Source organism: Oxyura jamaicensis, chromosome 23 (genome assembly GCF_011077185.1).
Source record: "Oxyura jamaicensis isolate SHBP4307 breed ruddy duck chromosome 23, BPBGC_Ojam_1.0, whole genome shotgun sequence".
Taxonomy (NCBI): Eukaryota; Metazoa; Chordata; class Aves; order Anseriformes; family Anatidae; genus Oxyura; species Oxyura jamaicensis.
Genome location: NC_048915.1, coordinates 3,500,933 through 3,573,021, shown reverse-complemented (window position 1 = coordinate 3,573,021; position 72,089 = coordinate 3,500,933). Strand labels below are relative to the sequence as shown.

At 46.3% G+C, this 72,089-nt stretch overlaps 3 long non-coding RNA genes across 3 annotated transcripts; 1 reads left to right on the top strand and 2 right to left on the bottom strand.

Moving 5' to 3' along the window:
- The first annotated feature begins 14,883 nt into the window (after positions 1-14,883).
- Positions 14,884-33,280, top strand: LOC118177804. Its single transcript, XR_004755926.1, has 3 exons — positions 14,884-14,895; positions 31,669-31,675; positions 33,152-33,280. It is a non-coding gene; the product is annotated as an uncharacterized LOC118177804 (long non-coding RNA).
- LOC118177802 lies at positions 26,208-28,203 on the bottom strand. The gene is made up of 3 exons (XR_004755924.1): positions 28,130-28,203; positions 27,558-27,679; positions 26,208-26,841 (listed from the first exon to the last, which is right to left on the bottom strand). It is a non-coding gene; the product is annotated as an uncharacterized LOC118177802 (long non-coding RNA).
- LOC118177801 lies at positions 28,268-33,015 on the bottom strand. The gene is made up of 3 exons (XR_004755923.1): positions 32,787-33,015; positions 30,254-31,750; positions 28,268-28,318 (listed from the first exon to the last, which is right to left on the bottom strand). It is a non-coding gene; the product is annotated as an uncharacterized LOC118177801 (long non-coding RNA).
- Positions 33,281-72,089: the final 38,809 nt, after the last annotated feature.

Here is a 72,089-nt window from a genome sequence, read left to right as displayed (position 1 = left end):
CCCTCCCAGGCGGCAGCACGGGGCCATTGGCGGTGCGAGGGAGCTGCTGCCTTCGTGGAGCGTCCCCCGCAATGCAGGGAACGTCTGGCACCTCGCAGAAACCAGGCACGTGCCCTCCCTTGGTTCAGCCCAGCAGCGAGGCAGATGTTTGCTGAATACACCTAGCTCATGCTTTTACCCCTGGCAGTGGTCCGCAGCCAAACGAGTCACTGCAAAACTCCATCTCCGTGTCAAATTACAAATATTACCTGGGCAAAAGACCGTCTTTGTTGGCTAATGCAGCTAGCACTGCTACCCTCCAAAAACAAACAAACCTTGGGAAAAAAGGTGGGGAAAACTGTAAACGTTTACCTCGATGGTATCAGAAAAGGAGGGAGCACCAGTGGTCCCCGCTGAGCGCCCGTGCCGTAGTTGACAGGCCAGCGGCCTGTGGAGCAGGGCGGTATGTGATGTAAATGCTGTCCATCATAAAAATCAATGGGTCCTTTGCTAAGTGGTCAATATTTATTTAGCTTTAGCATTGTTTAATTCAATGCATCAATTAAAGATAGTGTAATGTCTGATTTGGTCCCAAGCTGCTGTTTCTGTTTGTCGTTACCTCATCTGTTTGATATCACTCATGTCTTTAAGTCCCTGCTCTTTTGTCCCTTTGCATAACTCAAGGACAGGAGTAATTGACGTGAAACTTTTAAAAATTAATTTCACCGCATATGCCACTAACAGAGAGTGCAAGTCCTCAGAATCATTTATAACTTCATGGTGATTGGCCCTGACAAAACAATACCTTAAAAACTCACGAAAGTAAATTATGGTCCGGGCAAATGGCTGAGCGCGAGCTGGGCCCAGGGCTTGGAACACAGCCAGGCAAAAACAAAGTAATGCGCTTTTGATATTAATAACAGAGATGATATTGATCCGCAAGCCAGTGTCACTTCTACGCTCGGGCAAGGAGATTGCTTCAGGCATTTAGACCACTGAAAGCCACTTTCCATATAGGCCATTTAATTCTGGGAGTCTTTAATTATATGAAATGGAGCCCAGTTAAAGGGCCAGATACCTATTTACTCATCTTAGATATGGGCTGTGATTCAGGAAGCTGTCAAAAAGGTACATAACTCAATTCTTAGATTTCCAAATGCAGTCATCTTTTTAAATGTTTATTTCATCTGTGGATTTCTTTGGCTCGGAGCCTGTTGGGAATTTGTAGGTACATGGACTCAAATTATAGGATGTTATTTTTCAAAAGACCTGAAGCTAATTTTCCTTTTTTTTTTTTTTTTTTTTTTTTTTTTTATAAACTCAACAAAAGAAGCAACTCGGTTGAGTCAACTTCTCTTACTGAAGCACGGGGTGCGATGGGAAAGAGACAGGACAGACCTGCAGTTTGAAATGCCCTCCGTCACACGTGTGTGCACACTGCACTTGCTATCCTCAACCAAAAACGATAGGATTTGCATAAATAACTTTGTTTGCTTTCCAAGAGAGACGCACCATGCTCACGAAGGTGGATTTCCCAGGCCGAGGTGCTCGTGTTCCAGGCGTGCTGACCCCTTGCGTCGGCCTCCCCCGCTGGAAGGAGTGCCCACCTGCCTCAGGGGGGCTGCCCTCCAGCAGGCTCCTGGTGCACGCTCGGAGTTAACAGAGAAGGAGCTGAACAACCCCCCCTCGGCCAGAATCTCCGATTCTGAGAACATCTGCAGCCAGCGCTGCTGCCAATAATGCGATTTGGGTAGTGCATCAGCCCTAGGTAAAACTCAGGAGCGCAGCAGTTGGGGTCATCAGAGGAGAGACTGCTCCGGCCTCTGCTCCACAAATAGGTACGTAACAGTAAAAATAAAATAAACTGAAATATCACTTGGTACAGGTAATCTACGGCCACATTCGGACAGACCACAGCGCTTTCCAGAAAGGTCCTTAAATCTCTTCTTGCAGCGTCTACCGCGCGTCTGCTACAAACCCTCCCCGGGGTCAGGCAGCACGGAGCACGTCTGCTCAGCGCCTCCGCAGCCCGGCTTCGCTGGGCCTTTCCCTGCTCACAGGGCAGGATGCTGCCCATATTCTGCTCCCCTCTCCGTTCCCACACTGCTCCCCACCACTGAAACTCACCCACGCCAAGCCCAGGTTCCTGGGCTTTAATTCGGCAGAAACGAGGAAGTGAAATCCCTCGCCCCAGCCCACGCAGGGCCTGCGCCCGGGCTGTGCTGCTCCAGCGGTGCCTTGCCCTTCTGCCACAGCAGAACATTAGCTTTAATTAAAGGCACCATCTACACGGCTAACCTCAGAAGGCTGAAGGTTTGCGCTCCTATTAAGATAGGTAATTCCATCCCTAAACAGCTGCTGAGCTCCAAGCTCCATAGTTTGGGTGTCACGGAGCAGGCGGCCGGCAGCGCTCATGCCTGGGCCCCTGGAACCACTTCCAGGAGGGTGAGAGAGCTCCTGAGCTCGGTGCCGAAGCAGCTGAATGGTCTGTCAGCCTCTGTACAAGGTACGTGGCTGCCGTACAGCTCCGAGGAACACGCTGTTGGGTTTTCTTGTGGATGTGAAGGGAGTTGAGACCTAAACGCAGCCGCAGCACGTAACAGCAAGAAGTACATCCTTCGCCGTTCTTGGGTCTCTCGCTGCCGATGCTCACACCAGAGAGCTTCAACACACAGGCCCTGCATCCTCATCATTTCTGGGTCAGCTTTTAAGTAATCGTGAGTCGCAAAGCAGCTTAAAAAGTAGGGGAAAAAGTAAATGAGGACACGGGATCCCCAGCAATCACTAACTGATTTGTTGGTAATGTTAGGGAGGCTGCAACAACGCGAGGCTCCTGTGCCGTGTGAGGAGTCCCAGTGCTGCCTTTCTCTCATGGATTTCTTGTTACAGAAGGAGCACAACACCCAAAGACAAAATGCGCCTGAAAACAACGAGGAACAAAACCACCACGTCCCCAGTGCTACCAGCCAGGCAGCCGCACGCATCCTCGCTGCAGTCAACATTCATTCAATTTAATAAGACTAGTTGGGAGGGAGGAAGGTAGAAGGGGCTTGGTGCTATGTCAGCACGCATTTTTCCTCTGTAATCCGTCAGGTTTCTCTTTTAATTTCTGTAAATAAACAAGCCTGGCCGTCTGCCTTCTTCGGGTGAGGTATTTGTGTCCCCTCTTACCTTCTTTTCTGGTTTTTGACTGGAAACCTCCCAAATGAAAGAGTTAACTCACTTCCTGTATTAAATATTTACATAAAAATGTTAAGGAAGGTGTGTGTAAATTATAAATAATGTAAGGCAGGACTGGTCTCGGTTAGAGCTAAGAGACCCAAATTGTATCATCATAATACATTATTCACATATAATGCATCTATTCTCCTCCATTAGTGTTACTAGAAAAAGCCCCTGAGTGCTTAAGTTGAATTTGGAGGAGTGTAATAAATGTGAGATAAACAAATAGCAGTGGGGATGCATCTGTAGTTAAACAAGTGTAAATTAGAGCTCAGCCTAATTCCTCCAAACTACACCTAGGACAAACATGACGCTTTCCAGAAACAAGAGATCAGTTACAAATTGCAACAAAAGCCACAATAAATCCAAATTATCTGATATCGTTCCCCTAAAAAAAAAAAAAAGAAGAAAAAAGGGGGGTTTCCATGGAGAACAGCATTCTGCTGAACGTTCTCTGGCAGAGTTATACTTAAATAAACTTCATGTTGTGACAGAAAATGACAAATGTAAAAACGCAGAGTTAAAATCACGCCTGCTCCTAATGCCCAGCGTGCGTGCCCCTTCCAGTGACACCGAGCAGGAACGCGCTCCGAGTCCTCTTCTGCCGCCGGCCCGCGCTACCCGGCTCCGATCCTTTTTCAAGTCCGTGACTTCCCAATGTTTTTGCCCTTCCTTTCTAATGTGAAGTACAATGAGTGGGTACAGGAGTTACTAAGGACTGTCTGCCCATGGCTATTACAAGCCATTTAGCTTTGTACCTTTACTTCCCGTGAGCTTTCGTAGTTCTCGAAGGCCATTCCTCCCCCCAGCCTGGGGCCGGGCAGCAGTTGCACTCCCCTACACGGGCGGCTCAGTTCCCGCAGTTCCTGCCATTTCACATCTGCAGAATTACCTGCTGTCTGCTCACAACCTTGCCTGGTGTCGGGGAGAGGCGTCCTAAAAGAGATCTATTACAATGAAAACAGGGCCGAGCACGTGCCCTCTGACAATCAGCTGGCTGCAAGGCACCCAGTTCGGGGGCTCCTGGCACAAACCAGCCCCAGGCAGAAACCTGAGCCCTGCAACAGGCTCCCCGAGACCAGGTTAAACCCTGCCAACTGCCAAATTGGGGCCGGAATCTCTACAAATACCAGTCAAACCCTTCCCTTCCCAGACCCCAGCAGCAGCGCCAGCAGCAGCCGAGGCAGGACGACAGACCAGGCGCTCGCACCGGCCCCAGGGGAACAGGGACAGCAAATCCTGGCACAGCTCCTGGCAGAAGGACGCGGCCGTGACAAGCTCCACAGGCACGCTTCGTCTCCTGCCAGCTCAGGAAAGCTATCCCAGTTGCTGTCCCACATTTTCTTTTCAACTAGAGAGCTTCTTTTCCCCAGGCCCAGAGAAATATCATCAGCTGCTGATTACTGAGAGCTCGAGAAGTGATTTATTAATTTCCCCACTCGCTTTCAGGTTGGGAACATGACTGTACTCAAGAGCAGTCACCTGATTCCTTGGGCTACTTCTGCCAGGTGTCTCCCGGTGCCTCGAGCCTCTCTGTTTTTTCACACGGCTTTACGTTACTGCGCTACACAGAATTGTTTCAGGATTTCTCGGGGCTATTTTTTTGCTTTTTAAATATTTTCCTGGAAGTGAAACGCATTAATGTCCCCTTCCCCTCACCAACGCAAATATTTCTGCCTGCTTGGAGTTGCGACTCCCTTCTGCTCGCTGCCGCTGACATATTTTGTAGGGGAATTAACTCTGACTGGGGGGCCAGGCAGGCACAGGGGAGCACTCGTGGATGAGCTCCCGTGGCTGCCAACCAAGCCACGGGCTATTCACAAAGTGAGGGTGGCAAGTCGCTGATTCTGATGGTCACTTTCTTACTCCAAGTGCTTTCAAGAGACACTTTTTTTTCCATTTTTTATGTATTCTCCTACAATATCCATCTCCTCCACCGAGCTGCCTACAAGGGCGCTGAGCTAATGCTGCTCATCACAATTTAGAGGGACATCGTTCCAGGTGTCCTGGTGGCATCCTTGGTTCCTTTCACCATCCTTTACAAATCAAGCACGTCTCTCTTTTCATCGGAGTAGGCTGGGAGAAAGAAGCAGGATTCTGATGGACTAAATACGATTTTTCTCATACTCTGCAAAATCCCACTGGGCTACCAGCAGGGCAGCTGCCTGGTGGCATGCTCCTGCGTTACAAATGGTGACTGAAGCAGCTAACCTGAAAAATTAGTATGCATAGTGCTGGTGAAAAACAAATGATATGTCACAGCCCGAACAGTCACAGTGCTAGAGGAAAAAAAGTGTTGCTTTAGGGCAGCATCTTGATTCGCTATAAGTTGAAGAGCTGGAAAAAAAAACACCTGTTGCAAGTGCAGCACAAAGAACATGGGGACAGCAAACACGACTAGGGCAGCAACATGACCCGGCCATTCCCCACGTTTATCCTGGGGAATTTGGATAATTCCCCACGGCCATTCCCCACGGCCAATTCCCCACGGCCATTCCCCACGTTTATCCTGGGAAATTGCTGTTTATCACAAACAGCAATTCTGCTCCTGCCACTGCCCCACTAAAGAATCTCAGATTTCCTCTGCTACCCTAGAGCTGTACCACCATTTTCTCAACTGTGACAAATGAGAGCTTCCCAGGGCTGCACAGTGTTTAGAGATCTTCAGGTGAAAGTGCTACTGTAAGCACGAGGAATATTCTCATTCCTAATTACCAGCACACATTAGAGGAATTGCAGTGCAGCATGTTCAGTCCAGCAGGTCCTAGAACACCACACTGTGGTGCACAGATGTAAAGTTAACATTTAGGCTTAAGTGCTTCTCAGAAAGGCTTCGGAAATGAATCTCGTTGAAGTGAAAACGCCGAGCGTATGTGAATAGTGTTAGTGCTGTTCTGATTTATTTTACTATTTATTCCTGCTAACCATGGATGCTCAAGTTCAAGGACCAAGCACCTTCTCTGAACTGCAACTCAATTACACTTTGAATGACTTCTGTTTGGCAAGTAATTTTGCTGCTGTGCAGATGAGACTTACAGCAACAGTGCAGTCCTTTTGCCTCCTTTCTGCAGAGCTCAGAGACCTTTGCTAAAATAATCCAATTTATTATCTGTGCAAGTAAAACAGGAGCAAAATAGTCGTCTGACTTGTGGAATGCCTGGAACAAATCACATTTCCAGCACATGGGAATTTTCACTTTCTGGAGACCAAGAAAGGGAAGTACTTATTTAATAAAGAGTCCTTAGTCTGAATTTTTAATGGCATTTGTAAGTTGCACGGTGAGTTATATCTTGTGCTGCTGACAAACTGTGTGCTGATGAACATGCAGTTGATAAACAGGAATTTCCCAGGACATCATAGAAGCAGAAAAAGGATATTAGGAACACTCTGGAATCATACCCTGAATACAGGAGACCTCTAAACCTTAAAGTCTGCACCCACACACCTGGCAGGGTTGGACTCACTGACCCACTTTAGCTTACCCTAGGTAACCTAAGCGTAAAGACAACTCAATCAGTTCTCTTGACGGGAAGCCCACCAAAACTGCTTCAACCTGTACGAACTCATGCCAAGAAGTTCTGGCTCTAACATAGTTGTCCAAGGCATCAGAAAACATCGAGTTACAACAACACAACAGGAGATAATAAAAACATGTATAAACATCCATGCCTTTAGGTGAGACAGCACAGGTCACAGTCTGCAGTTATCTCCCAGGGTGGTGACACTTCCTGATTAACACAGCTGTCCAGACAGCTCAGATTCAAGTACAAATTCAAGGTCATGGCTCTTGGGACCAGGACGAATAAGACAACAACCACAGGATACAACCAAAGAGGACGGAAAGGAACTGCAGTGGAAGATGAGAATCATGAATGAGCCAGCGTCGGGAACACTGCGCTCCAGAATGGAAGCCAGAGAAGTTTCTAGTCCCAAACCACACAAGAGCTGACTGTGCAGGCACCTGAGAAGTGATGATTACAAGTGCAAATCCCAAGACAAAGGTCACAAACTTTTAAGGATGCCAAGAAAAGCAAATACTCAAACAAAACTACAAGAGAGTGCCAAGCAATTGTGACTTGTGGTAGAAGGTCAGAGAACATGACTGCAATCTGCATCTGGAAATGAGGATTAAGACCTAATTTTAGGTAATATTTGAAACCTACCTCTGTCATTGAAGCAGAGAAGGGCAAGCTTTCTGCTATAATATGCAAATGCTGAAGGGGTGCAAAGTACTAACCAGGATTCCACCAACAGAACCTGCAGCATTCCTTGGAGATCAAAGGTGAAGACCTAGCTGGTTGATCACGCCGGGGGAATGAGCTTCCCAGAAGCTGCAGGATTGTTGCTACCATCAAACAAGCGAGAAAAGTCTTACGGAGCCCAAATCCTCACCTGGTAAAGTGAACCAGTGATCAAAAAGATTTGTGACTGTGCATTTGTAACATGCAGCTCTTACTTGCGTGTTGACCTTCTGCGGTGTCTAGCAGCACACGTTCTGAGGACAGAGGACAGAAGGTAGATGAGGAACTTCTTGCGGGTAATACAGGAGGTTCCCCGTGCATCGTCGTCTCCTTGCCTTCCTCAAAATCTGCTGGATGTTGCATCAAGAGGCTTTACGTGACACAGAAAATCCTCAGAGCTAAGAAATGTAACTACAGTTCCTCAATTGAGTTTAAAAATGCTACGGTCATCCCAACAAATGAGCAGTAAAGATAAGGAAAAAATGCTCATAAAGCTTCCCACAAAAGCACTGCAGAACTCTAGGAAGGGGTCAGCCTCACCACTTGGTTTTTAGACACCATTAGGCTGTAGGCTCCCTAGGCCAAGGGAGTCAGACACACACACACCTTAATAAAATGTCCAGCACAGCGGGACCCAATTTCAAGGGGGCAATGTGTATGTTAATGTAAGCAATAGGTAACAACTTCAGGGTTTTCTGAAATACACCCCAGGAAAAACCTACTGGAATGCACCCCAGAATCACAAGAGAGTAGGAAACATTTTTTTCCCTAGTAAGGCATTTGTCCTCCATCCATTAGCATCCAATTACCTCCTGAGTCCTTTCCCCAATACTGGGGGTTTCTTTTCAACAAAACAAAACAATATTACGAAACAACAAGAACCCTCACTCCAAATGATGCTCTTAGTGTAATTAACTGAGAGTCAGAGTCAGGGAAAAGCTGAAAGCACAGGAACAGCACCAGAGAAATCCCGGTGCAAGCTGCTGAGACTTAGAGCAGCCGCTGCAGGCTGAGAACCGCAGCCTCCTAGCACACCGCTGCCCAGAGCAGATTTACTTTACCGGGTGACGATGACGATCACACAGATGTATTTGGCAGTACAGAAATCTGGAGGACCTGCTGTCACAGTTTCCCCTGCTATTCCAGATGATTCCTCCAACATTTATGTGCTGATTGAAAAGTGTGCATGAAATTAATGCACGCACGCACGCCAACATTTGAGTGCTGGGGAGGGGAGGGAACTGCAGAAACATCACCAAAATCTCATTTATGAACGCAGTTTAAACAGTGAGCTAACAAATTAGGCGGTATTTTCTCTACCAGCATGTTTACTTAGCTAGCATTATCACTGCTAAATATGCAACTCTGTGCCGTTTTCTTCGGTCTTTATCTTGAGATGTCAGTCTGTCTAAGAATTCCACAAACAAATAACTGGAATCACTTATAAATAGCTGGCTTTAATAACAGTAGACACTAGGATGACTATAAAAACACTCCTGTTCCATTAACTCACTAAAATCAGCGGAATTATACAACAAAGATAATTACGTTAAGCAAATTTATAAAGTTACGTAAAATAAAAAGGAGCAGAAGAACGAGGTAGAGCGGAGGATGTCTTATTTTAAAAGAATTTCTGCTGGAAAAGACTAGGTCAATTGCATGAAAATGTTCAGATTTGTTTATGTTCTTTAACTTACAATCCTGATCATTAGCAAATATGCTTTTTTGGCTTCTTTCCATAAGCAATTCGCTAGAAATAGAACCGTCTGCTTTAAGCCTGAGCGCTCCCTTAAAATATTTGCATCCCAGTCTCCCACCGGGGCAGCACACAATATTCAGATCCCGAATGCTGACTAAAAACAAACGGTGAAATAACTGACCTGTTTTCCTAGCTTCTGAAAAGCGCTGGGTAAAGAACAGCCTGAAGTGTGAAAAATGACACGACTTTCACAATGACTGCGTCGCCAGCAGACGAGGGTGTTAACTAATTGAACCGAGGAAAACATTTTTCCTCCAAAATTTCCAGAGGAATAATGTTATTTGTAGATATATTTATAGAGTTATTTAATGCGATAGTGTCCCTTTAAGTACACTTGTCACAGAAGATTTATTTTTTTCCCCATTGTCTAGGAGTACGGTGGAGGGAGTACAAAAGGTCCACTGGCCAGGACACAAACCCCAGAGGCTGAGGCTAACAAAGCGGCTGACAAGGAGCGACTGGGTGACACAATGGATGAAGTGTTCACAAGACCCTGCTGTTACAGATAGGAGAAACATAAAAATAAGCAATATTTGATTCAAAGGAATTAGGAATAACGTCAGCATCAGAAATATAAAAACTGCAGTGCTCAAGAACTGGAAAAGGTTGTGGATATCAACTATTTAATTATTTCCAAATACTTTATCATATATCTAGATGTAATAACTCAATTTTATGCCACTTTCATGGAAATCTATTTCATTCTTTTCTTACATTTTTTAGCTTTTCCATCATTCTGTTCCATTTAATGAACACACGGATTTTGAATATTAGGTGAATAGTCCTTGCAACTGAACACAAAAGGGAAATGATGCAGATAGCATTATGGTCCCGCTTCTTCTCCTTGCATTAGGTTGGAAATGATATGCAGTAGGGATTATGCTTTGTTTAAAGCTGAGCCTCTGCCTCTAAAAGAATACATTATACAAATCTTCTAATGTTGTTGAAATTCCCCAAAACTTGATTGTGTCAGACATAATGTGGCAATGAGGTTCTTATCCCTACCTTATGCCGAATAAATATCTAATATCAGAGAGTATAACCTTGGAAAAGTATACACCAGGGAACATCCCTCGTGTCAATAATTCATAGGGCTGTTGGTGGGAAGGTACATGCAGCTAGCCCCTAACATTATACGGAATACATTAGTGCCCACGCAGCCACAGCTCCCCGGGAAGGCGGTGGGGGAAGGGGAGAGGCAGGAGCGGACGGACGGACGGACAGACTCCCTGCCAACCTGTTTAAAAAAAAAAAAAAAAGACAGAATTATTCAAAGTAGCACTTTCTCTGCCAAAACAAACAAGACCCCACATCAGACTCGTGCGAGGGACGGAGCATGCGGAGCGTGCATTGTGACACACGCACGTGCTCCCGGCTCTGCTTTGCGTTTCCTAATTGCCAGAAGCGAGGGTTCCTGCCCCGGCTGCAGGACGTGCGCCGCTGGGAGCCGGAGCGCGCACCCACGAGCGAGGCCCCCACGAGCCCACGTATTAATTCGACCGCCGTTAACCCTAAAATCAATACATCCGGGCTCAGCGGTATTCCTATAGGCAGAAATAGGGCTGCCATTCAAATGAGCTGAAATAAATAAGAAAGATTTCAGCTAGCACGTATCTGCCTTAAAGACGATTGCGATTTTAATTAAAGGCAAAAAACGAGAGGGGATTTGAATGCAGTTTGAGGTCTTCTGCATTCCCATTTGCTCTTTAACAGTTACAGTTTTAATGATTTAGGAACCAGAAGAATAACTAAGAAACCCAACAGTCATTATCTCAAATAATGAGACTTTTTAATGCAAAATCAATGTTCGTTATAATGAAAATAGATTCCTCAGCTCCTGCAGGGTGATACGTACAATTCTTTTTCGCCGTTAAATAGAATGAGATTGCTTATTTTCACCAACATGATGAACATTTTTATTCAGGAGTAAAAATAAAATGTCAGAATTTATTTACTGTTATTAAGCACATGTATTTAACCAGAAGCTCCCACCATATGACTGAGGCTGAGGAAATTGGGAATAATTTTCTGTGAACTTTCCGAAGCTTGGGGAATAAATGCAAAATTTCCAGCAAGTAATGAAAAAGCTCGCTCTGGGAAAAAATTGTCAGGTTGCATTCCAGCTCCCGTTCAGATGGTTGGCCAAACTCTTTGTTATGTCAAACGAACCAAACTCAAAAGCTAATGAAAAATATCTAAAGCACATTTAATGAAGTAAAAGAAAACACTTCTTCCATAACAAGATATCAAAACTGTTTTCAATGCAGAGCAATTTTTTTTAATGCTGATGAATGTATTTATGGTGATTTTTCATCTCTGAGCATTAGGAAAAGCATTCGTAATAATACTCCAGAGCTATTTCCTCTTAAGAGTCCAGATCTGAAACAAAGCATAAAAACTCTGGGGCTAAATGCTTCATTGTGAAACACTTTGTGTATTTCTGAATGCTCATATTTGGCTTGTTTATGCATGCAATACCCAAAACGTATAAAATCCGAACACGAACAAGACGACAGAATTTGCAGCAGAGCTGCCAATATCCTTTAACATGTTTTCTGGGGTTCTTGTACAGGCATCAGGTGAAGAACAAGTTCTCATTGGAAGAGAACCACAACTGGGAGCAGATCTGCACAGGAAATCTCCATGAAAAACATGGGTTGGGCAGCTGCGATCTCTGAAAGGTGCCTTCTGCAGGAACGACACCGCTGACAAGGATCATTCACTCACCTGCGCATGGGAGGAATTTCCCGGAGTGATGCAAACACGTAGGAAAAACGTACTCTGCCTTAACTGGGAGCCGCTCGAGAGCATCTACAGCAAATAAAGGCAAAGCAGGGCTAACTATAGCTGGTTGCTGCAGGCTGTGTCCAGTCAGCCAGGGTTACTGGTTACTTTGGGGTAATGTATTATAACCTGCTCACGCTGTACCCCGCTGTACGAAACGCTCTGTGTATATACTAGGAGCTTCTGAAGTTTTCACTGAGGAATTTTAAAGCATTATTGGTGTGAAAAGAGTACAAACACTACTTTTCAGTTGTAATAAACGTAAATAAAAGATTAGCACATCTTTCTAAATAAACCAGGCAATGGGAATCGTGTTTGCTGAGCTGCACTCATCTATTGTGCAGACCTCTGCATGGTTGTCATTTCTCCATGCATATTTATTCCAACTTGTTAGCTGAGGCTACATCCACATGCAGAACAGTGCTTCTGGACTTGCCTAAACTCCTGAAGCAGTAATACTTATTAACGAGTTCGGCTTGGCTCCAAAGCAGTCCCTCAGTGGGGAAGACTCAGCAACTGGAATTACAGAAAAGTTTCCACCAGGATATTTTATTTCATAAACTGTTCATTTTTATCAATGTTCATTTTTCATGAACATTGGAAAAACGGAACTTTCAGAGGATCATTTATTAATGAAAAGCAAATTACATACCTCACAGAGGTATTTGTGAAAATCAACAGAGGATTTTCATGAGCAAGAAACATTAAAAGAAATCTACTTTGTGCTCATTCAGTAAAATACAGCAATAATTTTATGATAGATAATAACTTTAGTAGCAGCTAAACTTTACAGGTCAAATTTGATGCTTTATTCTCAAGGTTGTTAAACATATTATCAAAATATATTCAAGGAAGAGTATTAGTTATGTAACACTTTGAGGAAATCATGAGCTGCTCATGGATCTGACACAGGCAGAAATAAGGCCTAAATCCTTTGAGTAAATTACTCATTGTGACATTTTTTATCTTCAAACTAACGATGATTGGCACTACATAGAGGACAGTCATTACAGTCTACAGTGACAGAATTCAGACCATTAAAACAACATACAACTAACCAAGAAATGCAGTTTATGTAGGAACCTTCCCTAATTTACATGTGCTTTGTAACAAACCATACAAAGCCTCACATTATGGAATCTGTCTGCATTCGTATACGCTGCTCCACTGTGGTGCCCATGCCGATGTGCCTTTCTGAAACAGTTCTCAGAACTAAAACATATTTTATTTACAGCATATCAGCTGCCTGTGTTGCCCTGCATTTGGCTTATTTATTAAATAAAGAATATTAAATACTTAAATGTATCTATGCCATAGACCTGATTTGTTAGCAAACTACATATAGGAAAGAATTAACATCATTCAAGCATTTATGACAGCACAAGATGTTCCAGACAGTGTCACAGACTAATGCAGTAACTCTGAGGGCTGTTATCTCTGAGATCTTACAGCAACTACCCCTAATGGCTAGTTCCTTCCTGGCAGAATATCTAAAATACCTAAGAGCAAGTATTTCTAAGGAAGATGAACACGATTAAAGTTTCAGGATGGGGCTACTTTCAGTGACAGAGTTTTCCTAATGGGATTCATCTTCAATATTGAAATCACATGCTTCAGTAAGAAATGGGACAGACCAAGAGTTATAACCAAGAGTCATATTTACAAGACAATTTTTGGTATGTGAATACATTCACTTCAGAGGTAATAGTGAGGCAGCTTTCAACAGAGCTCCAAATAAACACATATATGAAAAATTGAGCGCTGGCCTTTCTTGGAACCTTGACTGTCATGGAACAGCTTTCCTTCTTTTCCTTCTTTCTCCCTTCTCCTTAGCATTTAGGAGTTTGAAAATCTGTAATGCATCTTTTTCAACATGCAGGTGTATTCACGATCAGCTAAACTGAAGGCCCAATCAGCATACATAAACTCTGCCCCTAAGCAGTCTGTACTGGTTTATACAGAGATTAGGATTGCTTTGAATTACACATGCAATCAGGACATTTCATACAGCAAATTGTGGTCATTTTGACAACTATACAGCAAGCTTAATTTCAGGCCCAAGTATATATGATATTCAGAGATACAATGAGGTAATTTAACATTTAAGAAGGGGAATATGTAGTACAAATTAGTAGAAAAATCATGACACTTACAAACCTGTTCTAAAGATGTATTGTTCCTTTTTCTTCAGAAAAAAATCAGTTTCTATTAAGAATAAATTAACCACTAAAGAATTCCATTGATGGTCAATTCATACTGGAAATATATTTTAACCTTGGAAAAGAAAGGAAGAAAAAGGAGGGAAGGAAAGAGGGAGGGAGAGAGGGAAGAATGCAGATACAAAGATGCATGCAGAAACACAGCACTTCTAACATGCAGCCTGCAGAACAGCAGCCCCCGTGACTGCAAACTCCTCGTCAGAGCATGTCAGCTGTTCTCACAACAGCTAGATTTTCAGAGTAAGCAGTCTTCATCGTAACATATAGAGAGATATACATGTATATGTAAACATACAGACCTCTGACTGAAGAAGCCTGCTCTCTTGTCTGAGGTGTGGGAATCCTAAGCATGGAGGAGATCTCACACGACGGGCTTGCTCCTGCTCTGTAAACCAGAGTATGAAACCTGCAGTGATGAACAGAATATTGACCAGATGTATCTGGAGATCTAGATGCCGCTTATGCCTGTTATCCCCAAATGCCCTGCTTTGTAAAAACAAAAATCTGGCATGCATTTGAACCCTGATCTCTTTGAAACAACTTGGAAACAACTTTTCCTCTCTGTAAACTCTGCTACTTCCTTTATATGCTTTCAGTGCTCTCCTTATATGTATTACTAACTTCTTCAAAATAAAAACACCTCCTGTTCAGTCAGAGTCCATAAAAACTCTTGAAGTTAGTGTGCGTGTGTGTACCCAGTCAGGTATCCCGAAGGGAAATGGCAAAAAGCTGAATTTACACAATCTGTATTCCTTAGCTAATACAGTAAAAATTTCAGTTCTAATTCCTTCCCAGGATTGAAAGATTTGTTCACCATTTTTCTCCTCTAATTAATGAAGACCTGTTATAGTTCAAACGTATACTACACAAGTGAAATTCTTAGGCTTGTGTTTAAGAACTGGATTGCACGTTTGCAGCAGGTCATCGTGTTCTTACACTTGACAAATCTGCCTAGCCCCACTTCAGCTCCCAGTTACATGTACTACAGAAGCTCTTCTTGGTCAAAATATACTTTGGGTTGAGGTTAAGTTACATGCTACCAGCTGGTGCACTCTGGAGGTGCGAGTTTTGCCCTCAAAAAGCTGGAAGATCTCTGAGTATTTGCCTAGGACCATAAATACTGCAGCAGTGAGAGAGCAAAGGCCAAGAAAAGAACATCTAAGACATGCTACTAGGACTTACCATGGTCTTTAGCAAAGATAGCACTGCTAACAACAACAAATCTTTCATATTAGAAGCATCGATTTTTTTTCTTTGTTTTCTACTCCGTCATCCAGTATGCCATCTCTTTTCAATCAAAAGTTTTTGTTGGAGGGCATAAAAACTAAACTTGTTTTATAATACATCTGTTACTCGGAATTATGAGGTTTGGTCACATTTTGATTGATAGCAGCATCATAATTTTAGCTCAATTTATCACTCAACGTTTTATACTCCTGCCAAAAAGGGTTAAAAGCCCTCCCTCTTTCCAAACATTTCGTACCTGACCTTTACATGGCTAATTTTATTACTCTGACAGAATTTTTAGATTTCTGTATTCTTTCAAACGCGCCATGATAGTAACTGGAATCTTCTAATTTCTTCAAACCATCTTCCCAATTATTTATTTAAAAGCTGTGAAGATAAGCTCTCCATTCTCACCTAGATCAGTGATAAGAGAAGAAATGGCCTTTTTGAAGTGTCTCTGCTTTTTAAAGCAGATAGAAATAATAAGGTTGACAAAGGAAAAAGGAAAATTGAGCATTATGAGGGTAATAACTTAGAAAGTGTCAGATTCAGAATAATTGAATTCAATGACATTTAATGCTATGGAAAACAATAGCAGCAGCCCAGCCGCCCATCTGATTCATGTCTAGTTCATGTTTAACAAAACAAGGCTAAGGGTCATGCAGTCATGAGTCCCATAAATAACCTGTTAATGGGATTTCCAAACAAGCTGTCCTCAAAATGGTTTTTCGTCTCACAGAAAGAATATTAAAATGCAAATGGATTCGGGCTGTGTCCTCATAAACAACCATGTTCATTTAACCTCTGACCTCAACGTTTAACTGCCCATTCCAGCAATTTGTATGGTATTAGCCACAGCATGCCACTCCAAAGTGCTAACTTTGAGAAGAGAGCACTAAATGAATGGGTTACTATCTGTGATGCTCAGTTAATCATGTCAAAATGATTTTATAGGCAGAAAACTGTCCTTTTAAAACTTCCCTTCGTTCAGCTGACATTTCTGCTAAGGGAAGAAAAAGACCAAACAACAAAACCAAAACAAGTGAGTGCCAGGGAAGGCGTTTTGGGAGCAGCCCTGACCAGCACAACCCAAGGGCTTTGCTCGAGCCTGGCCCTCACTTCCACGGCGCTCAGCCTGGCCTTCCTTGCTCCTTTTCTATTTTAGGGTATTCCAGGCATTACCTGCAGCACTTTCAGTCACATCTTTTTATTATATTATCACAGCAAGCCCCCCGACTGCCCTGTAAGCCTCTCTTGGTCCCAATCCAGCCACATCTCCTCACTGCTCCTCCTCACAAGCAGAGCTCCTCCGAAGGCCTACAGAAGCTCGTCGACCAGGCCCAACAAGTAAAATATCTGGTAATTGTTCCCAGTTGGAAGTATCATGAAAATTAAGTACTCACTGAAGGTTGCTCTTAACAGCTTGGTTTTAAAGGAATTAAATAAAATTAATTGTTTTCCTGAGGAAGGGCAGGGTAAGAGCCCTTACCAACAAACCGCACGTACAGAAAGCAGCCGCGGGGACGCCGGAGCAGCATAAAGCAAGCCCTCTCTGACGGGTGCAGAGCTTTTTCATTCAGAAATACTACGCCAAGATGCTCACGGCATATTAGAGGCAATCAAATATTTCTAACTTTCAGAGAAAGCAGCCACAGCTGGGGCTGGATCTCAAAGGTCTTTCAAAGTCTGCTAAGCAAGCCAGTGAGGAGGAGGAAACGAAGGAACTCGGTGTGTTTAGGAAGGACACATTATTTTCCTGTTTCCAGCGCTGGACCGTGCCTGTACTCTCCACTGATTATTCAAGTGGGCTCATTTTTCTTGTCAGTTTTGGATTTATACCTTTCCTCAATAAGTAAATTCCTTCCCCTAACAGCTCTTTAGGGGCACAATTTCAGGCGTTGCACATTGCACAGACCTGATTTGTCTAATTTTGCTTACACTGATTGGCAGCAAAGTCTCTGAGTATTTGGTCTCCAGAGTTTCACTTTTCTGGAACGTGTTTACTTTCTTGTCTAAGAAAGCTCCAAGTGAAGACTTCCCTCCCAGAAGAGACAGCAACAAGTCTTACTTCTAACAACGTCAGGAGGCAGGACAGTTCAACGACTCACTCAAAAATTAACAAAGATTTATCTTCTCCAGATAAAGCAAATGTGCAGTCACTGTGCAAGAATTACAGGTATTTACAGACTGGCAGAACAAAAATATTACCTCAAGTAATTTAAATATATTAAAAAATGCAAAGTAATACCAGACCTTTTGACCTAACAAAAATAACCATTTTGTCACAGTCAGTAATGCAGAATTCTGGCATTTGGGAATTCCACAGAAAACAGAAAAAGCCTGGTATTTTGAAGTTGAATGAATCTATTCCGATGTGAGATTACAAACTTTTCTCAGTACACCCTGCACTAACAGAGTAACTCTACACGCCAGCTGAAAGATGCAAACTGTTAACAAACTCCAGGACACAGGGAGCACGGTACCATAGCAAAAACAACAGGGCATTTCTTGTCTGACTTTCTGTGACACCCCACATTACAGGTGGATTGGAGTGCTGAGCAGGCCAAAATTATGACAATGTATGTTATTCTGATACACAAGAATCAAAATAAGTTACTGCTTGAATTTAGTATTTATCCTGTATTATTTTATATTTTGTGACAGCTTACTGTAAGTTGTCAGAGGGAAACACCTTCAGAGAGGCTCACAGCAGTTTACCTTCCAGGTGACTTGTATTTCAAAAGCTGTTTTCCCACTGTGCGTATGCAGCCACCATGAAGTTCTGGTACTTTATTACAAAGTTCATTTCACAGATGGCTAGAAATTAATTTGGATGACAGATTCAAGAAGGACACAACTGCCCATCCCTCAGAACTAGGTAAGGTAAAGTAGGACAAGGTGATCATCAGAGACGCTGGCCACATTTCTGGTAAGGAGGGACTAAACAGACAAACCTCTTCAGGTTGGAATAGAGGCACCAGAGGAGAAATACGTTATTATCAAAGGTACATAAAGTCATGAATGACATACAAAGTCATTAGATAAAGATTATTCAGCAGTTCTTCTAAAAGGTATTTCTGCAGACTATCACATTTCTAACAAGCACTAAAGCAGGTTCCTTGTGTGTTTTTTTGTTGTTGTTGTTTTGTTTTGTTTTTGTCAAGCTGCCTTACTCCTATGTGAATGATTCCTTCTACCCCATTTTTCTATGCTTTTATATCCGTTGTCTTTGGCATTCTCATTTCTCCATTCTCATTTCTTCTTCCCCCTCTCCTCTTTCTTTTAATAAAATTTTATTAATGGGTCTAGAGGTTCCCACGGACTTGCCTGGTTCTCAACCTAGCCCTTCAGCTGCCTTTCTGCTTTCTAGCTTCTCTCTTATTAACTTGCAATTTCCTTTTTCTGTATTAAGCTCTGAAGGAAAAAGGGAAGAAATGTGAGGGAGGGAGAAAAATTGTAAAAGCAATAAACTAAGGTAACTCCTTCACATACCTCAGAGAAGCACCGTAGTGCATTGTATGACCTACTCTCAGAGCACGTTTTGGAGAGATTATTTTAAATTACCAGAGTTTTTACTCTGATCGATCATTTTGCGCTTTTCAGAAAATTCCTTTCATTGTATGGGAAAATAATACTCAATTCATTGTTCTGCCAATAGAGCTTTGGTTAAATAATTTAAATACCGTGGAAGAACATTCCTGGGAAAATATCCTCAGAAAAAGTTTTAATCTGTATTTCAGTTGTATTCCATGTTTTAAATATGTCCCAATTAGAGAAAAGCAATGCGGTAAAAATGCAAAGATAATGATACGTTAATTACTGTTGTGGCAAAACAAGAACAATTTTTTGAAGTCATGTCATTATTAAAAGGAACGCTTTTATATCAAGGAAAATGGAAAAATTAAAAAAATTATTTAGATATCAAAACCGGATACATCATCTGTCTTCCTTTGTCTGTTATCTGTGTGTTAGATACACCTTCACTTACAGAAGAGTAATTCATGTTCAATTACTGGCAATTTGTAGTTTCAGGAACGGATTTTTTACGTAGCCCCTTGATAGGAAAAGATCAGAAAACATTTTTGCAAGAAATCCAAAGCACTATTTCCCAACAGAAGTCTCCAGCTTTACTTAGATGTCAAGCCATTCTGGCTCAAACAGAAGAAAATGTACTTGGCACACCATTTCTTCTTCATGTTTTTAGACTTCTATAACACTGCCTGTATTGCAAGTTTTTAAGTTAAAGGGATGAAGAAATAGATCTCATGCAGTTGTGTGTGGTGATTTTTACTTTCTAACTTGTGTGACGGGTTTCTGTTGTTGCGATGGGTGTAACAGTACTCGGCTGCAGGGCGTTTGAGCTGTCACCACCAACACCTGAGCAACTTAGAATGAAACTCAGTGGCTCATGGTGAGGTCTGAATCCATATCCTGAAAACACACCCAAATCCCCAGAGCTTAAACCTAAAACTATTTTTGGTTTGGTATGTTTTAGAAAAAAGTGACAGGATTTTAGCAGAACGTCCCTCAGCTTCCAGGCTGTCTGAAGGACCTGACCTTTGGCGGAGCTGACAAACTGACGCTGTCTGTCAGGAATCCTGCTTCATCCCCCTCCCCAGCCGACACGCTCACTGTCACTGAGTTCTGACTCTCCTGCTGCCCCCTGAGGTTTCCCTGCAGGTGCGACTCAGCGCATTCCCTCCACCACCGAGACCTCACCGTGCACAGCTCAGGTTAGGTCTGCACTCTGCGATACCGCAGCTGGAAGTGGTTTCCTCTGCAAACACCGCAGCTGCTCCTGAAGCAGCCGTGTGTGATGCAGGAAGACTTCAACAAATGTCCCAACCCGCTTCTCATTAATACCACAAAAAGGTCTCAGCGCATCTTCCTCTTGGCATCTCAGTGGGCAGCTTTCATCATTCATGACTTTTACCAAAATGTACTTGTAAACCCAGCGCCAATTTCATGTATTTTGTGAACCCAGCACCAATTTCATGTATCTTAGAGGCAAAACCAAAGTCTGTGGAACAAGGCAGTCCCAGGAAAGCAACAGCAACACCACTGCGGCTACAAGCAACAGCACAGAGCTCACATCCTACATGTGGTGGAAAGCAGATTTGTCCAACTCGCTCAGTGCTGTGATTTTGGTGAGAAGAGGTTTCAGAAAATCCGATTCTGGCCATCAGAGTCATTACAGAGGTCCTGGAGCGCTCAGAGACTCCAGAGACACAGCGTGTGCCAAAATCAGTGCTCAGCTAGGCACAGCACTGGCTTGTCCAAGCCCGTTCCCTAAAGCTGAAGCTGAGCCCCCAGAAGTTAGAGCTGGAAACTTTTTTTCCTGTAACGGGCTGAAAGCAGAGTCATTAATGCTGCGATCGGTCTAATCCAGAGCATTTGTCGCTGCTAATTATTACGGACAAGCCTCTTTATTGAACCACATCCTCTTATCGACATTAGGATGCATGAGCCGAGGCTGTTGTTTTAAACGCACTCATTAACCACACAAATCAGCCCTGTTGACAGAGCGCTTTTGAATTAAGCTTCAGACTGTAGTCATTGGACAAGGAGCAATTTATAATGCCATTAGCAACACTTGCGAAGGTTACAGGCATCAAAAATTGTTCAGCCGTAATTATTCTTAATGGATACAAGGAATAAACTGACGCAGGACAGCTTTTTCATTAGCTTTCAATCAAGGCTGATGGCTTTGAGAAATGTACAGTGAGTGCGTTTTGGGGAGAAATAATGATGTTGCAGCACCTTTCATCGGAAAATGCTCTCAGTTCAGAACTTAACTTTTAATAACCTTAATTTGATATAATTAAAAAATCTGATTTGCTTTGAAGATCTTGCAATGAATTGTTTTGGCTTCTGTTTAACCCTTTGCCAAGTATTCATCCCAAAGACGCTAAAAAAAAATCTTCAGATACTTTGAGTTCTCATGGAAAGCGTTAGACTTCTGATTGCCTACACCCCTACCAGGTAGTACAGATTTTTAGAGTGAATTCAGAGCAGTTAGAGAACGAGGGGATTTTTACAAGGTATACCTGCTTCTGAAGAACTACCTGCACATGCACAACGCCCTCCATAGAACTCAGCCGTGGCTTCGCAGACAGGTGATCTCACACTGTTCTTCACCTACAAAGCAATAAAGCCTGAAACCCTGTGCTCACTCCTCTTCCAGAGGCATGAGGGCAGACATATTCACACATATTCCATTCTAACCTTTGCCCCCATTAGACCAGCTTCTGAACCAGCTCATTGTGCCAGAGGTCTGTGTATCTGTTCTTGGCTTCCCTGTCTAGTGTCTAGTAAGTGTACTATAACGTAGACTTCTGAGAGACGATGTCGGTTGTACAACCCAGAGTCCTTACATGTACGGTGAAGAGCACGGCAACAGTGCTGCTCTGAGAAGCAAACCAGCAAGAACAATCATTTTCCTCCTGTTGTAGTACAGCAGAGTACCTATTGAGCAACAGCTCCTGGTGAAAATACTTCTAATGGCATCTAATAAATCAGTCTGGTGCTTTATAGATGAAGAACAACACTTAAATGATGAGGGCTGTGGAACAAGCTCAGGGGCTGCAATGGAGCGTGCCTTCTGTATTGGGACATTTTAATCTCCTTGTTCCAGCTGACTTCTTGTCGCTCAGCCCCGTGGCTCTCTGACCACCAACACGATGGAAGACTGAGGCTCAGGAGGGCAATAAGCTTTGCTTCAATCAAGAGATGCTACCGCACCGTACAGAGTGATGGAAAGGAGACTTGTAAAAAGCCTGAGACAGTAGGCTGGAGAAAATGTACAGCTGGTGCCTACGTTGCCTTGCTGCTTTAGGGGAGAAAGCTGTGAAGAGGCAGAAAATAAAAGGAAGGGAATGCATCAAGGTACCTTTCTATCCAGCTCTGCTACTTCTGAAGACAGTACGTATGGAATAGTGTAGTCCCATCTCTCGAACACATGCTCTGCCTACCAGAGTCCAACGCGGCCAGGCAGTCATGCGCCGCATGCCACAGCTAGCCGCGCTGTCCCATTTAGCTGTTCCCCGGTGCTTAACATTTCAACTTGAAAAGAAGCAGACACACTAATTACTAATGTTACAAAAGTCTGCACTGACATTCTGTAAAGAAACCAACTTTGAAATCTTATCAGTGAAAATGGTAGTGAAATTTATTCAATTGTAATGAGTAGGAAGTTAACACGAATAATGTTTGACTCTTCCAATCCAAGGAACTGCTAGTTACAGCTAACATTCTGGTGGCAACGCCACACATAAACAAGCACACACAAGAAAATAGACAGAAACACTCATCCTTACTCCTCTAAGTGTAGTGAAATGGTAAGCCAAAAGGAAAAAAAAAAAAAAAAAACAACCTCTAGGTTGGAGACCGAATTTGCTACAATTAAAATCACATTATTTTTGAAAAGCAAGCCTTCATAAATTGGTCCTCATTTCATAGAACAGTCATAGAACCATTCAGGTTGGAAAAGGCCTCTAAGATCATCTCATCGAACAGTACTTCTGTTCCCCAGCTGGTGCTGAGCCCAGGACTCTATCAGGAATACCTTCCATGAGATCCTGACAGACGGACGGAGACGTTTGCTTGGCAGCTGAGCTGCCCTGGGCCCACTAGGCACACCTGGCTCAAGCCCAAAATGCAACCAGAAGTTTTTCTGTCCCTTAGCACATGTGTTTAGCTCCTATGTTTCCATAGTTCTACAGTGTAAGAGAGCTCTTCCTATTCTTCCCTTGTACTTACCCAGTTCAAACAAAGAGAGAACTGCCACCAGGAAAACGAGCGAGGAACAACGGGCCTCCAAAGTGACCGGGGCTTGGGACTTCCTGCAACTTCTCTATGGATTATTTGTGCTCCCGGTTCCCATGAATAATTCACCCCTTTCTCTTCAGATTTAATCATCTCAGTGGTCTTTGAACCTTCCCTTTTTGTCAAAGAATTGAAAAAAGAAGCTAAGACATACGTGAGTGCGTAAGCGCTGCTACCCGTACCCAACATGCACCACCACAACCCCACCAGGTCGTAAACGGGAATTCCCCAAGCACGTAACACTAAATCCACATGAAATTTTCCTCAAGCCGTAAATTTGCCTCTGCATCAATGCATGTGTATAAATCGGACCTTTTAAAATAAATCATTTAGAGAATCCACAGCTTGAGTCACCCGGCAAGATTCCATGGAAACCAGGCTCCCGAGCCAGAGCGGGGCCCCGAGGGGTATCTTCTGCACGGGGCCACCAGCCTGGAGCACGCCTAATTGCAGTCCATGGGATCACTCAACACTCCCCACTATTCCGTGCTAGATAAAAGCAAACTATCTATTATATGAATCTCAACATGTAACTGCTTATTTGGAAAGAGGTGCAACGGAAGAATTTAGGCAACATTGTTTATTCAAGCAATACAGACAGGTGCTAACACCAAAAGGAGAAAGGCAACTTTCCAAGAAGGAACGGCAGCTAACTGAATTTCCACCCAGTTCCAGAAACTTCAGAAAAAAAATAAAATAAAAACCCAATCAGTATTTCAATAGGTTACATCCCAAACTGTTAAAAGTTATCATGAAAACTAATTGGCCGTAGAAAAATCCATCTGCTAAATTAACTACTTGGCCTTCATAAAGACTTTCTGAAAATATTTGTTCCACTTTTTAGCAAACGTAAATTTAAGCTCAGAAGAACCTGGCCTGCAGTCTCCTGTCACAGTGGTATGAGTGAGGAAAACCCATTGAGCCTTTTTCTATCTTATTCTCCCTTTTTTAATGCATTACTATGAGTGCAGTTAGTGGGGAGCTCAAATCTGTCATTACATTTCAGAAGATTCAACTAAAATAAAACATTTTTAAATTAATAATAGAATAACTTTCAATTACAATCCAAAAAGTAATATTTAATTACGTATCTCCTGCAGTAGATTTGTCCTGCTTCTTGAAAACATGCATGTGCTCTCCTTTCAGGATTGTGAGTTCTCTAGGAACTGGCATCGGAACATGCACTTTGGCTGGAATATATATATAAAATTATATATATGTATTTTATCTGCTTTTGTATTTTTTTACCCCAAAATATGCTAAAATTGACATGTAAGCATGCACTTCAGCTACCAGCTGAAATCCTACAAATATCAGCAATCAATCCCTTCTTTCTGTTCTAAAATCCTTCATGTTTTGAAGCACAATTGCCATTAAAGTATCTTAAAAAATGGTCACTACAGAAGCATGAAGAGTTGTGAACAAGTGCTCCCCTGTACTCCAGTGGTAACGTTCAGCCCATCCAGGCTACAGGGATGAGTAGAGCTGCAGAGATGTCTCAGTTGGGAAGAACATAAATATCTTCCCAGCTCTTTTGATGATTAAGGTGCCATAGGTCATGCTTCTCTCAAACAAATGAACCAAGAGGTGAGATTTGAGCCATTAGTAGTAAATTTGACCAACACTGCAGACACTTCAGAGAGCTCAGCAGAGGATGAGCAATGTCAAAAGCAGACAGAATGAGACAAAATTGGTTACTTTAGCATTAAAACAAAGCATATCATGGGGCCTCCATGAAACAAAAGGCTTGAGGATAGAAGTAGCAGCTCTCAGAATTTCTGAGTCACGAAGGTTTCAGCAGCAGGACACAAATCTGAGAAAAAAATACACAATTCCTTTGAGATACTGATTTAGGATGCAGAAAGTCTAGGGACCTGTGTAGTCTAAGACAATAAGCAGTACTTAAAGATATGGAAATTCCCTGGCCGAACAGAGAAAGAGCATTCTCATATGCAAGCAAGGAAGCTGCAGAGAAAGGGTGTAATCTATAACGTTCAAAAGAATTTAGATGACAAAGGCAGAATTTTTAACCTAACCTCTCAGCCTCTGCCAAAGCAGCAGCGAAGTGAGCAGAATCGGGAAGCAGGGTGGTGGTGTCAGGTAGGAAAGCAAGGAAAGCTCTTTCAACTGATCTTGGGAGGGAAGGGGAATTCAAGGCTCGTGTAAATGCCTCACAGAATTTACAGAACACCACAGACCTCACTCCTCTGATGCCTGTCTCTCTTACCTGGATCAACCCAGCCACCTGCGCGAAGACGTGCTGCCTTTCCTCCCTTCTGACCACTTCCTTAAAGAAGCTCAGAAATTTTTCATTCCCGGACCACCTATCAATGTCCAGACATTGATAACTACGGTGCAGCAGCCTGTGTTGTAGGAAACTAAAGCACATGGTACAGCAGATGACAAAATCCTACTCCCGAAGAGCCCACCTGAAGACACACAGTCTGACTGTTTATCTCTTTACCACGAAGACTGTACCGTTCTGCAGCGAGTGGAAGGAATATTTAATAAGCAACCCTGGTCTTGTAGACATTAAAAGCTTATTATGCAGCCCTGTGGCTCACATACCTGTTGACTGGCTTGCATGAATTATAGCTACGTCCCTGGTATAAGGATGCAAAGCTATGTTCAGCAGTTTTAACTTGATGAGATTGCTTTCTGCTCCTCTCAGTCCAGCATGGAATTAATGCAAGCTTTCTTTTGCTTTCCATTTCAAGAACCGTGCTCCTGTACTTACCTTTGAGGTTATTCCCCACGGCCTTTCTTCCAACCTGGATGAAGTCACATCCCTCTGTAGGGCACCAAAACCTTCCCACTGCCCTGCCCATCACAGGCCTGTGAATTCTAGCTGTGGTCTCCAAGAGCTATCTTTTCCTGTTCACTGTTAATGACACTAGGAATCCTGTACCTGTGTTCTCCAGCGAGTCACGCTTCTAACAACTCGCACAAAAAACACGCCTGTCACACCTAGGTTTGCATTCTCCACCATACCTGAAGTTCCACAGCACAGCTTCCTTCCCGAGCATATTGCCAAGGAGGCACCGCTAAACAGCCCCCTGTTACTGACAACACATTTCAGTAATTATAATCGCTATTGACGATTCTATTATTGGCTTGTATATTATTCAAAATCCCTTCTGTGTAGGCCTAAGAGCTTATTAAGACTAGTAACTGTTGTCTTGTCATCATGCCAACGTAGCCAAGGGTATCACCCAACCAGAGCAGCTTTGTCAAGCTTACTGTGCTCAGAGCCACTTTCAATGATCGAGCAATACAAAATTTGTCCAGTATTGAGGCCAAAACACTTCTAAGCCAGCAGCTCCCCTACTACCAGCCCATGCACTGAAGAAGACAAGCCTGGCTGGTTAGTCTGCTGCAAAACCGAAGGCCACAAGAGAGGAAAGAAATGCCATCCACTTGCCCTTGGGATATCGGAGGTCCTGCGCTGAAGTCATAAACACATCATCAGGCCTTGAACTTTCTGAAGACAACCATGGGTCATTTGGTGGGAGACTCCTCTGGCGTGTCGTCTTTGTTGCTGATTATCAGGCATGAGGAATGTAATTTTCTTAGAAACTCTGTGCGCCTGTAAAATCAGGTGTAGAAGGAGCACTGAATAAAATCTACAGAATCAAGAGCCTTATCTATCAGCATAACTAGGTCCTACAAAGACGTACCCACATTAAACTCTCAGCTGCATAATCAACTTTTTTTATTAAAAAAGTACTTTCCAAAGACAGATTCAAACTTTTAAAACTCATTTTTATACTGATTAAAATGGCCAAGTATACAGATTTCATCCATTTATCATCTTCCCTTCACATTAGCTTGCCTGCTTTCTTTTACCTACCCTCTTCCCCATCCTCTCTTCTGCACATTAATTAAAGACAAGCACTGAACACGCAGCAACAGGATCGCTACGAATCATTGTCCTAGTTGAGACGATCTGGTAAAGTGAAGATGTCCCTCGGTGAAAGAGACAAAAAGGGGTTTTAATCTAGGGAGCTTTTTTCGGGTTTCTGCTATGAGTTTTAAAATATTTCTTGTTTTAATAAAATAAATTCTTAAGTCCAGTTACAATAACAACACCATGCCTGATTCTAATGCTGTACTCAGCTCCCAACAATGGATGGGAGAAAGGTCCTGCTCCAGTCTATTAGAAGAATTTAATGACCATTAAAAGGCAAGCAGAGATTTGTATCACTCCGTTGTTCAGTGTCATTGTTCCAGTCTTCACCGTGGAGAAGCAGCACATTTCTTTTAAGTAAAATATTGCTGGGAACTCATTGCTTCAGCAATTACCTCTGAAACACATTGTTTTCTCAAAGCCATTAACATGTCAGATCATGGCAGTGCTTGACATCCAAACACGCCTTGGAGGGCTGCAATTCAATTTAAGGATCACCTCCTCTGAACAGGCCAACCTGCAAATTTCACAAAATCAGAGAGAAATTCTCAGGGCACACTTTGATCATGCTGCTTCCTAAATTAAAAACAAAACTGTAAGTGTTAAACATCTTTAACAAGGCATTAAACCTCAGCCATAATCCAGGAAGGGTCCCTTAATGAGTAATGACATATGTTGTGAAGGCAGTTATCTCCTAATGTTCGCTGCCGAAACACTGCGATGGAATGGCACAGTGTTCAAAAGGGATGTATCATCACTAATGAGAGGATAATTTGAAGCTACTCTTCTGAGGACCCCAGAGGAGGCTTTCTAATGCTGCAGGATGGTGAGGAGGCAGTCCTCCACCTTACCACGTGCTTGCAAGAGGACTGGGAGGCGACACCATTTCTCTGAGTGCCAGAACAAGGCCGGGACGGACACAGAAGAAGGGCTAGGTCATTTGGAGGGTCCCTAAACGGGCTCCTACCTCGCTGGCTCCCCAGAGCAGGCCTTGGCACAGATCAGCCACCTCTCAGCTGACCGCTAATGGTGTGCGAGATGCAGCAGAGCAGCCTCCAGAAGGAGCATGGCCTGCAGGAGAAGCATGGCCTCCAGGAGGAGCATGGCCTCCAGGAGCGCGGCGTTGGCACCGGCCTGCTGTGGAGCATGCAGAAGCCTACAAAAAAAGATGGGGTGGAGAAGAGTCACAGAGCTGACTAGTGAGGGCCATGCTCAGCAGAAAAGGGACCCAACTCCTCTTTTACTAAAAAGAACTTGAGATCTCCTCCAAACTAGGTTTTAAAGTTCTTCCCTTCATTTCCTAGCACTCTTTTCTTCCTAATCTGGACTAATTTAGGATAAAACCTCCCCTAAATTATCTTCCAGCTCACCCTACTGAATGTGGACATCAATTTAAATATCAAGCCATGAGATTTTATTTAGAACAACAGCTTTCCTTATTTCCATCTGCAGGTAAGCTGATAACCAGAGGACTGAGAGTCCCAAACTGGGCCATGGCTCGAGCAACTGAGGGCCATGAAACAAACCTCCACAGCTGGGAGCAAAACCAGAGCATGAATGGAGAATAAACAAGGAGAGTGGGAAAAGAACACAGTGGGTAAGAACAGAGAAAGAGAAAACTTCAACTGTTTATTAGGAAAAATAATACAAAATATTTCAAGTTCTCCTTTTCAGTTTAAATCTCCTCTCTGCTCCATGTCATCACCTCCAGAAGAAAGGAATTTAAGTAATATTCCAGTCATGCTGAAGATGTGCTGCTGTGAAAATGAAAACAAACAGCCCCGGGAACAAAGGGCAAAACGTCCAACTCCACGCCTCCCGACCGCCGCCAGTTCGGTGCGACTGGAACAGCACAAGCACGGAGCTGAGCAGGAGGCAGGGAGCTCGTTTCAGAGCCCCATCTTGCAGGGTAAAATAAGCAGCTGGTGAAGACCAAGTAATTACGACATAAGAAGAAATTCTAAGAATTTTATACGAAACAAGCATCGACTGAGATGTCAGAATAGGTTTGGTCCTGGCTCACACGTGGCTTCCATGTTGTACATAAAATGATTTGCCATGTGTAGTTTAGAGAGAGTCACTCTTCTTGGGCAGAATGAACAAGGAAAAAGATGAGGGACCTGATCATTCTGCACACATTTTTTTAATGTGAAAAGCTGTTAGTCAAAGTCCGCAGAATCAATTAATCCCCACCCATTCTCTTAGGAGAGTTTTTACAGAACTCTAATGAGTTTCTCTGCTGATCGACGGCACTGGCGCTCACCAACGCAGCGCACTGCTGGCATCTCTTTGGTGACTAATTCCTTGCTCTGCGAGACAGCTTGGCATGCAGGAGAGATGTCAGAACGGGCGCTCTGCTCTCGCTAGCTGATTTAAGGCAGCGGGGCCAGCTGCGCTCCTCTAACAGGGGGATCACCAGGCTGGCAGGGGCTGGGGATCCAGCCACACACAAGGGAAGCTGCAGTCGAAGCCTGCCTGCGATTTGATTGGTACTCACGCAAAAATGTCAGTCCCTGTCCAGCACCTTTGTGACTTGTATTGCGATTTTTTAAGGTGTTTCTTCTTCAAAGATTTCAAGGGGAAGCCGCTAGACAGCAAGCATAAATGCTTCGTGCACTACTGAAAAGCCCCAATGTGGTGACAGAGTAGTATTTAATCCTCATCGATATGAAGCGCATAACTCAGCCCTCCCCCCTTGACCCTTCCCCTCGTGTAATGACATATGCAAATTAAGTGAATAACAATCAATTAGACATGTTGCCATATGCTGAAGCAGGCATTACTGCTTTCCACTCGCTCGCTCCTGCTTCGAAAAGAAGGAGCTGCTGCCAGAGACAACAAGAGGCCACCACGCTGCAGAACTTACAACAGGCACAGGAGCCAGACGGAGCTCGGCTGCACCCGCACCGCATTTACTAAATTACTTCTGTTCCTTCTGCAGCACCCCTGGGCTCTGCAGCAGCTTTAAGATGAAGACCCAGCTCGCCTAATAGCCCGTCCCTGGCAGTGGTCAATAACTTCTGCCTGAGGCACAGCCTAACAACAGGCAAAGCATGTAGCAATTTTTTTTTCTCCCCAAGTTCTTTCCCACCTCCTCGTGTTTTGTAGCTTGGGGACCTCCGGAGCCCCAGGCTGCGTGTCCTGACGCAGGAAGTTCTACAGCCACCTCTTCCAGTTCATTTTGTACGTGGTAAATAACAGCTTCATTTGATGCCCTCCGGATCGTTCACTGAAAGAAACAGCGCCCACTAAAAATATTGTGGAGTATCTGTGCCACTCTATCACGTCTTTCCCCATTTGTCTTTTCCCGGCTCTAAGTCCTAACTTACTCTGTCATTTCTCATGCAGAAGCAGTGCCATGCCTTTATCTATTGCTGGTGTCATTTGCTGGTTCATTTCCAGTTCTGTTCCGTCCTTTTCAGGCATCAGGACTGCGCAGTATTTACAGTGCGGGAGGCCGCAGACTCGCACACTGTCACAAAAACACTTCTCCACTTTGCTGTCTGTTCCTTTCCCATCACTTTCTGGCATTTGGATTCCTTTTTTTGGCCGCTGTTGAGTGCTGATTTGACATTTTCACAGATGTATCTATGATAGCTTCAACAACTCATTCCTCAGCAATAGCCAGCAGCTCGGAGCACAGCTTATGTGGCACTAGGATTATTTTTTTTCCTCACATGCATCGCTTCGTATTTATTTACATTGAATTGCAATTGCTGTTTTAATGCCTACTTCATCTCATAAGGACTGTCTGCAATTCTTCATGGTCATTCACTTGCCTTTGCCATGAATAACTTGGGAGATGAAAGCAATGTTTTCCAGGAGTGGCTGAGGGGAATCTGGCTGCCAGAGGCAAAACCTCCTTCCTCCATCCTTTCAACCATCTTTTCTGAATTTTCTGGTCTGCATTCATCCCCTATTCTCTTCAAAATGAAATAAAATAAAATCCACACCCAAATTGCCTAATCTAGTAAGAACGCAGAGATGAAAATGTAAGCCTTCAGCATCCTTAATGCAGAAGCTACTTCCTCCAACTTCATGCCAGAAGGCCAGGCCGAGCGTTTTCCTCTGAGAAGAGCCACGAGCACGTGGTCAGCGGTATCACCGCCATCTCAGGAACCTCTGATGCAGGATTCACACTTTCCCATCAAACTCCTGGCTTGTCACGTGCCGATTCCTAACCACCAGGTAACAGCCACGGCTCACTTCCATCTTCAACCCCAGTGTTGTCGTATGAGAAGAAAAATGTCTGTAGTCGTGTGTGGCAGCATCTGGAAGAGAATCTAGACCAGCAGATGTCCAGCCCCACCTCCTGACTTCTCCAAACCTGCCAAGAAGGGTAAATCGGTGACTGTGTCCATGCCTAGCGCATCGCCTTACCATCCACCCCAAAACACCTGAGCAGACAGCAGCGATTCCAGCTTACCTTCAAAGATCAGTTGATGAAGGAAGTACTGAGAAAGCAAATGTGAAGAACGCCCATTTCCATCCGAGGAGGAATTACAGAAAGCATGTCAGGCTCTCCTTGTGTGACAGGTCAGGCAGGCAGCTGACTGAGAGCCTCATTAATTTTCAGTCTAACAAAGCTCTGCATGCAAAAAGTGCAAAAGGTGGGATTTTTCAGTATCTTTTGACACGGCTCTCTAAAATTAAACTGGAGGCAAATCTGTGAGATGATCTCCAATTAAACAGTTCAGGTAAAACTTGATTTTTGTGTGAGCAGGTGAGAACATTAACCATCATGATGAAGAACCTACCAGGCAATCCAAAACTGCAGAAAAATAATTAAGGCGAGGCTAGTTAACTGAAAAGGATTTGGTTCCCTCCTCCTGTTGTAGTGTAAGCCCTCACCGCGGTTTTCTTACTGAAGTCTGGCATGGTGCAAAAACCAGACACCTTGTTTACTGTGCATCATCGCCTAAATCATTTATTGTGCTTTTCTAACTAAAGCTAAGAGAGACCAGAATATAAGCACGAGATTCTACTAGAGCCAAGGTCCCTGTCTCTTGGACTGAAGTGCATTAAAGGACTGAAGGGCATTAAAGCTTCTCATGGTTGCGTTAATCGAGCTGGCATTTTTCTAAGACAACATGAGGGCTGGAGGAGAAGTAAATACAAGTGAGCGAAGATGGTAACATCTAGCGTTTGGGATGATGATGCGAAATTTGCAAACTCCCAACTCAGTTATTGACCTAAAGGTCCCCACCTCTTGTTTAGTTGTGTGTTTTTTTTCCCCGGTCGCCTGATTTCCCACTTTCCTAGCTGACTGCCCTACTTTAAGCAGGGGAGAGCAACCTCTTTTTTCTCTGCTTGTGTGCAGCGTTCCCCCCCTCCCTAAAGTGGAGTAACAGCAGGGGGGCTTAAACACTCACAGGGGCAGAAAAAAGGACAAGAAAACCGTCTTTGTTCCAGGCAGACAGTACAAGGTCACGTTACTATGGCAGCGTGAACCATTTCCCCTCACTCTAGCTAGTAGTGCAACTTTGCCCATAGTTTATTCCCTGGGAAGCCTAATCCAGAGTTCAGGTTTGTGTATGTGGGGGCAGAGGTCAACAGCAATATGACAATGGCCTAGTCAAAAGCAAAGCAAGCTATGATATAGCAGAATCAAAGAGTCGGCTCACCAAGCACCGGGGGCCGGCTCGGACGGCGGAGCTGGAATTCATCCTCTCACTTCAGCCTCAGGTTCTTGATTCGGCGGTTTTGTTGGCAGCCTTCGGAAAGGCTGAACGGGGAACAATGAGGATGACACTGGAGCAAACAGTGAAGGATGAGAAGGCAGCGCTGAGGGAAAAACAGGGGCTCACGTGCTTCGCTGCACTTCCCAGCTAAACTGCTTGTACGTTTCAGGCATCGCTGTTTGTTCCTGCATCGTCCTTTAGAACTGTGAATAATTTAATAGGGGGGTATAAATTCGCCACACAGGCTGCTGGAAGGGAAGGCAGCGTCCGAACAAACACGTATCGCTGTGCACAAAGCCTCAACGCAGCAACAGCAAGGGACAAGTGGAGACTCCCCAACATTTTTAGGTGAGCAGGAGCTAAAACGTCCATGGGAGTTAAAGCACTCACTTCATACGCCTTGAAGGAAAATACAGAATTGGGATTGATTTTCTTTCACTCAGTATGCCCCAGCTCCCAGCTTCCATTCGCTTTACAATATTCTTCTCCCATAGAATTTCTGTTCTGCTTTAGAAATCAGAAGTTATCTCGTGTCCCGCAGGAGAGGTTACTGGAAAGAAGAAAAAAAAAAAAGGGCCCCTAATTAATGTTTCTTTAGGCAGGCAACTGAGAAAAGAAGAAAAATTCCGCTGAGCTCAATGGGCACCCGACGGGCAGCTGTGTCCTTTTTGTTCCTGGTCCCAAGGTCCTCCCTGGGCAGGGGTGGCAGAACTCCTCTGCACGTGGGTATCTGCGCTAGCAGCCTGTGCAGAGCTACTTGCCCGACTGGAATTGTTTTATCAACACGCCCTTCCATAAAACTCAGTCTTGTAGGGTTTCTTTATGGATTATTTTCTTTTAAATATGAACATAACTGTTTTGTTCTGAAAAATTACATCTTTTTCAGGAGAAAAGTGGCTTACATTTAAAAGCCACTTGCAAGTAAATTACGCTGCTGCTTTTTAATTGAAAACGTTCTAGCAAACCTCCAAGACTTTTGTGGGGAAGTTGCTGAGGCCCTCCCATGAAACCAAATGTCATTTTAACAGCTTTGATCAACGGAAGAGCTGGGCAGGAGGTTTCTAGCTCTTGGGTCTCCACGAGGTTCTACACGTCACAGCATCTTTGCTGCGCATTCAGGTACTACAGGGAGAGTACACAGAAACAGGGAACATGAGAACGAGCCCCAGAAGGCTGCTCGTTCAGTCCCTGGGATGAATTCTTTCATCTCCCAGAGCTGCTTCATTGTCAGAATGAAAACACAACCAATGGGAGCTGCCTGCTGCTGTGGTTTTTTATTTTCACTGTATTTTTTTTAGTTTTCTGTGTGTCTTCACCCCACTGCCAGTGCGTGCCCTGCGCTCGCTCCGTTCCGTTCCTGTTTCCCACCTACAGGTGGCACTTGGGAAATGTGAAACGTGAAAACCGAAAACCAGAAATACATCCCATCCAGAGCCCTCAGACAAGCAGGGCCAGCTCACGCAGACCGGGGGCCTCCTTCTCCAGATCCCCGGTAAGAGGTGTGCTTGGTTTTCCCGCTGCAGGAAGCGAAGGCAGCACACGACTCTGCGTCGGCAAGAGGAAATGGAAACGCATCCCCGGCTCGTGCTACAGGACTGAAACCCACAGCTGCGTTCTTGGCACCTGCAAGCCATTTCCTCGTCACAGCAGCTGTTACTGCCAGGCAGGATGGGGTATGCTGAGGGTAGTGACCAAGGTTGGTCGTCACGTTCCCATGGCATCTTCCGTGGCTCTGTGACGTTCGGTCATCAGCAGAAGCGACAAGTTAACATTTCATTTCCTAAGACTACGAAAGGTCCCTTCCAACCCAAACCCTTCTCTGATTCTATCCGTAGAAGAAAGTATTTTTCATAATCCATATGATCCCAGACTGGTTTGGATGGCAAGGGTTAATAATTCTTCATTGGAAGAAATCATTTCCATTTCTCAAGTAGAAAAACACTTGAAGTTAACTTCTTCAGGCTCTTTTACCAATTTCTGTAGTTACTAACAGCACAACACAACTTTCAATGGCTCAAACACTGTCTCATAACTAAGGTTTAAATCTCTCTCTTGTCAAGTCATAAAACCAAGATAATTGAAGAAGGTCTGGGGCCAAATTCTCTTCAGAAGGCTGGGATTTATTTACTGAACATGCCAGATGCACAGAGGTCAGCAGGAAGCATTTATTGATTAGCCACTGACAGCACTGTGTCACCCACGTGCGCCAGATTATTGATTAGGTGTAAGTGCAGTTTACTTGGTCATTGTGCTTCTCCAGGCTTTTGTCTCCTACAAGCCAACAGCACAATGGCTTTTGGGGAGAAGCAGCACTGGAGAATACCAAAGACATAAAAAGTCTCCGTGACAAAGAGCCCAGGGCAGCTGTGCTTAATTCCTGGGCTGAGGGAAGCAGAGATAATCCACTAATCCTGGACAGAGCGGGATGGAGCATGCCTGCCACCCAAGCTGAGCTCCAGAAAGATCTGTGCACAAATAAAGCAGCACCTTTCCCTTTGACATCAGAGGTCGTGGGTGTCGTTTTGTCTGGCTGGGAGTGGATCTTTTCATCAGGACCATTCTTTTCCACTGGAGGATGCGTCTGCTGCCTTCAGAGCACTGACTGAGAAACACATACTTTCCACTTCTCCCTAATGGTGAGGAATACAGGATTTGGAGGAAATTAAGGAATTTGGTACTTGGAAATTGGTAAGATAAGCAAAACATGCCCTTTACCTAAAGGTTAAGTGATTTGCTCAACAGAACCTGTTGCTCCAAATCCAACAAACTCTCCCCTAGCTTTGACATAATTAATGAAGAAATCTCCTGTGTTCTGGTGGATGCTTCTCACTCCCCTTCTTGTGCTACAGTCCCCCAGAGACAGACTCAGTTACACAACTATTAACCGTTCCACTTCGGAAGCTGGCTTTACCACACCCGCATGACTGTTAAGCCTGAAGGTTTGTGATACCACGGTTACCTTACTTGTCTGTGGCTCACTGAAGTCCTTCCATTTCTCAGATTCTGAATGGGAACGTGACAGGCTCTCAGGAAAAAGTTTGCCCAGGCAGTCATCGTCTCCATATCTAGTGTCCACAAGTGGTAAATAAGAAGGCAGCCAAGTTGTCTTTTCCACAAAATAAAACGTTACAGCAACAACAGAGCACTTCCCTTTTCCAGAGGGCTGCCACACTATTTCCAGCTCTAGCAGGACTAGGCTCATTCCTCCTACCCGGAGTGCCCATCACCCTCCAAATTTTTGCAGCCGAAGGCAATTATCTGCATCTCTCAGGTGGCCGGACTCATTAGCCACCTGTAAAAGCTGCGTATCAGGTGTGTCCAATTTATGAATTAGCACTTAAGCAGGACTGTCAGTGGGGAAGCTCAAAGACCTATAAAAATTTTTATTAGCAGTAAGAACCTTTTCCTAATACAATTTTAAAAAGCCTTCTTTTTTTTTTTTAACTGTTACCCTGATATCCATGCTTTCCCCACCTGCAGGTTGTCCTGGCAAGTGACCAAGAGTCTGAGGGCTGTATTTAATTTGCATAAATCAGAGCTGATTACAGTTACTTTCCTCATTAATACACTGAGTACTGATTAATAATTGGTAATACACAGAATGTACTGATGCATTTGTACGGCACCGTATGCACGCCTGATGCCAAAAATGAAAACAAAACTCCTGTTCCAAAGTGCTCGTTCTCGATGCAAAGGACCACAAATCCCCATCAGAACGCGATCTTTGCTCCAAATGGAAGAGAAACAGCTGATAGTTTCTGTAGCTCGTACAGGACACGTCTTTGTTCGAGCAACGAGGGAGGGTGGAGAGATGTGAGCCACTTGCCTGTCTGTTTGGATCCCTAACGATGCCCCAGTAGAACTCTCGAGGCCCCTTCCCGCTGTACTCGCTCGTCCTGTGACCTGGACCTTCGGCACTAAAAGCTGGGGCTAACACGTTGTCAAGTGTAAGAGCAGCGAAGTGTTTTCTTCTCCTGTACAGGACAGATGCAAAAAGCTTACTCACCACAGCACATCTCTCATTTCGGTATGACAATGTATATTATCTGCCAGCATATTTATTGCTCACAGAGATGTGAGATATTTACATGGAAAATTGATTTATCTATCAGATAATTAGTAAACTTCAATAATTGCAAAAACCTCTTAGCAATCAGTTGACATTTAATTAACATACAATAACTGTCTTATTAAATCTGCATTAAATACCTATTGAAGTGAATTAAAACCCATCTATAGGATTCCCCAACTCCTGGAGAAACCTCATTACAGTCCAATAACAAGAAGCCTGGAGCCGTGCTGCTTGTTTCTACGGCACAAAGTTGCCCCGGTTCCAGGTAAGGACAGTACCCTGGTTCAGACGAACGCTTTGTGATTATGTAAAACCCCGACACGAAAACCACGAATGAAAAGCCATGAAATGCTCCAAGATGGATAGCGGGGCTCAACGATGAACCTGCTTTTTTTCTTGTGTTTTTATAGCAGCCAGAATTCGGAGATGCACAAAGTCAGCGTGGGGCTGCGGCTTACCTCAAATCCCTCTGCCCGGAGGGATTGTGGCTGACGGCAGCCAAATCTCAGAAGCACCGGGCCTCGTTCCCCTCCCGGCATCAAGGGAAAATCTCCCTGACTTCACCGGGAATTCGGCATGGGTAGTGCCTGAGTGTCAACCGAGTGGCAGCTTGAGTCAAATGAATCAGTTCAGTGCCGCAGCGTCCAACCCGCCTGGTGCCATCCAGATCCGCAGGGGTACGACGAAGACACTGGCAGTGAGTCTGTGTTGAAGGCCAGGCACAACAGCCCACGCTGGGTCGCGCCTGAGGAAACCAACGGTGCCCGACGCAAAGCTGCCGTGGTCCAGCATGGGAGCATCTCGGATGTGGGTGACGGATGGACAACATTGATGATGCCTTCTGTATCCACGGGTCCCAGCACACGGAATGCGGGATGAACCCCGGGAGCATCGTGTTCGGTAACTAGAGCTGATGGTTCGTTGCTGCTGTTGCTGTGTGAGGAGATACGTAAGCACGTTTGGTTACGATATATAAAATGACCCAATGCCCAGATTTCACAGACCACACAACTGAAACCCCTGGTTGCACAGCAGAAGAGAGGAACTGCACACAAGCGAGACACAAGTCCTCTGAGGCCAGAAGGGAGCGTAATACTGCTCTGACGACTGGCTCGTGTACGTCAAAGACATCGGAGGCAGTGCAGAAACTTCTGCTACAAGCCTGTAACACGGTGCTTCTGTTACACCACATCCTTAAAAACGATTCTCAGCTTTCATGTGAAGGGACAAATGGTGAACAGCCCGCCAAAGTTTGTGTCAGTCTCGTGAGTTTATTTGGAACTCACAATGGTTTGGTCTCCCTTTGTTCCCTTAGTCACCAAGACTTCGTTGCCTCCTGCTAAGCAAGAAGCATCTCCTGTATGACCAGGTAGACACGAGACGGCTACGGAGACCTTCCAAGTACAGGGCTGAATAAATTATACATGGGGTTTGCTTCTAACCCAGCCCCCTCATCAACAATGCTCATAAAATTAAAATTAAAATAAATATTCAGCCTTCTCCGCTCGTAAAAGGGACGAACCTGCAAACATTTAACACTAGTGTTTCATCTGCAGTACACGAACAACTCCGAGCAAGTTCCGGGTCTGTTAAAATGGAAATCAGCTGGGGAATGATTCATGGATTCGTGCACGCGGCTGCTTACCCTGAAGCGAGTCAAAGTCAGAATAAAGTCAGATCACGGGAAACATCCACGGTAAGAATTTGGAAAGCCACCTCCTTGCCGTTGACCTCGCCTGATGGTATGCAGGACTTCTCTTCTACATACAGGAATTTTCTGAACACCTAAGCATATGTATAAAAGCGAAATCAAATGACTGCCTCAGCCTTGACAGAACTGCTGAACTAAGAACCGTGTCTGTCCTCTGCTGAAGGGCATCACCTTGAGCAGATAAAGCTTTGTAAATGTTGCTCTAAAAGTTGGCATTCTCTGCCATTGGCTATTATTTATATTTAGAGAGGAATTAATGAGGATCTGCACAGAGTGACGCTGCCTTACCCCATTTTGTGCGAGCTTCACAAAAGCCAGAAAGCACGAGTCATTTAGCAGAAACACAGCTCCAGCCCTATCAAAGTACTAATGTGCAGCTGAAAAGGGACCTTGCTTTAGAAAAAAGCCAAATAGATACTAAAAAGGAAAACAAACCTCTAATCAGACAGAAAATACTGGTCTAAGAGCGAGGGGCGCTACTCGCAGTCATTTAGCACCGCTCGGCTTATAATGAGAGCACACGACGCGTTATTTGTGACTTAACTTGTTTTAGTCCGAGGTCCCCGAATAATTAACCTGCTTTGTTTCAATTCAATCAGATGCCCACGTCCTACCGCCTGCGAGACGGACCGCGTTCCACAGAAACAACGGCTTCCGGAGCGATTCACGGCCCAGGCTGTGCACACACTGGGGTAAAACACGTCTGCACGATGACTGTTAGGATTCGAGTGGTTAGGTGTTTCATACTCAAACGTTAACACGGCTTTGTTAAAGAGACAACCTCTTTGGAGAGCAGGTATTTTATCCTAATTACTAAAGCAAATCATTTGATGGTTTATACCGATGTTATATCCGGCTTATTACGTGGAAAATCTCAAATAAAACAGATTAAGTTACTTTATAAAACGATCTCCATTTAGAAACTAAGTGGTTTACAAGGAATAAATCAGCGTGCAATGGCAAACCGCAACTGCAGAAAGATCTGAGCAGAGCTAATAATCCGCTAACTCACGATCCCTGCCAAGCACCGGCCCCGTTCAGTCACACGTTATGCGAGCAGCAGCGAGGGGAAAGGCTCATGTTTACACAAGCAGCCTTTCGACTCGCACCATGAAGGATACTGAACATTTCTGGCATTTCACTTGCCGTTCCAATCCTATTACACCTTAAACCATGCCCTCCTCGTTCTCCTATTTTTCCTCGCGGCTGCCTCTCTGCAACACCAAGCTGTTTCGCTAGCTATTAGGAGATATTATTGTTGCTGGAAATTCATCTGTCATTTTACAAGTCTCTTTGAAAGAAAGAAATAACAGGTTGTCTCAGTGAAAGGAAATAGCAGGGAAACAAAAATAGTATGCTCTTTGCTCCCCCAGAGACAAACCAAGTAATATTTACCTCTGACATGATAAACAAAAGATCAAAAAGGATTAGAACTAATGGCTCTGTAAATAGTATATTCATAAGAGAGGGTTCCTGCTCGAATCGCAAGAAAATTGTATCCACTTTCAGCTGCCAGTTTTTGAGGAACATCCTCATTTTTTTCACTCCATATTTATGGGACAGCGCGTGATGGTTGCAGCCGTGCTATCACCACCACCCTCATCTTCTTCATGTTATTGCTGGGATTTTTCCTGAAGAATTACAAAGCCGTCTGTGCAGAAGCAACCCGGGCATGTTCCACAGAGGTCACTTTCAATGACAGCTACCTTTCTGAGTGGAAGCAAACAGCCTGCCTTCCCAGGGGGCATCCAAGTGTCTCCGTGCAGCATTCAGGCTACGGGGACCCTGCACAGAGCAGCCTCAATACCCTCAAGAGCCATTTTTCTGCAGCTCTGGGTAAGGGCAGAGCCAGGGCGCAGCACAGCAAGCTGATACTTTCCATGAATGCTCGAGAACCGAAGTCTCACGCCTGCTGGGTCTGCCCTGCACACCTGAGCGTGGCATTTTCGAGGGGAACCCACCGCAGGCTATCCCAAACTACCTTCTGTCTGCAGACAGCTCATTGACGCAGCTTTACCCGGCTGCTTCCTATCGCTACAGCTTGGCTAGCTCACGTTGGCGCAGTGGCTGCAGGAGCGTTGTGGGCACTCACAGGAGCTGCCTGACACCCTGCTTCTGCCCCATCTCCTTCCATCCGGCTGCCTGCTGGCTCCTGGTGCTGCCCCGGCCTCCTGAACACGCAGCCTGAGCGCCGTGCACGTCCCGGAGGCTGCCAAGGATTGCTCTTAAAGGAAAACATGCTCGGAAGAAACAAGGCACTACAATATTTGCATACGCACCGGTGTATTTGTACAAATGGCTCCTAATTAGCAGTACTGAGAACAATCAGAGCAATACCAGCTTAAGAAGTTAACAGAGAAGTGCTGTGTGCTTGGAGAAAGGCTGTAAAATGCTGGGGAAAAAACTTTACAGAGCTCGGACAAATGGCCAGGGATGAAACTTCTTATTTCTGGCCTGCTGTTTCAAAAACACCCGGGTATTCACCTCCGTGAACCACTTACCTGCCACCAACGCTCTTTGTTTCATGATGCACAGAGCTCAAGACTTACGGCGAGATCTTCTACAGAGCGTTTGCCTGGACTCCTCCAGCAGCTCATCCCTGATTCCGACACATTCCTGTATCAGCATGTGAGGCTTCCCTACTTTTAGCTTACTGAACTCCTGCAATGCAACAACAGATTATAGGCCGTTTTCTCAGCCAAAAAGTTCCAGACAGACTGCACAAATACACCTAAAACCAAAAAGCTAACAAAATTCAGGACAGAAAATGTTTGTTCTTCAATTATAAAACCCCGAAATTAACCTTATAACACAGCAAAAAATAGTCTGAAGTCTACCTAACCAAGTCCGGGTTGGCTAAAAATAAACCAGGGAGGTCAAGACTGAAAGACTTTAAACACTTGCAAATTACATTCAATGAGAAGTGGAACTGAACCGCTATTCATCTGAAGATAAACTCACAGCAACAAATCCACGAACACTGTGTCCTCAGACAATCTCTCCAGCAGGCATTCCCCGTGAAGGGCATTACTTCTGTGTCCCAAACACGTCTGATTTCCGACAACTGCACCGGTGCTACGAAGGGCAGACATACAGACAACTCCCCGTAGCGTGCCCGCGCCCCCTCGGCCATCATCGGTTCTAGCAGCGAACGGCGTACTGCATTTCTCTCCAGTCTGATAATAAATGTAAGCTGAGAGGAGTCCCCGTTTCTTTCCTGCACTAGCAGCTGATGAACAAACAGGCTGAAAAGCAAATGGAAGCAGTTGTGGGAAGCCTCGCGACGCCGTTGTGCATCCATCACAGGTGGACATGCGGTCCGCTCGCAGCACTTGCGATGTAATTAGAATTCAATACTGGAAAGAAAGGTCCAGAATAAAGGATGCCGAGATTACCATCTAAATACAACGTTGCTCATTGAAAGAAATGAATGTAGAGTATTGAATGTTCAAAACTGTGTTGAATTAGATAAGCAAATCCCATGTAGACTCTGTTAATGATTCATAATCAGCTAATAAGCTCATCTCCAGTAGAATAATGATCCATGGACCTGTTAGCTCATTTATCACTATGTTTTACAACACCAGCAAAGAAACTAATTAAATCCCAGCATCATTACACAGAATTCCTTTTAATAGAGATACAATGATGCACTAGAGGCTACAGATTACACTGCAAATTGTACCAAGAGATTCCGGACAGCAAGTTTTAATTAACATGTTAGCGAGAAGCTGCTCACTTAAATAATAACTAACCAGGAAACATCTGCACACTCCAAAACATGGGAGCAAGAAGAATACGGGAAGGAGCGTTACACGAGGTACCCTCGCTGTCCTCGCTACCTGGCACAGCTCCGACGGCTCCGCTCGGGCTCCGGGTCAGCGCTGCGGTGCCAGCGGGGCCACGTGCAGCAGGAGAACGGGCTGGGCAGAGCCACCGCCGGGCCACAAAAGCTGCCAGCACGGGGCTGGGGCTCGTCGGGCAGAGCTGGGGGCTCACTTTGCACAGCGCGCGCAGGTAACTGCCTCCGGAACTGCTCCTTGGTCTGCAAGCAAGAGGAAAGAAGGAGAAAAGTGCGCTTTTCTGCTGAAATAAGGGGAGAACTTGGGGACAGCGCAGGATGAACAAACAGCGGAGTGACCGAGCGGTGCGCCGATACGAGGAGCAGATGACTGCCTAGCAGGAAAGCAGCAGAAAGCAATCACTGGTATTCCCTTTCCGTTTGAACATCCCAGCCAGAGCACGAAGCACCATTTCTGTGATTTATCTGGGACCAGTAACGGTGTTTGCAGCTATCTTGCAAAGGCCCATGTGAAGGAACAAACACACAGCCCCCGACTCGCCAGCAGATGCTACAACTAGGGAGAAAGTAATGCAAAAGGCACAGATCGCTAGCAAAATGCCCAAGCTTTTCTGCTTTTACCTCTTTTTTTCTCTGAGAACAGCGATAAACGAAGAGTATGGAGATATAACTGAGTGTTTACCAGGTCATGTGAAGTCAGCCAACGTTGTGAGAGTTTGTAACGGGGACAGCGAGTCCCTGGAAACAGCTCTCCACCAGAAACATGATGGGAGAACGACAACCAGGAACAGCAATCCCCTCCCGTGGCTGCATCGGCCGCTTGGCAGGGGGCAGGTGCTGTGTGCCGCTGCCCGGTGCTGCAGAGAGCCCACATTTTCTTTAAAAAGCACAAAACAAACTCGGCACCAGCGTACCAAGGGCTAAGAGCACCTCCACAGCCGGCGTTCCACACCTCTTAGGAGTGGGTTGCTGGTTGTGTGGACACAAACCTCGCCTTGCCTTTGGTTCTGCATCTGCTGAGCCCTTCTCCTGTCCTGGGGCTGCCCGCCGGTGTCCCTGCCCTGAGCTGCCTGCAGCTCCCTGCACAGCATCAGCCCCTTCAGCTCACCCATTTATTTATCCTCAGCCTCAGACCCAGACCCGTTAGGGCAAGACGGAGAGACCAGCAGCCTCCTCCTTCCTTACCGTAACGAGGAGGGATTCTGTCAAAGCTCAGCCTCCAGCCCCCCACTCTCCGAAGCAGCGCTGCGGTTCGAGCACCCCGCGTGCTCTGCCTCCAGCACCCCCGCAAATTCCTGCGGTGTCAGCCCATGTAATTTAAGGCCACGAGCAGAAGCAATGTGTTTGGAGGTAACTGAGCATAAATTCAACTATTTTGCTATAAAAGCGGTTGTTCTGACTTCAAAACAGGAATAAATTCTTGTTAATTTAACCATAAACTACTCTTCATAGTCAGCAAAAGGAGAACGCTCGGGCAACTGCAAAATCCGCGCGGATTTCATCTGCTGCACAGATTATTCTGAGCACTGTAGTTCAGAAAACCTTTGAAACAAATTTAGTGAAATCCCTCGAAGAACAATAATAAACTGTTAGGCAATAATCCCAGCTGGTTCCAGGGACGTGCTATACTGCTCGAACTGAGCCTGATCTACAGAATTCTTACATTTATGACCCGGGGATTTTCGAAGTAAAAATACGTATGACAGCATAGTAGGAACTGAAGGAATAAACATTTTCTCCAGATTAAATCTAGACGTTTAGCGGAGTTAAATCAAACGCTTCCTCTTAATTAATTACTATTTTCATTGAAATGAAAATCAGCAGGAAATGGACACTCAGACTTGGCCTTGTGCTCTGCTACAACAGCCCCAGCGACCGGGCTCACGCTTTGGAGTCGGGCAGCGGCTGCACGGCCACCTCGTTTGCTCCTGGTGAGGAAGTTCAGGTAATGGAAAACACAGAGCAAAGAGGAAAAGGTCTGAGTTTGAACTGGGTCTGTTTTAAAATCAGTTCTTGGAGGATTCTTACAGGAATCTATTCCTTCAGAGTGCAGCATCCGAAGGAAGCGTCCGTTAGAGCAACTGGTCACTCCAGCAGGATCGTCAGCCTCTCCCCGTCAATTTCTCTGAGATTTTCATTGTCTGATGAAATGTAATTAAAGACACCGATGGTGCCAATTAAAGACTTGAAGGGACTGAAGTTGGTGCTCGCATTATCACATGGCGAAATGCAGCGATGCTGTAAACATGCATCAGCCATCACAGTTCTCATTAGTCCCTGAAAACAACTCGTTAGTGTCCTTAGCCATGACAGATAAGCACAATAAATGAGGTACATCTATCAATCTATTCGCTGTGTGCAGCATCAGGGCTTCCGTCACCGTACCACACAGTGCCAATCGGCAGGTTAAAGACGCCTTCTGCGAGGAGCAAACCCAGGCTGCAGAGCTTCCAGCCCGAGTGCAGAAAGACGGCACCCGAGAATCCACCAGGAACACCGCGACGTCTCCTTCGTACGCAGGGTGGGTTCCTCTCGAGCTCGGTTTGAGGGACTGTCACAGTTGTTCGGCCAAGGCTGAAGTTTAGAAAACACGTTGATTTGGTTTAACTCCAACTGCCGCCATCTACAAAGCTGTTTAAATCTCACGTTATTTCTGAAATGAGGGCTCTGCCAGTCTGTGGGGTGTGAGGCAGGCTGCTGGCTGCCCGCAGGAAGCCCCAGCGGATCAGTGAGGAGCCAGCTGTACCCCCAGACGTTCACGCTGACGGTGGAAATGCTGCACACGGCTGGAGGGGCCAGCATCAGACGAAGGACCACGTTCCAAAGCTTGCTGCTGAAGCTCTGATCGCTTCTAATCCCATTCCGAATCCACACACATCCCTGCTCCTATCGGCACCTTTCCGTACCAGCTATTTTTCATCCTTCTTCCCCTCAGCCTCGCCGGACCTGTGCTGCCTTTATGAACTCCTGTGACAAGAGCCTGTAATCAGATCCCTTTCTTGTGTTTCTTACCACCGGTTTCTGTTTCTTTTTACCGTTCCCCACTCACCCTTTCATAGCTTCCTTCCTCACTACAGTGCAGCAGCTTTGCGCATCGCTGTGGGAAAACTCTACAAAGTCTTCTGCCGGAGCGCAGCACCATCAGCAAAGCAGAGCAATTGCTGGGATGCCTGCAAAACGAGACAGAAAACAGCCGTGCTGATATTAACGGCACTGCTCAAATCCATAGCATGGCTTTGCCCAGACAATGCTTTCATTTTTTGTTTGCTTTATCCCACAAAGAAAGCAGCAAGAGGAGAAAGAACTCCAAAGCAGACCAGAAAGGTGGTTCCAAGCCAGCAGGAATTAAGCACGAGGAAGAATTTTAAGCTGCCTCCTTGGTTCAGAAGGGAAAGGATTTCATGCAGTTGTACAAAACAAGCAGCCCCACGGAGAGCAGAACGAGAGTTCCCACTCGCTGCTTCTGTGAATACATGAACACGATAAATCTGGAAAGCAAATTATAGCTTTAGGGCAATTTTTAAAAAAGGTTGGGGGGGGCGGGAGGAATGACAGAACTGCACATAAAATTCAGCAGGGCATTAGACAGAAGCTATCCCTACAGGTAGGGGAAACACCTGCAGCAGACGGGTTTCTGGGATGCTGGTAGCACCAGCGAGTTTTTCTTGGACAAAGACAGCGATCCCCACGGACCTGGCACATGAGGCTGGTACCAAGGCTGCAGCCACCCATGGCACGAACGAGACCTCCAGGCTCCTGTGGGTGCAAGAAAGCCACGTGCTGGGTTTCTGCGTCCAGCCGTTAGCTTCTGTGTTCAGGCGGGGAAGCAGAAGCTTCATTTGTGCCGTTCTCCGTACAGCAGGATCTATTTTCTCTGTATGCCATGGCTTAGGAGACATTGTAGAAGTACCAGCCACATTTCAGGACAGCCTCATTGAATGTGTGAGCAGACAATTCCAACCGCTCGCCCACCACTAAGCCACTCGCAGAAGGGGTTCGAGCAAGGGTCAGCTTACCGTGCCATGAGGGGTACGGCCTGGTGCCAAAGCCACGATGGAGTCGCTGGAAGCCGCGTTAACGCTGAATATCCCAGCAGTGATGAATAAAAAGTGCTCAAGGAATGCTGTGACCTTGCTGCCCCCTATTCTGAAGCTTAGAAAATTACAGCTTCCCATGAAGTGTACGTTCGGAACAGCTTGGGAGACAGAAAGAAGTCCTCTGCGAAGGAGATGACAGTGGGGATCTGCCTGCTCTTGGTCCCCCAGGACCTGCCGTTCCTACGAGCGATCTGCATTCCCTGATGGAGATGCTCACGGCCACTTCATGCAGACAGCACCGTGGGGAAAGAGCTCATGTGTATCCCGAACAAGTCTTTGTAACTCTTTGGAAAAATAGATGAACAGCAACCAAACACAACCAGCTGAACAGACCCAAGCTGCACAGGGCACACCACTCAAACCCTCTGCACCACGCTGGGCTGTTCGTCCTCCCCTTGATGCACAGGATGCGCCAGTCATGCCATGAGACCTCAGGAGAAGCCCAAGGAGCTACCAGAGGAGAAGAACCTCACTTTTATTGAAGATATCCTTTGGGGTTTGGTGGTAGGTTAGGTTTTTTTGGCCTACATTTCACCGAACAGCTGGGACAAAAAGATCTCACAACAAACTGAACATCCTGAGGCGACAAAAAGCATCTGACCCCAGCGTCCACCTCTTGTATTTGTAGCAGAGAATGTGTTAAAAGAATCCTCAAGCTCCGCACTGTGAATGAACTGAACGAACACTTCCCCAGCTAGCACTGGCACACCGCTCAGCACCAGCTGCACCTGCACCAGGACCAGGGAAATGCAGCTGCTGCTTCCTACAGGTCTTGATGTTGGGGGCATTCAGATTTACCCTGGCTTTACGGGGTTATTTGTCACTGCACTGTTCAGAGCAGCACCAAAGGCTGCTACTCGAGCCCCACTACCAGCTTCAGTTCCACTGCAAACTTCCTTGCTGTGTCTTTTCTTCCTCCCTCGGAGGCGTTTCCACCTCCAGCAGGGCAGTTCTTCACCCCTCCTTTTCTTCCTCTTCCCGGCCAAGTCCCACGCGCGGTGACATTGACATCGCAGAGTCTCCAGCCAGCTCCCGGACGCAGCATCCCATCGCTCCCAGAGACCACGCTACGAGCACCTGGCACCGAATTGTTTCCTGTTTTTAAAATAAGAGCTACCTTTTGAGTCAAATACGAAGTTTTTACTCTCATTATACACAATAGTCATAATTTTTAAGTACGATTCATACCACATACAACAGTAGCGCACAGACTTAATTCACCATTAAGTGAATTAAGCAAAGTTGATTAGGATGACTGTAAGAACATGTAATTTGGGGATGAGCAGTCATGGATTGCTTTCTTCGTTAGATAGCCAATATTAAACTACATTTCCTATAGAAATTTGCCTCGTTTTCTGCTTACCACGTTCTTCCTCCTCACGCCAGTATCCCCCCTTCCCTGCTCCCAGCCTCGCAGCTTTTGCCTACATTAATTACACGCTAAATTTGCTGTGCCAGTTATCCCAGGAGGGAGAACTTCCCAAATAAAATAAAGCGCGAACAAATGCCTTTTCTTATATCAGAACAGACGGGGCAAACCTCGCAGCCTCTTTGTTGGATTTTGAAGGGGATTCTGGCTGAAGAATGAAGCTTAGGTTTTGAGCAAAGGTAATTTCTGAAGGTGGAATCACAGCTTAAGGAAGTCTCCAGAGAATTTTCTTGATGCAAAGCTAACAAGACTTTGTGATAATTTCTCCGAAACTGGCCTCATTCCAAGTTGGATTTTAAACACAGATTATAAAGCAAACACCATCCCCCACAAGTATTAAGAGAGAAGAAAATAACAGAATGGGGGCTGCAGAAATGGTCTCTATTGTGGGACCAAAACCCGTCAATCAAGCGGGTTGACAGGCATCAGAGATTGACAGACAGGCCCTCTCTCTTGACTTCAGTTATCTGGGGGAATGGGAAAAGTGTCTGCAAGAACATGTTAAATTGCCAAAGTCATTACCAGTCACCAATTACCAAAGAAAAGATAACAAGGTGTATTTTAGAAAAATCGATGCAACAACATGCATTTCAATAAAGCGAGTTTTTCAGAACTTTAGAAAACAAAATGAACTATTTAGGGAATACATGATGGTTTTTTCATGGAATACCAAGCACTTCGCTGTGCCAGCAGGCTTTGGAGATTCATCACTATTCTCTCTATATTTTGTACTGGGGCCAGAGGTCAACCAACAAATATTTTCCTTTGTCTCTTCTTAAGCTTAACCTAAAAAAAGAGCCAGCTCCGGGTCCCACTGACTGTATTCAAGTTCCATGCCGGATGAACCGGAGCCCAAAAGCCATTTTGGTTCCCAACTGCATTTAATCTAGTTGCAGGAGTGAATGCTAATATGTAAATAAGTCACCAGAAAAAGACCAAAGGACCTTGATATTTAGTGCCAGATTTGATTTTTGATTCACCCAGGCTGAATGAGTTCACCCCTGATGAATCGTGTTGGACCCACCGCAACGTCTCGAGGCCGGCCGCCTGCGCTAGGATGCCCCACTGCCCTCGCCTCGCTCCATTCAGGACTCCTCCATACTCACGACCTAAGTCAACTGAAACCAAATTTCTTCTGGCAACAAAATTAAGAAGCCTACAACTCAGGCTGCAAGGAAATTACGTCTTTGCTGCCATGGAGAAAGGCGTCCCCCTTGTTTCTGTCGCCTTCCTTCTGCCGGCACAGGCAAGAGGAAAGCACATCAACCCCTTTTCACCACAAACAGAAGTGTTCACTTGAGCTGAACCGCAGTGTACTTGCCTTCAGATTTTCCAAGCTCTCCTAACAGTAATTAAATATCATCACAAATACGTTGAACATATAAAACTAATTATTTTTTTCTAGATTGCTGCCCACTTATTGTTCGCTGAATTATTCTAAGTGCTTTCCTTCGTTTAATTCAGCTGGCGTTACGTGGTTCACTTTCAGAAGCTGCCGGCGCTTTCAGCAGAAACAAGAAGAGGTTTTCTATTACCAGTGCTCGAGCTCTGAGCTGCAAGAACATGAGCAGTGTACGGAGGATGCACGGACAGCACTCAGTTCGAAGTGGATCAGGAACGGCATCTCCTGAAGCTCTCCTGTTCTGTGTCCAGCACCACGCCAGGTCCAACATCAGCTCCTGATCCCCCCGTGGTGGTCTGTGGAGGGAAGGAGGGGAGCTGCTTCTCCAGGCTGTGTGCGCCTACCTCCTGGATACCTCTTCAGGCCTGTGGGGGCTCCCACTCATCTCTCTGGCTTACGATCCCCCCCACATCTTACACTCTTTAACCGATCATGCCGATTCTTGTAGTTCCTAGCTCTCTCAAAATCCCCTTTCGGACAACCAACAATAAGGAGCTTAACACTTCAGGGCAGGAGCCACTTGGATCCACGCGTATCACACACCAGAGCACGGCTCTGGGCCTTCATGGAATCACACAACTGTAAATGGAGTTAGGTCGGAAGGGAAGGGACCTCTGGAGGTCACCGAGTCCTGCCTGCTCCAAGCAGGTCGAATCGCATCAGGCTGCTCAGGGATCCAGCCAGCCGAGTCCCCTGAACACCTCTCCAAGGACAGAGATTTACTCACGGAGTAAATAAAATAAAATTTACTGCATCCCAGTGAAATGCCCTCTGTTCCAAGCTGCATTTGCTGCCTCTCGTCCTATTGCTGTGCACCTCTGAGAAGAGTCGGGCTCTGCTTTCTTTGTATCCTCTGATCAGGCAGCGGTAGGCAACAGCAAGGTTTTCTCTTTGCCTTCTTCTCTTAGAATAGTTTTTTTAAATACTTAAAAAGACCAAATGAAACACTGAAGTTCTTAGCTCTTGACTCACCAGCATCAGGACAAAAACACTTCTACGGTGAAGGGAAAAAAAAAATCCAAGTCAACTGAAAATAGCTTGCACAATTGCTTGTAAAGACCTCTCAGAATCACTCAACTCGAGCTAAAAAAATGAATTAACCTTCTGAATTAATCAGCTGAGTCACAGACCAGAAACCATACATGCTCCCACACGTCTAATAGTAACCCTGGATGGATGCATGATCAGAATAACACGGTATCTGTTCTTCTGTCCACCACAAAAAGGCCCACACGGGGAGCACCTAAATCCTGCTGAAGTTCTGTTCTGTGGCCTTCATTTGGTACTGGCTGTCTCTAGCAGAACGATGTCCCCCCCAGTTTTAGCTCGGAGGTGACAAGCTCCTTTTGACATGCGTGACCTGAGGGTCAGCAGGGAAGCCGTCCCTGGCAGGCAGAATTAGAGCTGAACAAATGCCAACACCAGCCCCCGCTTCGTCACCGTGCAGGAGGAATAAAATAACTTCTGAAAATGCTTTCCACGGCCATTTTCTTAACTTCCCTGACACCTTTATTTTTTGGAGGAATTTAGGTGGAGCAGAGACTGGCTTCCAGCAGCGCGGCTGCACGGTGACTTCGCAACGTGCCATTTCCAGCATTGAGGAGCAGCTTAGCGGGACTGCACGTTCGCCACGCCGCACACCAACAGGCCCCAGGGAATCCATCCGCAGCTTCTGCTTCGTGTGCTTGCCTCAGCTCCGCCCTGGCACCGAGCCTCCCAAGACACGCGTGAGCCGTCCCGTCTCACCGAGACACAGAAAGCTGAGCGCCTTCCTCCATCTCCCCAGACCTGACATCAGGACGCCGCTCTCCGCCTGCCTGGTAGGATTTTCAGCCCCCCTTTCCCTAAGTGTAACAAGCAGGACCCTAATTCACGCTGAGTTCGTCTTGGCACACCTTGGAGCACTTGGATCTTTCACTCTTGACAGTAAAGTTAAAATCCGGATCCTCAGGAAAGTAACAGCTTTTGCAACCTGCATTTTAACTAAAAAAGGCACTTCTTTCCCTCTAATTTATACATTCAGATGTAAAGAAACGCATCCGTCCTCAACCATCAATAACACGAGCAGGATCTGGCAATTATCTCTGTACAAAAATTACCCAGCAGTAAGAGAAACTAAATGACTATTAGGAAGTCTGTCCAAGCGCCAAGAATAATTCGCATAAAAGGGCTAATTAGGACTTGGAATTCACACCCAAGAAGTAAGGCTGGCCCGACGGATGGGAACAGGACCAGTCTGCCTTTCCTAATGGCCACGTCCCATTAGTCTGGCTGCAAGGCCAAGCACCCATACTGGCAGCAAGGCGACCCTCCGGAAAACGAGCCACTTTTCTGGAGTAAGAAACATCAATGGAAGCGCTCACAGAACCACGCTCCCTTTAGAACGCGAGCCAAGAGGCAGCGCACCACGAGCAATGCTCTGTGCCTCGCTGCCACCAGCGCTGCTCTCACCACCCAAGGGGCTCGGCTCACTCCTCCGGGTGCCCGAATTGAATTTCTCTGCAGGAAACCCCAGATGTACCTCGAGCAGTGCCGGAGAGCAGGATAATAAAATCGGAGGAGAGCAGCGGTGGGAACCTCAGCGCTTACTGGGTACAAACCTGCCCTTACTGGGCTCCATCGGTTGTACCGCACACCAAGAGCACACACTCGGACAAAACCTCCGTGTTCAAGTGGCACGCCTGGCGCACGCACAGGCACAGCGGCTGCGTTTCACACGTGGGGCCGCTCTCTGACCTGGCGCTGATTTAATCCGGTAACTCAATCCTATTCTGCACCGGTTTCCACCCGGGCAGAGCCAGCCCAAAGCAGCCACGCCGCAGGTTAAAGCATTCGCCGGCTCCTGGCGCTGTGAGAAACGCTCGGCAGCACACTTCAGGCTGGTGGCACAACCGTCTCCAGCACTTCAAAGACTTACTCGGAAGATCTGAATTTACACTCTTGATCCTCTGCAGCCTCCGCAGCAGGCAGGCTGACATTTGATTTATGTACCTCTGCCTTCCAGCAGAACCCTCACACCAGATAATGTGATCAAATCAAAACTACTTTCCATACAATTATAAAACATAACAGGCTACAGCAAAAAATGTAAAACCTCCAAAGCAGCTCAAAGCTAATTAATTTCTATTACTAGTGAAAGAAGAACCACTTAACGTGTCTTTTCTTATTTAAATTACCACTGACGGCACCTGCTTTTTCTTTTTTTTTTTTTTTATTCTTGGGAAATCCTCCTACAATACTAGTTAAATTATGTAAGACTGTAGAATTTATGAAGATAAGGCAATTAGCATTACAAAAACAATTCCAGGTTACAATTTATGGTGAAAAGAAAAGAGTTACGATGCTCCGTTAAATCATTCAGCGATGCATTACAGACTTAGTGAATCCTTCAGGTTGGGAAAATTTAGGGCTAAATGGTGTCCCTGTGTTCAGTAATTAATTATTTTGTTTCATTTAGTGGATACTTCATCTGTGTTGTTAAGGCATAACACCGGTCAAGGAACAGCAAATGCCCAAGTCCACGCGGGAGCCACACAGCATCCCCCGATGACCCAGCAGGAGGAAAGACCAAACCCGATGTTCCTGAGGTTCTGGCACCCAGACGGTCTCACCTTGCCTAAACAACATTTCGTTGGAATTCCCTTCATGTTCTCTTCTTCCAGCACGCCCGAACACCTCGGCTGAGAGCTGCTGCCCGCCTGGACGCGCGGGAGAGGCCGACCCACCAACGCGCAGCGGTGCCGCCAGGTAAAACTACGGTGGCGCTGAGCAGGCCACGGGGCTTCAGGGAGAACGGGCTGCCCAGGGACGGATGGACGGCGGAACACGGCTCCGTACAGTTTTCATTTCCTCTCACAGCGACGACAGACAAGGCGGTGAAAACCAGAATAATTTTCACACTTCAATTTTAAAATCTAGATTAATTCCGTTTTTTAAAAATTGTTCCTCAGCGATGTTAGAGCGGACAGGCGGAGGCAGGGGAAAAGGTTCCTCAACACCGGCCCCGCCTGCGCCCCGAGGGCTGGCTGCAGCACTGCTGCTGCTCGGCGGCTGCTACGTTGAAAATAATTCTGTGTGGTTTTTTGGGGGGGTTTCATGCTTTGTATAATGCACAGCCAACAGAAACGAATCCCACCATCTCTCTGATTTAGCGGGATAAAACAGCTGCGGAGAGGTTCCCTAATTTCCCACTTCCCTATGCCCGGAGAAGCAACAAGCATTTACCTTTTAAAATTCTGCCATTTTCTGCACAAACTACTTCCCTCCATGCTTTGTACTTCCACAGCTCTGCCTGCAGCCACAAATTGGTGGTGATCCGAACCCTTAAAATAACAAAAGTAGGGCAAGGCGAGAGCCCGTGTGACCTGCAGACCTATTTATGAACCTTTCCAAGTGAATACGAGACAACAAGGACTTTCATGTCTTTCAGCACTCTACATCTGTGTGGGTTTTTTTTTCTTTTGGTGTTGTTCCCCCACCACCTGTTACTCTTTCCCTGAATTCCATCTGAAGTCCACTTCAGAAGTGAAAGGTTTCCTCCTTGTCGGCGCTCATTAGGATAACGCAGGGTGCGGCCTCGAGTCCGAGCAGCCTCGGCACCGAACACAGCTAAGGACGGAAATGCCAACGGCAGCCTGAGAACCTCCGCGTTGCTTAAATCCCTTCCTAACTTTTTAGCTTTTATTTGTAAGCAAGGACGTTCCTGTAAATAGGCTGTGGCTTTCAGAACCAGCAGCTACGCTTCCGTCGGTAACGAGCGGCGCAGTTTTAAGAGCTTTCAAGGACCAGCGCGCCCGCGCTGTAATGGAATTACGGGATAATGTGATGTTTAACGGGGAGTCGTTTGCCCTCAAAAGACTTGCCTGAATTTTGCTGAGATCATTTCACAGGAGACCTCACAGAGATCAGTTATGACTTTTATTAAAGTCAAACCAATACCTGCCTCCATATGAGCCTAAAGGAAATTTCTGCCTGTAACTCTGATTGAAGTTTAATGGGTACTGCACAAAGAAAATGTACTTAACCTCCTCACCCAGCTCTTCCACAGAGGAAGTCTACTCAACACGTGTGCCAGTCTCCTGAGACGAAATCAAAGCTGGAGCTTCTCAATTTATAATATTTTTCAGAGTAAAACATAGAAGACAGCTTCATAAACTGTCACTACACGAGAATCTCGCATATATTTGATTTCTGTAACCTTAATAAACCAGTCACTACCAAAAAGGAAGGCAAACACGTATGGAACACATGAAAAGGGAATAAAGCAGAACTTAGTTATGATTCACATCTATACGCACGCGTGCAACGCCCAAATCTTGGAACTTCAGATTTGGTGATTTACCCTGCTAGGATGGAATTTGCACATCAGTATGTTAAAACGGACAGACTGGGAAGCAGAACCTGCGACAGAATAACTATTCCCTCACAGCAGGCAGCAGCTGCACATCTTGTTTCTGCTCAAAGGAAATTGATTTTGTTTTCTCTTACCCGGTACGCAGCGGTCACTCTTTTGGTTAGGAGTCGCAGCCGACGGGTACGCAGTACCGGCATGCTGTGTTTTCCTTCCTTGCCGCTGCGCTGCACACGGGTGTAGGCACTGATTTTTAATCAATCGATGATGCAGGAACAGGTTTGGTTTGGTTTGGTTTGAACATTTCCTGAAATCGGTGGTAACAAGAGATCAAAACTCCACATCGATTTGAGGACACCTTTGGTCTACATCGGATATTGCCAGTTGTGCAAGATTCCAGGTGGCTGAAAGAGGGATTTGTTCTTTTTATCCAGGACTGGCCCACCTCACTGCTAGTTCCAAAGCAGGGAGAACAGAAGCAATCCTCAACACGAAAAGCTCTGTCTTAAACTGATTACATCAAGTGGCAAGGGACAACAGCTGTCTGCTTCCCATCTGCAGCGTGTTCCCCATCCTTCCACATTCCACTGCAGGAATCTCATTTAAATTCCTCAAATCTAATAGAAACAGCAGTTTAAACAAACCCACAGAAAACGGCGAGAAGGCATTTGGAAGCAAGAAGCTTTGTTCGGTGGACTATCTGCATGGCAATTCTGCAAGCAAGGGGAAGGAAACATCGTTCTATGCAAAAAGAAACGCGGGAATGAACCTTCCTGGAGAGGGTACCTTCATCCTTCCTAGGACTGCTTTCTCCTAGAATTCACTTGAAAACACGTTAGGAGCCAAAGGGGCTTTGGTTAACAACTTACTGAATACTTCGTAAACAGCTGCAAGTAAAAAAAATCCTAAGCAGAACGCCAGAAAGATACCCAAGCAACAACTGGGACAACAAGAGGCGTCAGAGGAGAGTGACCGTGAAGGAAAACCCAGTTTGAAATCCTCAGTCATACCGGTGAGGTTCTTGGGCGTGCACATAGATTTGGAAGTACGAACACCTTACCTTCAAAGGATTAGCTACACGTTTTTCAATGAAGAACCTGAGCCACTTTTTATAGCAGGAGACTGATAAACGTAGGCATGAAAAAATAAGCAGCCCCGTTTTAGCTCTTCAGAAGCTAAAGGATCGTTTCCTGTTGTCCGCAGCAGTGAGAATCTGCTTGGAGCCGCTTCCTGCGTTAGTGTACAGCTTCATATCCCCTTGACTTAAACGCACGGCTTTGCATCTTTCAAGACATCCTCCTCTACCAGGCACTCCTCAAATCTATGGCAAACATGTTGATTACATTCAAGATTTCGATGTTAACAAACTTCATCAAATGTCTTGATGTTGCCTTATGTTCTTCAGAAATTTCTTCCACTTGATTGCCTGAAGCCCCACGGTTCACCCTCACGGCCCGCAGCTGCCCGACGTCCCCACAATCGAGATCCGATCTCTGTAGGACGTCTCGGGGAATATTTATCAACAAGCCGGGAAGAAGCAGCCTCTGTATTAATCTTCTTCTGTCAAAAAAAAGAGAAGGCCTGCACGCAACCTGCGGAGCAGTCGATAGATTTGCCTTTCTTAATTCATTTAGGAAGGTTTAAGTCAACTTTCCCCAGCAGTAATTAATAAGAAGCTTGTCCGCTGCTCTCAGTGGCAGCAGCGTTCTTTGCATCTTTATAGGTTTGAAACAAATATTGAGAAATGGCTTTTTTTTTTTCCAGGAAATGATTCCGTTCTCTCACATGGAGCCTGCAATTATTTCAAGTCATTCCGAACTAAAGAGAAAAGCAAAAGGTTGGAAAACAAATGGGCAATTTTCAGTTTTTTTCCATCTGAAAGCAACTCTGAAACCGGTGAAATCTGGAATTGCCCCGTCTGGTGGGCTCTTCTGACTCAGCTGTAGGTGCAAGCTCACAGAGTCCTCTTCAGACACCTCTGACTGGCAGCACTCATCTGATTTGGGAAAACTTGACTCTCAGAAGAGGAGAAACAGATCACGGCCACTTCTGTTAACACAGGGTGACACTGAGCCTCAGAGCTGGGCAACACACAAAGATCATGGAAATCAAAAAGAAAATGCAGAGAAGCAGGACAGGACTAGAAGGAGGAAAGCAACACGCTTGAAAAAATACCCGAATTCCCACTCACGCTGTAGCGGATGAGTTCATGGTGGGTGCAGGAGTACACGGCTCTCCTGTGCAGCCTCCCCACGAGAATAAAGATGCAGCTCTTCTGAACCACCACGACATCTCTGCAATGCCCACCTAAGCTCATACCAGCTCGGTGAATTTTTGGGGGGGGGAAATATGGAAGAAAAAAAAAGGTGTGGACAAGCGAGCGCCAGTCGTAACTTCCTTGAAATGCGTCCTGCCACCTCAGAACGTTTTTCCTAAGAGACGAGGATTAGCAGGTTAATCCTTCTCTCTGAACACTTTTCTTAAACCCTTGGTGTTATTTTAATGCAGCTTTTGTGCTACGAATAAATATGTTACAGAACAATAGACTTTCAGGATCTATTCTCTGAAGTTTTATGAACGTCTATGCTAAGAAACATCAAAGACATTTCAGTAATTTTCACTAGAAGGGAGCAAGAAAGCGCTTTCTATCTTGTTTCTATTCCCCAGCCTCAAAGTAAGACTCTCTCAGCAATTTAGATGGAGCAGGCCAAAGGAAAGGGAAATTTGAACGATTTTTGAAGATTTTATTTAAATATTTGTTTAAAATAGCAATGTTCTGAACTCCACTTGTGCACCTGCCGCTTCATGGAAAAAAATAGCTCTCTTCCCGTTTGCTATTCCTACCAGGAGAAACCCTCCCTCTGCACCGGATGAACAGGGCAGATGGAGCAGCACGCCCTCGCACATCCACCCTGCCCCGTTCCCCAGCCCCTCCGTGTGCATCTCACAGCAGCTCCCGCTGAGGACCCTGCCCTGCGGTTCCCCCACCAGGATCAAACCTGCCGCAGCCGTCTGCCCGCTTACCCATCCTCTTCCGAACCGCTCACCAGGCCTGGCCAAGCTCAGGCTGCAGTAACCTCACAGATAAGGGGCCGGGAGAACGAGCAGCTGGAGCAAAGCAGTTCATATGAGAAAATGTTTGGTAAATCAAGCAAAATCGCACTGACGTACAAAACCCTCCCCAGTTTATTGGGCTTGGTCACAGAGAGATGAGTGGATGCAAGGCGAGCTCTACCCGGGCACGTGGCAGCCCGTACGTCCTGCACGCCCTGCACAAGTGCACCTCACTGGAGGCTGCAAGAAGCACTTCCAAATTCACTCCCAAAGTCTTTAGCCTTAAGCTTTGCCAGTGGAACCAAAACGTGGGGAACGGCGGGAGCGGGCAGATGTTCCCTTCCTCTCACGGCATTAGGGTGAGCGCATCGCGCTGCCCGGGCAGGCACCGCTCGTCGAGGACACCTGGAACAGAAGAGAAGGGGCAGAGGAAATGAAGTAAACGAAGCAAACGAAGCAAACGAAGCACCAGGTTCCGTCTGAAGGCTAAGAGCCACGCTTCCTGCTTTGATCCCTTTGGCTGCAGTCGGTCAGCCCCTAACAACGCAGCCCAACTGTAAGCTGGCTTGCAAGGGAAACAAGGAGGCTGCTATTTCCCAGCGGGAGGAAGAAGCTACAGCCTGCTGTGCTGGCATGACTTTTACTTGAAGATATTAATAACATGGCAGATGACGGGATGTGCTGAATCCTAAATACTCACTTCTCCTCTGTGAACGTGCACCGTCCCTGCTCAGCGAAGCACAGCCCTGCTGCTGCACCGAGTCCTCCTGCAGCATCTGATCAAACAGAAGCGGCATCTTTTCCCAGGAAGGTGACTAAGCTCATCCACGGGAAAAATAACGAGGTGCTGCTTTACATGGGCTTACATTAGCCTATTTATTACCATTTTTAAATTAACTGTTTTTCATTAGTACTTGTCTCTATTCCAGCCACAAAGGAGACTACAGCCCGCTGTGTACCCTCCAGCTCGTACGTCCACAACACTGCCAACGCATTTTTCCTGACAGGTCACACATTTGGCACACCACGTGGCACCACCGCCAGCATTCGCAGATTTTCTAATGCGAACAAGGTATTTCGAAACACAAAAAACATCCTTTGGGACTGCGAGTTGTACGTGATGTTCTTTAATACAAAATTCAAATTAAAAAAAAAGAAGTCTAAAGCGAAATGTAGCACGTGCCCGTCTCATCTCCTTAGATAACCAAGGCTAAAACGAGAAACATTCGTACGGATCTACAACTAATCTTAGAAAATAAAATGGTCCAGAACATGGCAAACACTGGGCGCCCTACAAACCCAGATGGGAAGCGCAGGAGGATAAGCGGGGAAAACAAGGAAAACACCACACAACAAACAAAAGATCACCACCAGATGAATTCTCCAAGATGAGTCTCGCAGGGCAAACGAAGTTAATGCTGGAATTTCAGATTTAATCCATTCCTGAGCAGGAAGAGCAATCACTTTGGCCTTAACCTTAGCTTTGAAAACACTGTTTTGCATACCTGCTGCTTCAACATTTCTGGCTTGCAATTCAGCATCAAACAATCAATATTCAAGCCAGTTCCCCTTGCAGCCTCTCTGACACACCAGACCCAATTCCACCTTCTCCAAGAGCACTGACGCTATGTGGAACTGCAGAACACGTTCTCCAGCAGCCCGGGCGGATAAAACATGGAGGTAATGTTTAAAGAGCATTTTTGGTCGCTACAAACACGTGTTTCCCGAAGAGGAATCGGGACCGAGCACAGTAAGCGTTATATACACATGAAGATGTGGACAGCGACACAAGAAGCGTTCAGAAACGCTCACCTGATAAAAGCAACCTTCTCTGTCATTTCTAACAGTTTTTGGAAAAGATTTTCTCAAAGTTCAGCGCAGCAGAACTGCTCTGATCAGAAATCCCAAGATTTTCTGCAGTTCTCAAACCTCTCACACTGTGCTGGGTGTAGCATTTCTTACGGCTGGCATTCACTGGAGGCAATCTGCAAATGTAATTCCACGAGAAATTACTTTATCTTCATGCAGACGAGCTCTTTGCTACCTAGAACATTGCCATAATGCCTGAGCCTCAACTGGGAGTTCATTAGCAAGATTTCTGCTCAACGGGAACATACCTGAAATATATTTAGACAGGTGTAAACCAGACAGAAATTATCAGCTCTATTTTTTCAATAAAAACTTCTCAAACACAGGCAGGATATAGCCCCGAATGCAGTAAGATTTATTCTGCTTTACTGCAAAACTCTAATGTAAAAAATTGCAGGTTTCTTTTGTGTTCTCAATTTGTGACACGAGTGCATTTAACTGAGACCGGGTTTATCAGATTTTATCTGATTGACCCAAGCCCAATTACAGACTGGGTGCCCTAATTAAAAGAAAACAAACTCCAGGTTTACAGTGAGGATCTAGAAAGAGGTGCAGTGGCAATTACATTTTCTGTGGTCACTCAGCACAAAGAGAGCTCAGAAAAACCACCAAGTCAAGGCTGTGCCGTGGCATTTCCCGGAGCCGTACCCATGTTGTGGTTTTTCCCACCTAGTTTTGGTTTTTCTGGTGGTACTGAGGGTCCTGTGACTGTTCTGAACTGCGCTACAGACTTAAGAACCTTTTTTTAAAGTGAAGCACAAGCGGCGTGATCAGCTCCTAGAGCAAAAGGAATCAAAACCCAAGCTGCAGTCTAACAGGGGCAAGGCGAGAGCAGAGCAGAACCGAAGCTGTTCTCTGCCAGGTATCTCAGTACCCGAGCTCTTTGTACGCCTTCAGTTCAAAGGGCACTGGAAGGCCTTCGAGGATTTATAGCAGATCACAAGTGGAAGGCATTCCAAAGCACGCAGTGTGCTGGGTCACAAAATATTTATATATTAATCAGAGGATTTGACCCAACCTCTGCTTCCTGGCTCTGTAAAGCTCACCACTCTCAGTAAGTCCTTTCTTATCGTGGCAGTGTTTTAGGTTCATCTTTGATGAAAGGAATTGCTTCACCGTTACACGCGGTACCGTACCAGTTATGCAGCCAGGCACAGCGGTGAATGAGGCTGCTGCTCGGCCTCTGCTCCTTGCAGTTCCAGCGTGCTACCCTCGTGTAAGTGACTCTGGCTTGCAAACGAGAAAATGTGATTCAGGATGCTTTACTTCCTTACCCCACATGGCAACAGAAAGACAGAGAAGCTATTTGGACATAAAATCCCTGTAAAGCTTTGGAAAACCCCCAGAGGACGAGCGCAGTCCCACCGTGCAGGAAACAAACGGAGCACATGGCCAAAAGCTCGGTGCCCAGGCTGTGGGCAGCGGTGCACAACCTGCAGGAGGACCCAGCTGGCGGCGTGGCTGGGCTGCGTGCCTGCAGCGCAGCCCAGCCCAGGAGGTCTCCAGGCACGCCGCCACCCGGCGTGCTCCCGACAGTTTTGTAAAGCACAGCGGGTCTCTGGCACGGCTGCCGTCCGCTGTCCCAGAACAAGGGCCAGGAGAAATGCAGCTGAGCGTGGTTGGGTCAGATGACGTTAGCACCCAGCAGATCTTCCCATCGCCCCAAAACGCAGCCAACACCAGTAACTGTTCCCGGGGTGGCTGCAGGAACACTCAGCCTAGCGTTCACCCCTTTCTAAAATCCCCACTCTGAATTCCCCCGCGTCGTTACGGGGCAGCAGGGAGCTCCCAGCTCCTTCCGCACGCTGCCTCCGAGCAGAGGGTGCCCGAGCACCCCACCTCCGCTCGGCCGCAGCGGCTCCGGCGCTCGGAGCTCCCCGGCGCCGCTGCCCCGCGCCTCCCCTCGGCAGCACTGCAATGGTTAAGGTCACAACGCGGCGCTGCTATGGAAAGGAGAAATTTCCCTGTCCTTGCCTAAGTGAATGGCTGGGATTAAACTGACAGCCCACCTTAGTGATGGTGGAATAATTGGTTGTTCAGCTCTGTCCTTGTCAGAGCTGTGACAGTTCTGCAGATGTCCTGCTCGGCTCTCCAAAGGTTAGCCTCAGCTGGAGCCGGTGTTCATTAATCATTCCTCGCTGACAGGCCTCAGAGCAGCCCACATCTGCCACTCTGTCCCCCTCAGTCCCTGCTGCACCCAGCTTGTGTGTAATCACTGCTGGTTTTCTTAAGAGGCTACTTGATAAGGGAATATGCATTTAGCTACAAGACACATGGCGTGGCCGTCTCTCCCGGCGATTCTTTTAGCAGAGGCCCGATAATATGAATTTAGTGTCTTTGTCCAAGACAGGCTGGTCCAAACAGCAACCTGCGGGCTGGATGCACGAGTAGTACACAGCACTGCTGCCTTTGTAGTGTTTGCAGTCCCTCGTGGAACAGGGAGGTTCAGGCGAGGCTGCTACTCACACCGAAGAGGTGCCAAGCGGCACCCGCAGGGTATGCGGCAGCCATAAGGCACCCCTGATTCCGAAGGATGGAAAAAACCTCCAGGCAGCTCTTGCTGGAAAAGAAAAGCTTCAGTGCAGCTTTCTCTCCTGGTCATTTCTTATTTCCAGCCACTGGACCTCCGTGGGCCTCAACAGCTGCTTCGCTGCCTGAGTGCGCACGCACCGACCGACAGACCCCACGGCCAGCGCTGCCGTAGCCTGGGCAGACCCCGAGAACTTGAAGTCGTTTCACACAACTCATTGCGCCAGGTTATTCTGGCTGCTGTTACCCGAAGCTGTTAGATTCACCCGTGTGCATCACCCAGGTGGGCAGCTTCTCCGGGCAGTGCAGGACTTCTCTGAGCTGCACTGCAAGGAAACGAAGCGGACGCACGGAGTGAAACCAGCTTCTGAAGCCCCTCGGCCAGACACGGGCAGGTTTGTAGAAGAAAAATAAAAGCTGGATTGTGGCTCCGCAGCTCACGCCCTCCCAGCCCCAAGAGAACCTAAGTGGGTTCTGAAGCAGAAAGCCAAATGAAAATGAGAACGTGGGTAAGGAATGGAAGCGAATTCTCAGAAAATCAGAAAAAGTGAAGAATGTAAGAATAAGAATAGATAAGAATACCAGAATATAAGCCTTCGCTCCCCTCCCCTAGAGATTCTGTGGGTGCTTTTTGTGGCTGATGGCTGTTTGGTGAGGAGACAGAGGAGGGGAGGGGAGGGAAGTGTTTTCTCCAGTTTCACTATTAATTAATGTGTGCCTGAATAAACGACGCATGCTGCAGTTAGACAAAAATACAAATATATTACTTATGAATCTTAATTAAAATAAGCATCAGCACACAGACTGCCAGTGTATTACGGTTGGCAGGACTGTGTAAGAAATTAAATTACGACCCGCTTCACAATCTTATTACAAGATTGCCCACTGACTTCTCTTAGGGTGCTGCCGTTAATATGTGAGCAATGCAGGAATCATCATTTCAAATAATTGATTAACTGTCTAGTCCACAAAGTTTAAAAAGGAACAAACAAGGACACTAAGTGATTAGCATTCTTCTTTTAATTTGCAAATCCTGTCTTCACAGCTAAAAAGCCAAATGCCTCAGGCTCCAGCCCAGGCACACGGATCCCAACAAGCTTGACAGTAGAAAGGAGGTGCTGCAGCCGCGCAGAGCTGACACCCGGATTAAAGCAATCAACACATTGACCATTAATCACAACTGAAGGCTTTACAGTGCACTTACAGGATGGCAGCGGGCACGTTCCCGGAGCCAGCACCAGGGATGGGGAATTTCAGAGTGCTGAGCCAACCCAGCGCCGCGATTCAGGGCCCGTCCGCAGTTATGGCCGTGGATCTCCGGTTAACTCGGGAAAATTCCAGATTCTGGTGGAAAGAGAAAATTCCGGGTCACGGACTGCCCCTTCATTTCCCCAACACCAACTTTCTAAGGAAACGTCAGCAAGCGCAGCCCCCACGTGACACACGCACACCCAGAGACCCACCATCAGGCCCCGGCGGGCACGGGCTCCTCTTCTCCCAGGGGACACGAGAAACTTGTGTAACTGCAGAAGGGAGAGCGAGTGGCTGCCAGCCACAACCAGAGGCACCCCCGGCGCCGGCTGGCACGTTTACATCACCAAAACTACAAAACTTGGTACCGCAGGAACAGCTCCAGTACCGCGAGGCTGCAACCGGGCTTCAGCAACACGAAGCACAGCGAGGTGCACGGCCTCCCCTACGCAGGGTGTAACGGGAAGAGCTCCTCCTAACCAGGGACGTACACGCGTGCTCTGATTTCTCCCGAACCTCCTGGGAGCCCCACAAAGCCATTAAATGAGCAAGGCGTGTTTTTAAGTCAGTAAGAATTGAATTTGTCACGACTTCACAAGGATCCTACGGGCTACTGAAATATCTGAGCAGCTGCATTAGGTTATCTAATATCTAATACGCAAAATGTTGTTGTTTATTTACGTATTCTCAATGGCAACCTCAGGAAGCGAGCACTGGTTTTTTGTTCCAAAATTGAGCTGCGTCGCGGCTTTTCTGCTCGCTGTACTTCTGCGGCGTGGGTCAGGAAAATGGGAGCTGCGCTGCCGTAACTGAAGGGCACTCTCAGCTTCTTGGGCTACGGACAAGTAGGAAGATCTGGAGGATCAATGACTTTCATTGTTGAGCTCCCTCTGCTGGTCCTAAAAAAATCACTATCGGAAAAAAAAACCTGCAGGAGCGTGCTGGCATCTGGTTACCAGCACAAAAAGCTGAAAATGCCCCCAAAATCTCAGCTTCATTCAGAGGAAGAGACTTCTGGGTTTTTCCCGAGACAGAAAAAGACAATCCTGTGAGCAGGATGCTAACGTGAGGCCTCAGGAAACACTGCAAAGAGCTGGGGAAATGAAGCGCTCTCCAAAAAGCCCGCTCCACGGAGGCCCCAGCAGTAAGAGCCCGGCATGCCACAGAGACTCCTCCGGCACCTGTGATCTCTGCCTGGAGGCAGCTGTAGGGACGGACGGTCCAGGCAGGGCGAAGTGAAGAAAAGGAGCAGGCACCAAGTTCTCTGTTCCGCCAATGTTACGGCATAGGCGGTTTTATAGCTCCTGATATGGAAGCTCCAGTTAGCTCCCTGCTGTGAAAACAAAGCTGAGCTGGCAGCCAGCGAGGGGTCAGACGTAACCCCGAGCACAGGTTGGCGGGTGGCTATCTAACACCTTGTCTGTGCCCAAGTGTCGAAGGTAAATGGCTTGGAAACCATGACAACACCGCCTGTCTGCAGCTCACACAAGCTCAATCAAGCCATAATCAAGGATTTTCTTACGTGATTGTCCATTATCTCCTCCTCAGCCGCGGATGCACATTACAGGAGTAAAAGGATCAGAGTGGAATCACCGGCATTAATTACATGCTAGACGAGATCCGTCTTCCCTCAGCATCCGTCAAAAAGGATTTGGAGTACCTCTCGGGCACTGAGGAGTCGTGTTCCAACCCTGTGAGGCTGCGTGCCACAGCACAGAGTATTATCGCAGCTCAGCACTACCGAACATACGCAAATCCTTCGTATTTGACTGAAGAGGTTGGACTCAGTGATCTTGGAGGGGTTGGACTCGGTGATCTTGGAGGTCTCTTCCAACCTAGACTATTCTGTGATTCTGTGAAGAGGGCAAAAACTGGAACAGATCATACCATGGGACTTACCCACCCAATAAAAGCTGGGCAACAACAAATAAATATGAACAACAAACAAATGAGAAGAGTTTGTGAACTCCTCGTGGATTTTGCACGCGAGGAAAAAGAAATTTGTCCAATTGCTTGCTCTCAATTATTTGCTCAGCTGTAATTAAAGCCATTGGCAGACAGGGAAACCAGGAACTTGCAAACAGACCGATGGTTTCTGAGCTTTCCAGCAAATCCTTCTTCAAAAAAACACGATCTCAAGAGAACAGAAGTCTTTCTGCAGAACTTGTGAAGTGGCACAGTTTTGTTCAAGCCACAGCCACTGCTCCAGGATGAGGCTGCTCCTGGTGAGCCCACGCCCTGCGCGTAACGAGCGCGCAGCGATCCACTGCGCCTACACACAAAGCCTCAGACCTCTTGCCTACTCCAAGAAGCTCTCGCCAAGTTCCTCCACACGGGAAAGTCTCTGACTTGGTTAAAACGTGAGCTCCAGAGGAGGCATTTCAGCCACTGCAGCAATACCGAGCCAAGACAGAAACCCTCCCAGTCGCCAAGGCTGCAGCCGCACATCCCAGACTCTCTCCTCCAAGTAGAAACATTCCCAGTCTTTTTCTGTTTGCATGAATACCAGACTTGCAGTCAAACTCCAACTGACCAAGTCAGTTCCTTCCCCACCCTACGCATCCAGTGATGACATTACTCAGATTTGCTTCCAGAGGTTGTGCACACTTCGGTTTCTTTCAGTCCCCGCAGCTCTCACTCCGCACCTCCTGAGAGCGTTTTCCTCTCTACCTATCCAAAACGAAACCAAGCAGTTCCGAGGTTCCCCTCTCCATGGGCAGAGTGAGAGGAGCCGAGGCTGGCTGTTCACTCGTGCGAGGTGTCACAAGGATGCAACTCATCGTTTGGAGAACAGGGCTTAACTGTGGTGCCAGAGCAGGTGGGTTCAGCACTGCACAGCACCGTGCCGATCAGCTAGGGAGAGGAACAGCTATCACCAAACTGTGCCCCAGATTAGACCACGTGGATGCAGGCTGGGCACAATAATTAACAGAAAATGCGAGCTTTAGAATCACGAATGATGCTCCTGAAGACATACCTGCAAAGTGTTTGCGATAAAGAAAAAGAAATGGAGCGGGCAGAGACGCAGAGCGCTGCTTTTCTTTCTGCCCGCTGCCCCCGGCTCACAGCTCTCAGCCTTGCCAAAGGAATTCATTCAGAATTCAGAGCTGGGAGGATAAAAAGTTCTGCAAGTCTAAAAGGATTTTAAATACTTCAAAAAAATCAGTAAATAGGCGTGGTTCTGGTCACTAGGAACATCCTGCTATTAAATGACACTTTTTTGCCTTTAATTTTAATGGAGCATTGACATCTCATCTCGTTAGATGATCGTCTAGCCAAGAGAAGTGTTAACAAAAAGACTTCCAAAAATCTAACTGGAAGAAGCCAAGAAAACAGTCACTTTGGGGGAAAAAACCTGACTGACACCGTGAGGGTGTTGTAATGATTAATTGGATACATTTCAAAGCATGATACAGATAAAGCCTTACATACATGTCCAGGGCTGGATTTCTCACCCTGATCTGCCTGTGAAAATGCCCCAAAGAAACTTCTCATTGTCTGCTTCAAGCTGTTTCTCAGGCAGTTCATCGCGTGCCTTGTCAATTTTTTAACGGCACTGTCAGGGCTTCAAACTGACGGGAATCTTCCCGAGTCAGAGGCTGCATTCATAAACCTGAGCAAAAAGCAGCAATTCCAGGCGGCGTTTGATGTCTCCGAATGGCGTGGCACGGTGCAGCACCGATCCCACCGCTTTTGTCTGGTCTCTGGGCATTCACCTGCTCGCTTCAAAGAGCGCAACAGGACTGCAGAGAGGGAGAAAAGCTGCTGGTACTGTTAGAAAAACAAACTCCCTGCGGTTAAAATGAATAATCCGATAGCAACAGCGTTAAAACGTCAGGTTTGGGAAGAAAAATGGCATTAAAATACGACTTTGTGGGAAACCCAAGGCAGACGTATTTGCACTGGGCGCATTTCAGTTTAGTCATGTACCAAACGGAGCGAGTGCAGCCCTCCTGCATCTTCTGCAGTTTCCCACCGCCACAGCAGCTCCAAAGCTGGGCCACGCTGGGCCACCCCGGGCCACCCCAGCTCCCTGCGCACTGCTTTATAAATCAGGCACTTTATTCATTATCACTGTATCGTTCCACAACACAAAGCCTTAGCCCCAGACTAGATTTGCAGAAGCGTTGCGAAGGGCCCTTGCGGAGCCACAAGTGAGACTACGGCGTCCTTCAGCTCCGCATCCCTTCAGAACGTGTCCTGGAGCCAGCTGCCAAGCACCGGAGGCTGTTTGTGAGCACCACAAACTGCTCAGCTCTGTAAGTCTCTCCTGGAAGAGTACAGATTGCAAAACCTGCAGGTCTCAAACACGCTGACACTTCCCAGAGCTTCAAAAATCTCTCAATTTGTCAGGATTTCATCTGCCGCATCTAGCCGTTACACAACAGGACGGATGACGGGTCCCTCCTTTCCCTCCAAGAAAACAGAAGAAGAAATGTTCAGTGCTGAAAATTCGAAGGCTACAAAAGAAACGTTTTAACCAGCTCTCGTGACAACGCGATGTGTTTGTACATTTGATCTCCCTTATCGTAAGCGGGATGATCTCGGAGGTCTTCTCCAACCTGAATGGCTCCATGGATATTCGTTAGTTCATAGCTCAGAATCGTTGCTCTGATGAACTCTGCCCCTTCCCCTGTCGGCCTGCTCCCCGATCTGCCAGAAGTACCACCTCCTGTTGCGGAGGAACGTCTTCGCTACGAATCCACTCGGCTTTCACGGTGTGTCCGCTGCCTTCAGCCCGCCGAGAGCTGCGGTTCTGACCGGCACACGCCGCCTCCACGCCCAGCTACGACGGACACGGGTAGAGCAAGGGCAAGTCCCTGCTGAAGGACCTTCATCAGCGCCTTGACGGGCACCACAGCTGAGGGCTCTGGGATGATGGTGGTGGCGCCGTCAGATCCTCCCCTGCTCAGGAACAAGATGAGCAGGTCTGCTTCCGTTGGGAGGACCAGACTAAGTAAGCAAAGGCCTCGTTATTGCTGTGCACAGTACTGGACGTTCTGCCAAAAGGCAAGCACCGACCAACCTCTGCCGTGCGTTTGTGTTGAGATCTGGCAGTGGAGCACACGGTGGCTGCTCAGTAGTGACCGGATTTCAGTTCACATCCCAAGTTCTCGCTTTATGCCACGGAATACATTACTTTCCTTCACAGTGGCAACTGCCTAGGAGCTTTTTCTCAGGACACGTCGGAACGAGCAAAGCAGGAGCTCTCAGGACACCGGCAGCAGACTGCACAGGAGCTGTAGGATTGCTGCTGCTGCGTGCGTTTTTCCCAATAATACAAAAAATTGCAGGCTTGGTGCTTGCTAAGAGCTGTTTATCAAATGAAGAATTCACCTCAGTGCTAGAGGGTTCGGTTTTCCAAAGAGCACCTGAGACAAGCACCGGGTCCTTAATGAAAACAAAGGGAGGAGGGAGGCTAAATATAGAGAAAAAGACTCAGGAGGTTTCCATTAAATTCCATTCAAATGGGATGATGAATTAAGAAAGATCGGTGGATTCATTAACTGGAGGGGTACAACCTTCAGAGGTGCATCCCCTTCAGCCTGTGTTCCATTTCCTGGACCTCTGGGATGCTCAGCAGTGCCACAGCCCCTCTCCTCTCCTGGTCCTACCAGCTCCCTCACGCCCAGCGCCGTCACCCCTGCCAGGCAGCTCCCTGGCTGCATCAGCATCCTCAAACGCTTCCCAGGGGAGGCCAGGCCTTGGTTGGAGTCTTGGGTGCATGAATGACAAGTGTGCTGTGAGCTCGGTAAAGACAATCCCCCAACCATTTCTGCCAGCCTTACACGCTACGCTGCCTTCCCAGCACCCTCTTGTTCGTGTGAGCTGTTAAAGCGGCCAGAGCTGGCAGTAATTGCTGTTGACATTGTTCGGAGCCTTGCCTCACTGCCAGAGACAAATCTTTCATTCATGAAGAAGTGCTTGTTAGGCCAACTCCGGCCTCCAAACCCACTTAATTAAATTGTAAAAAAAAAAAAAAAAGGAAAGAAAGAAAAAAAAAAAGAAAAAAAAAAGAAAAAAAAGTTGCTCAGCTCTGGTGGGAAATTTGCACACAAAGGCCCGGTGTCTGGCTCTTTCCTCCACTATTGTGCATCCCAACCAGGCCTACAATACAGCAGCATCTCCCCCCTTCCCCTTGCTTGCAGCCGCTGCGGAGGCGGCAGTGACCCTCATTAGGGCCCAGGGGCTGCGGAATGTTTTCCCAGCGATTCACTCCCCCGGCTTTTCTGCTTCACAATCAAGGGCACTAAGTGCTGCGTAAGGGCTCTCCACAGGCTGATTGCTTAAAGAATTTCAGAAGTAAAGAGTGTAAACAGGTACAGGGAACAAGCCTCTTTTGAGCAGTTATGCAAACATTCCCAATGCAGTTGAAAAACCTCCGTGCCGGAGCTGTCAGCTCCGAGCCTTTCTCTCATTATATTCACACACCCCGTGCTGCGTCCGTCCACCCACCCACCCGCAGCCGCTCGGATGCTCTGCAAATCCACGGCCAACACACACGGCCCAGCTCCAGATGAATGCTTGGATTTAAAAACAAACACCCCCAGCCGCACACTCGCCAGAACGTGACATATCTGAGCAGCAGCAAACACAACCATACGCTCCTCGCTGCGTTCAGGGCGGCGCGAGGAGTTTCACGGAGAGTCGGGGCCTTGCTCAGCTTCAGCAGTTCCTGGTCCTGGCTTGGCTTTCAAATTTACATCCTAAAATCCATTTAACTGTAAGCCTTCTGGGGCAGCGGTCACAGCTCTGACTGCTACACAAAACCAAGCAGACTGGCAGCGTCAATAATGGGCTGCAACAACATTTCAGAGAGAAGTACACGGAAACTATCACTAATATTTAATAACCACAAATGTTTTTCCTCTGCTAGTAATGCTCCTTTCTGTCTGAATAACAACCACCATTCCGTACTAACAAATCATCACCGAATAATTTTTCTATTATACGGTAAGTAATGTTCGGAGTAAAATTACCTAATTCTGTATGACAGCTACATTCAGCTGCTTCTACATACTCCTCTACCGTAATTGAATATTGATTTACATAAAAGAAAATGTTTATGTCTTTATGTGAAACACAATAAATTCATAGGAACAATGCTGTCTTATTTGTTGAGATTCTGTGCAGTCAATATGAGATTCCAACACTAAAATATTAAGAAAAGTTAATTAAGAAGGTGGAGCTAGGAGTCAAAAGAAGACATCAAACTGTCCCGTGACGTACGTCAGCAGATGAGTTTAGCTTGTCACTTCTATCCTTACAAAATCTTTAATCATTTCTACAGAAAACCAAGAGAAATCCTTCCTCCTTTGGCACTCCACTCGAGCTCCCACTGAGTACAGCACAGAAGCGATACGAGCACAAACGCCTTCAGTACGAAGCATTTTGCTGCTCTGCCTGCTGTCCTGCAGCTTCCCTGCTGAACCGACTCCGCTGTCCCAGGTGATCTCCGCCTGGCACCGGGAGGCTGGGCTCTGCCTGCATTAGCAGCTCTTAACATTCAAAATACAGATCTTCCAGAGTCTCTGAAATTAGCCAGTTATCAGGCTTCCTTCTTCAATGGCAAACGAAAAGCTAACGCCAAGTAGTCGGTTCTCTTTTGGCAGTTTTCTTACACTTGTCCTCAAAGGAAAAGGAGCAGCGCTGGAGAAGTCTCAGGGCAGTACACCCGCCGTTGGCACTGGTGGCAGACCAAACCACCTGAGGCTCTCACAAATCCAGGTGTACACCTCCCCCACTGTCGATGGTGCTTCCATTTAGTCATGCTTGCATGAGAAATAGCACTTTGTATACCCAAAAGGCAAGACATCTACAACACGTGGTCTAACGTGCACGCTGCAAAGAGCTCAGCTGGAGGCATGGCTTCAGAAGAAGTTTGGAAGTATCTGATAAAACTTCCACGGGGCAGTTTCCTGCTCTGGATGGCCAGAGCTCCCCGGCAAACACTGCCAGGCGGTAACGTTTCTGGGTCCATCAGCAGGATGAGGTGAGCCAGCCTCTGTGCCGGCCCTGGTTACGACGGACGCCCCTGAAGGGCACAGCCAAGCAGGCAGCTCCTGGAAATGCAAACAGCTCCAACACGGGGCTCTTAGCAAGGCACAGGCTTTCTCCAGACACTTAAAGACTGTCACAAGCAAAGGAATGCACGGCCACAGCAGTCACTATTTAAAAAGATTACGAACGAAGAACCATACAGCTTCTAAAGCGCTCTATGGACTTGTGGCGTGTTTTATGGGGGGAATGAAAGAAAAAACAAGCACATGCTACAACAACAACATACCCAGCAACGTCTAAGTGATATTACGGCACATCAAAGGTTCAGAAACAGTTCTGCAAAATATAAGCCACTTTCACTCGAGTTTGCAAGGCAATTCTCTCAAACTGAGCACTTTACATCACCTGTCCTACAGCCCACGGAGCACACAGGGGCCCTGGGACACCACAAAGTCGTCTCTCGGTTAACGACCAGTGAATGCAGGCGACCCAAACCATTTGGCATCGCACGTGGTAAAGAGGAAATGGGTGTAAGTATGGTTGGTGTGACTCCTCTCCAGAATTAAATCCAACAAAAATGCATTAATGTTCTCACTCTTCTGCAACTTTTAATTAAAGCAATTACTTCCTTACTTTATCTGTATTCTTCTGTCCTTCTTCTGCCCGGTCACATCTCCTT